This window comes from Lolium perenne, chromosome 4, assembly GCF_019359855.2.
Source record: "Lolium perenne isolate Kyuss_39 chromosome 4, Kyuss_2.0, whole genome shotgun sequence".
Taxonomy (NCBI): domain Eukaryota; kingdom Viridiplantae; phylum Streptophyta; class Magnoliopsida; order Poales; family Poaceae; genus Lolium; species Lolium perenne.
The window spans coordinates 360,592,324-360,664,412 of NC_067247.2; the positions used below are offsets into that span (position 1 = coordinate 360,592,324).

A 72,089-nucleotide genomic window follows, 5' to 3' on the forward strand; every position below is an offset into this window, starting at 1 on the left:
ACGCGACTGGAACAGTTTTTTAGTCCGGCGCGTCCCAAATTGCTTTGGGATGCTTCGAGGGACACGACTGAAGATGTTCTAAACACAGACAAATAAGTTGTAAAAAGAGGAAAACAAAATTATTCGGAGCCGCTCAAGATGTCCTGACATCTACAATGTGGAAATCAGGCTTCGCATTTGAGCTCTAGGATACGCGATGCGGCTGTTGTGGGCTTGTGGCGCTCTCTCGAGGTCACTAGTTGGCCACGTCAACTCCTTTTGCTTTTGATTCACGTGATAGCTAGGAGTAGCTAAGCTTAGCTACTTGCCTTTATTTGCTTTGTGACCAGCATCGATCTGAGCTTATGTTCGTGCACACGATCATCACGTCTCACCTTCCTCTGACTAACGCCCCTCCTCTTTTGCAAACAAAAACCGGCAGCACAAAGCGTCTGAGACAGAGCTCAGTTTTTTGCCTTTTGAGAGATGGTTCGCATCGAAATTTTAAACATGGAAAAACATGCCATATTAGAGCATCTCTAGCGGCGCAATGCATTTCGGTGTCCGCTAGCATCCGTTTGCATCGCGCGGCGGACGCGAGACATACTGTTTTTGTTCGCGCGTCCGTTTCCGCCTAGGGGTGGCTCCAGCGGCCCGACGTATTTCCGCGTTTACATCAATTATGAAGTTTCCAAACAACAAAATATAGAATTCAACGAAAGTTATAGTTATTACATTCAAATTTTTAAAAGTGTACATAAAAGTAAGATAGTATTCCTCTAGGCATGATCTTCATGGCCAGCCAATGTCCACTGATGCTCAATCAGATCCGTCTGCAGCTGTTTGCAGACGTTCTCGTTAGTGACTTCTACATTCATATGTAGATAGTCCTCCCAAGATAAAGCTCCAGGGAGTGGCGCAACTAGCTCACCGTGGAAGTCCTTGTGGTTCTCATTGGCGCCATCAGGACGGTCGTTCTCAACGATCACGTTGTGCATGATCACGCAGCATGTCATCACCTCATGCATGGTCTTCAACGACCATGTTCTTGCCGGGTGACGGACAATTGCCCACCGAGCTTGGAGCACACCAAATCCACGCTCCACATCTTTCATGCAAGCCTCTTGCATCTTATCAAGCCTCCTCGTCTTCTCAGAGTTTGGATTACGGACAGTCTTCACCAGTGTGGCCCAGTCAGGTTAGATGCCATCAGTAAGATAATATGGCTTGTCGTATTCATTTACATTGATCTCGTACCTCACCCGGGGACCTTTGCCTTGCATGAGCCTGTTGAAAACTGGTGATCGGTGCAACACAATGATGTCATTGTTGGAACCGGCCATGCCAAAGAATAAATGTCAAATCCATAAATCTTGAGATATGACAGCTTCAAGAATGACAGTCCATCCCTCCTCATGCCCGATGTACTATCCCTACCATCCAAATGGATAGTTTTTCCACTCCCAGTGCATGCAATCTATGCTGCCAATTATTCCTGGGAACCCTCTAGACTCGTTGATAGACAGGAGCCGCCTTGTATCCTCAATAGTTGACTCCCTACAGTAATGATGTACGAACACGGCAATCACAGCTCGGCAAAACTTGTACATGGCCTCAAGGCAGGTGCTCTCACCCATTCAAAGATACTCATCGAATATATCCGCAACCATTCCATATGAGAGCATGCGAATAGCCGCGGATCATTTTTGGTAGGAGGTGAAGCCTAGCGCGCCTGTTGCATCGGGCCTGCATTGGAAGTAGGGGTCATAGTTTCTAACGCCCCGTAGAATCACCAAGAACATGTCCCTTGACATCCTGTACCGGCGCCGGAACACTTTTTCCGGGAACACCGGATTGGTGAGGTGGAAGTAGTCCTTGTGGAGGCGGGCCTGCCCTGCCACTCTGTTGCGTGGTAGGTTTTTGGAGCGCCCCTTCACAGAGCCCCGGTGCTCCGGCCCCGGGTTTGAGGTGAACTCGTGGATCATGGAGGCCGTAGTAGTTGCCAATGTCTGCGTCGACTGATCGGACTCCTCGTCGGAAGAGGAGTCAACGACCTCTGCGCGGAACTTCTCCACCATATGCCACATGTCCATCTGCGTGGGTACGAACTGTTGATCAATGGCCGCGCACAAATAGCGCCGAAAAAAGGGAAAAACCTACCGGCGCAATTGACCGAACATGTCATGGGCGGCGCGGAAGGGCAGTGGAAACGGCAACGTTTGGCCCCAAAAAAGCCGGCGGGTACGCGCCGGAGCCAACCCCGAGTACGATCCTGCTCCCCCGCGCGGCGGCAACGGAGCCGACAGCGAGTATTGCGGCGCTACGGCGGGACGGCGGCGGGGTTGGGGTTGGGGTGGTGGTATCGCACTAGGGCAGCAAAGAAGGGGAAAAGAAGCAAATCAAAGCGTTGTCCCTGACTTGCGGGACCGAGTAAGAAATGGAGGACACTCGGCGTGTCCGTGGAGCGTTCACAGAGACGCAAATCTGACGCATATTTGGGCCAGGTTTGCGTCTCCGCGGACGGCCCGGTCACTTTGCGTCGCCCCGCTAGAGCAGGGCCCAGACGCATTTCCGGTCATGGCGAACGAAAACGGTCGCTCAACGTTCGTTTGCGTCGCGCCGCTGGAGATTCCCTTAGAACATGTGGTGACCCTGCATACCACTGCATGTTGTAGTATGCCAGTCGTTGATATAACATTCACGAAGTACCATTCCGCAAATATTACATCCCTCAGAGTAGTACAACAGAACATAGCAGGTCCATAACTCATTCATTTATTATTACAAGCATAATACACATATCGTCTCGGAGCTCCTCTTGGGTCCTAAGAGGGATACTCCTGGGTTCGAGGCGAACCCAACTTAGCTTACAATATAGAAGTCTCATTAAGTTATACATTTATTCTCTCGAGCAGCTAGTATTAAGAGTTCGGGCTGCTCGGCTACTACTACTACTCGATGCTTCTAGGCTTGATCTCCTCCGGAAGCCTCCCCGGTTCCGTAGACTATGAGGTAGTCTACGCCTTCAATACCTCCAGAGAGGTCTGGTTCTTCATAGCCGATAATCTCGGCTCCTTCAGGGTTGTCGTAGTCCTCCTCCAGACGACTCAGACAATCTAAGCAAGAGATTTAAGAGTGGGATGAGTACGAGCGTACTCAACAAGTTCATTATAGATAAGAGGTGTTTAATGCACTAGCTACGATATTAGACCAGAAAGTCTAATACCAATGCAGGTTTTGATAAACATTTCTTCAAGAGATTGCTTTTATTTCAAAGAGCTATGTCCGTCAGCCTTCACCGGTTTACTAGAACTTCATGGAGCTCCTTTCCGGCCGCGTTCGCAGTTCCATATCCCGGAACAGGGAGTGACAGGTCACGGTTCTTTACACTCTGCAGAGGTGTGTTGCTTTACCCATAAGAGATCTTAACCTTGGTGCCAACCGGGCAGCTTTCCCGTCCACACTTCCTTCGGTGTGAGGCCCGGTATAAGGTCTAGCCAATCATGTTCCTCCGCTACCTCGAACACCCACCCTTTGTTGCATGCCCCGACCCTGGGTCCACGCCGGTCCCATTATTCCCGTAGATTTCAGGGTAGACCCCAACCACGACGTCAATGCAGGGCTCTACCATACATTCCTACGCCGGTAGCTGCAACCCATCATAGACCGCAATACCGTGGGGACTTAGGACTCCCCAGCCTCACCGCTTGCTCCTTCGGGCGACAAGTGTACTACGGACAATGCCGTGGGGACTTAGGACTCTGACCTCACCAGCTTGCCCCCTTGGATTACAAGTGTACTATGGTAAAGCGCATCCGTTGATGAACGAGAGGTGGAAACACTTTTGACTATTCCGTCCCACTCCGGATCTTATGGTTAACACGGTTATTACGGCACAAGAATCATTGGACGACATTTGTTGTTTAATCCTAGATGGATATAAACCCTTGCAATGGAACCTCCACCATATCCACACAATCCATGGTTCCATTGCCCACCACATAGTCATATTCATAGTTATGAAAATAGTGGTTTTGGTTTTTATGCAATAGTGATAATCATAGTACTTTGCAAGTAATTTGATAAAGATACTCAAATGACATGAGCAAGTGATGAACTTGCCTGAACACTGCAAAGTTTTGCAGTTGGATGGTGTGGACTGACCCTTGTCCTCTGTTTCTGAAAAATAGCATCATTGTCCGATAAGGGCAATGGTTAAAGAAGCAATTATGCATGATTCCAGTTTTAGGGTTTGTCCCCCCCTTCCGATGACATTATTATTTCATGTAAGAGGTTAATACTAAGATAGATTTGGAGATACTCTGTTTAGGATAAATATAACCTTGAAATGTTGTCAAGGTGTTTTTAAATTCCAATTGCATTAATGGACTTATTTTCATTATTGAAAATAATAATAGGTGTGATTTAAATAATTATTCAAATCATCAAATTAAGATTTATTGTTAGTTGTCTTCAAAAATTCTCTTTGATATTTTATTTAGATAGAGAATTTTATCCTGATCAATTTTCATATTTTAATTATTTTTTTAGAGCTTTTAATCATTTCTTATGTAATTTCAAAGTTTCTGTTTTTAACTCATTTTGTGAAATGACTATAATGCCCTTGGGCCCCACCTGTTAGGGTGGCCCAACGGGTTAGGTCGAACCTGAGCCGCTCTGTTGGCTCGGTCGGCCCACTCGCTCTCCTCTCTCCTCGCACCGAACCCTAATCCTCTCCGCTCTCTGGCGATTTCCTCGTCGCCGCCCCCTTCTCGGAATTTCTCCGGCCAACTCAGGTCGTCGCCACCGGCGAGATCAGGTGGATCTGATCCGCCTTTCGACGGCGGACACGGTGGTCCGCGTCGATCTGTGCTTCTACCTCGCCACCGCGCGGCCTCAACTCGCCTGCAACCCTGGCCGCAAGGATTCATGGCGATGCGCCGCCTGCCGGCGCCCCTGATGCTGCGGTGTTGCCGCGCCTGGCCGTGGTGTTGCTGGGCGTGGCGGCGCTGCCATGACCAGGCCTGGCCTGGCGCTGCCATGCCTCCGGCGTGTGCCGCCGTGGCCGCCATGGCCGTGCTTCTTCGCCCGCGTCACCTGTAAGTGCTCCTCGCCTCCCTACTGCTCTACTGCTTGTCCTTCCTCTTCTCCTTTCCTTCTAATCTAGCTACAGTCACTTTCGCTGTTCCTGGTGCCTAAGCTGTGCCGAGCTCTACTGCCATGCGTGTGCTGCTTGCTGTGCTGCTACTGCCATGCTTGCTTGCTGTGCTGTTTCTGCCATGCTTGATGTCTTGTGCTGTGATATGCTCTGCCCCCTTAGTGCATTACTGTGAGTGGTTCTTGCTATTTAGCAAGAGAGAATGTTGTTTGTGTGGTGGTTATTGAGTTCTAGCTCATGGTAGGCTTGGCCTTGCTTAATTGTTGACCATATTCATCAATTCCTTGATGATATGCTTCTGGATACAATTATAAACTTGGTTTATGTGTTAGCCTGTGGTGCAATTGCTGCTTACTGTGGCTTCTTAATTCATATAATTCCTATGTGATGCCATTAATTGATTCTAGCCTGCAGTGGCATGCCCAAGCAGGCTCTGTTGATCAATTGATCACCACTTGCTTGTGGCTTTCATGTTTACTCATTGCATGTGCTTATCTGGTGCTCATCCTGGTGTCTGTGTGACACATGCACTTGTGCTAGTGAGGTTACTACTTGCTCAAGCATCATCTGATGCATGCAGTGAGCCATTGGGTCACTGGCAGGATGTTAGTGCTTGGTTACTTGTCTGTTTCATTTATCTGTAATTCCTTGCTTGGCTAAATAGATAAATGTTGTGAACTGCCTTGCAGTGATGATCATATGAGATGATTTAGTAGAGCTAGAGGGATGCCAATAAGATATTGGGAACCCTAGCTCCATTTGAACCCCTTTTGGGTAATGATATATGTGCTTAGCTTATCTGTGGGATTTAATAAAGTGGTTGAGGTGGCCCTGACAGTAAATCATTGCTGTTAGGGTAGCTCCCACCAGTATTGGCTTTCTGTGGTGAATAGATGCTCACTGGCTAATCCCTTGATGGATCCCCAGTAGACTTTGATGTTGACAACATGGATAGACACAGAGTGTCTATCAGTCTGATGGCATCATTAGCTATAGGTGCTAAGTATGGGACTAGGCTAGCTGTGTCTTCATCTCTTGCTGGATTTCTTCAGTTATGCATTAATTTTCATAGCTGCTGTTCCCATAAGATAATTTCCTAATGGCCTTTACTACCTTTGCTTGCACCATATGGCTTAGTAGCCAGATGATGACACAAATAGGGTATCACACCCTTTTGCTTGTGTGTGATTGGTGCATATGCTTATTTATGAGCAAGACAGATGCTTGCTCATGATTCTTGTGTATACCTCACTCCAGCTCCTAGAAATATGGTTGGTGTAGAGGATTGCTTCAGTGATGAACTGGTGCTTGTCCTGCTCCTCCTTGTGAGCTTGTGATCTTGGTTTGATTCAGTGGTGATTTTGGACAGGTTGAACAGCTCTGGCTGTTCTTCCTGTTCTTGCTGTTCTTGACTGTTCTTGGTTCCTGGTGGCTTACCCTGTTGGTTGGTCGATGGATGAACTAGGGTTTACTGTGGAAAGGTCTTATATGGTTGGCTCTTGTTTCTCTGGTCGACAGCTCCACCTTTCCCCTTTGGTGACTCACTGTGTGTGTGTGCTGCATGCACACAGCCATGTGAGCAGGCTGTGTGTGTGTGTAGCCTGGTGCTGTGTATTTGGACTTGGTCCTTAGCTGTGAGATGATCAGCTCGGCAGAGCTGATCCATATCTGCTCAAGTTCTATTTTCTTCTAACCTGCCAAGTGGCAATGCCACTTGGCATAATCCTTTGTTTTGTTGTGTTTGTGTACAGGGAGCAAAGTGATGATCCAATGATCATGAAGATCATCAAGTACAAGACTAAATGAAGTTTAGCTTGTAGTGTTAGGATAGATCATTGAATTGTAATTTCCTTTTCTTTTATTTTGCTATTTTTGTCCAATTCTTGTAATATGTTGTAATATTCCTTTATTTCATTTGTGAATAATGTAAAGACATTGTATAATGTGTGTTAATCAATAAAGCTCAAGTTTTTCTCTAATGAGCTTGTCTTCTTATTTGTATTGTTCATAATGTATATTATTTATATTTGACTAGATGAATTTCCTCATAATTGAATTATGGTTATTTATTTAATGTTTGAATTTGAAATTCAAATTCAAATTTGGTTTGAATTCAATCATACAACTTAATTTAGAATTCAATCATGCAACTTAAGATTGTGATGCATCTTCTCTTCTCTCTTCTCAAAACCCTAATCTAGTTAAGTAAGAACAAGTTCATCGCACTCTCGAAACCCTAACCCTGTAGGATGTCGAGAGAGAAACCTGTTCCCCTTCGATGCAGTTTTGTTTTAAAAGCGCGAAATTTCCCCGTAATTTACAATGCAATGCACATCCCTTTCTAAATTCTACCCCTCGATCGTCTCTAAACCTGGGACATTACAGCCTTTCCCCCTTAAAGAAAACTTCGTCCCGAAGTTGTGGTTGTAATACCTGAAGAGTTCGGGGTATGTTTTCCTCAGGTCTTCCTCCTTTTCCCAGGTGGCTTCCCTCTCGGGATGATGCTTCCATTGTATCTTGCAGTACTTTATAGCTCTATTCCTGAGTTGTTTCCAGTTCTCCTCGAGAATCTTCGCTGGCTTCTCGATGTAGGTCAAGTCTGGTTGTAACTCGAGCTCTTCATGTGATACTGGTTCATCTGGGGTCTTCAAACACTTCCTGAGTTGTGATACATCGAATACGTTGTGAACCTGAGATAACCTTCCCGGTAGTTCCAATTCAAAGGCTAACCCTCGGTTTTGACTCAGAATCTTGAAAGGTCCGATGTACCTAGGGCTTAACTTTCCCTTTACTCCAAATCTCTAAAGTCCTTTCATCGGGCTCACCTTGAGATATACCATGTCTCCAACTTGTGGCTCCCATGTTCTTCTCTTCTGATCGGCATAACTCTTTTGCCGACTTTGAGCTATCTTTAACCTATCTCTTATGATGTCGATGATTTGTTGCTTTTCCTTGATATAGTCAGGATTGAACTCTTTACTTGCTCCAGCTTCATACCAACATATGGGTGATCTACACTTCCTTCCATACAGAGCTTCGAACGGTGCCATCTTGATGCTACTTTGATAGCTGTTGTTGTATGAAAACTCTGCTAGTGGCAAATGCTCCTCCCATGATCCTCCGAAGTCTAGGGCACAAGCCCTAAGCATATCCTCTAGAATCTGGTTAGTTCTTTCCGTTTGTCCACCCGTCTGAGGATGATAGGCGGTGCTATAGTCCAACTTGGATCCTAAAGCTTCGTGTAGTTGCTTCCAAAATGCTGACGTGAACACGGATCCTCGATCCGACACGATCTTCTTGGGCACTCCATGTTTACTCACGATCTCTTTGATGTAAAGATCGATGAGTTTCTCCCCTTTATCTTGCTGATTTACTGCTAAGAAGTGTGCACTTTTCGTCAACCGGTCCACGATTACCCATATCATGTCCTTCTTTTTATTGGTCATGGGTAGTCCGGTGATGAAATCCATTCCTATCTCCTCCCATTTCCATTCTGGAATGGGTAAAGGTTGTAACTTTCCTGCTGGACTCTGGTGTTCAGCTTTCACCCTTTGGCAGGTATGGCATTCCGCCACATACTGTGCTATTTCTCTCTTCATGTTGTTCCACCATAATAGCTCCTTTAGATCCATGTACATCTTTGTACTTCCCGGATGAATGGAATATGGTGTTTGATGGGCTTCCCGGAGTATTACTTCCTTGATCTCATCAATATCCGGAACGCAAATCCTCTTTTGAAACCATAGTGATCCTGATTCTCCTCGGTGAAATTCTGATGGTCTTCCCTCATCTATCCTTCTCATCTCCTCTACGATGAATGGATCGTCCAACTGACCCATCATTATCTCATTCTTCAGGTTAACATTCAGTTCATCGGCTACTTGCAAAGCCGATAGTCCTTCATGAGCTTCCTTCTCCCAAAGTTGTATTTGGGCTTGGCTTATTTCCTTCCTCAATTCTGGTGATATCTCTTGTTCCACTCCTCCGGTGCTCTTCCTACTCAAAGCATCTGCTACAACATTGGCCTTTCCTGGAGTATAATTGATGGTCAAATCATAATCCTTGATCAGTTCAAGCCATCTTTTCTGCCTCATATTGAGTTCCTTTTGAGTGAAGAAGTATTTGAGACTCTTATGATCTGTATAGAGTTCACACTTGGCTCCATAGAGAAAATGTCTCCATGTTTTAAGTGCAAATACAACTGCTGCTAATTCTAAATCATGTGTTGGATAGTTCACTTCATGAGGTCTGAGTTGCCTTGATCCATAAGATATTACCTTCCGATCCTGCATGAGTACGCAACCCAATCCATGCTTGGATGCATCACAGTACACGGTGTAATCCTTGCCAACTTCAGGAACTGCTAACACTGGTGCTGTGGTGAGTTTCTCCTTCAGAGTTTGAAAACTCTTCTCACATTCCTCCGACCACACGAATGGTGTGTTCTTTCTTAACAGTTTTGTCATTGGTCCTGCTATCTTGGAGAATCCTTCAATGAATCTCCTATAATATCCTGCCATTCCTAGGAATCCTCGGATTTCCTTGACAGTCTTGGGTGCCTCCCATTCTAGAACTGCTGCTACCTTGCTCGGGTTAACAGCTATTCCATCTTTGCTAATGACATGACCAAGAAATTCCACTTGATCTAGCCAAAATTCACACTTGCTGAATTTGGCATAGAGTTGATGTTCTCTTAGTGTTTGCAACACTAACCTCAGATGTTCAGCATGTTCGGCTTTGTCTTTGGAATAGATCAAGATATCATCAATGAATATGATGACAAACTTGTCTAGATATGGCATGAAAATCTTATTCATGAGATTCATGAAAATTGCTGGGGCATTGGTTAATCCAAAAGGTACTACAAGGTATTCATGATGTCCATACCTTGAGACAAAGGCAGTTTTCGGAACGTCTTCCTTCTTGATCTTTATCTGGTGATAACCGGATCTTAGATCAATTTTGGAAAAGACTCCCGCGCCTCTAACTTGATCGAATAGATCTTGTATTCTTGGAAGTGGGTACTTGTTCTTGATTGTCACACTGTTCAAATTCCTGTAGTCTCCGCACATCTTTCTTCCTCCATCTCTTTTATCTACGAAGATCACAGGTGATCCCCATGGTGAAACACTTTCTTGTATGAATCCTTTCTGTTCCAAGTCATCCAATTGCTCCTTAAGTTCTTTCAACTCTTTGGGCCCCATCTTATATGGTGCTTTAGCAATCGGAGCTGTTCCTGGAATTAGGTCGATAGTAAATTCTACCTCCCTATCTGGTGGCATTCCAGGTAATTCCTTAGGAAACACATCCTGGAATTCATTTACTACAGGTATATCTTCCAATTTCACCTCCTTCATGCTGTTCAGCTGTAGCTCAACTTCAATCTGTGTATGCTTGTCTCCTTGGTAGATCATTCTACTTCCATCGGGGCTTTTCAAAGACACCGTCTTGTTCACACAGTCAATCAATGCTCCGTTAGCTTCTAACCAGTTCATACCAAGAATGACATCAATGTCCTTCATTGGTAAAATGAACAGGTCTGCGTCAAACGCGCATTTATTGATCATGATGACTTGCTTTTGTTTGGTATGGGTTACTACTATCGTTCCCCCCGCGGAAAGTATGGTTATGGGTGTATCTAACTTAGTGCAACTAATCCCATGTTTGATGATGAATTGCTGAGAAATGAATGATGTAGTTGCACCAGTATCAAAAAGTACTTTGCCAGGATGAGTGAGTATCTGGAGCGTACCTATCACCGCCTGATCGGAGTTAACCACCTCCTCCAAGCTGGTGCAGTTCAACTTGGCGAAGGGTTTCTTGTTCTTCCAGTTCCCTCCGGTGTTTCCTCCTCGGCTTCCTCCTCCTCCTGACTGAACTCCTCCAGTATTTCTCTTGGGGCAGTCCTTCAGCATGTGCCCCTCCTGGCGACAACCAAAGCATATAATCCTTGGTTTCTTGCAATCCTTGGCAAAATGTCCTGTGAGTCCACAACTTCTGCAAACTATTTGATTTGCAGTCTGAAATGCTTGGTTCTTCCTGCTACCGTAGTAGTAGTAGTAGTAGTAGTAGTAGTAGTAGTAGTAGTAGTAGTAGTTGTTGTTGTTGTTGTTGTTGTTGTTGTTGTACCTTGGCTTGAAACTCAAGCTGGTATTGGGCTTGTTACTGACAAACCTCTTAGGCTCAAACTTGGCCTTCTTCCTCTTCTCCTCTTGCAGCTGTTTAAAGTCATCTTCAAGAGTGATGGCTGCATCCACCAACTCTTGGAACTCAGTTGCTCTCATCATACGGAGCTGTACCTTGAACTGGGGACTTAACCCCCGCAAGAACCTCTTCTTTTTCTTGTCCTCGGTGTTGACTTCTTCAACAGCGTACCGGGACAGCTTTGAGAATTCCCTGACATAAGTCAGGATGGCCTTATCCTTCTGCTCGAGACTTTCGAATTCTCGACGCTTCAGTTCCACAATGCTTTCAGGGACATTGGATTCCCTGAACTTCCTCGCAAACTCCTCCCAGGTAAACACTTTTCCAGCCGGATAAACGGCTACGATGTTGTCCCACCATGATGCGGCAGGTCCACACAACAAGTGTGTAGCATAACGGACCTTCTCCTAGTCGTTGCAACCAACAGTGTTGAGCTTTCGCTCGGTGTCCATAAGCCAGTCTTCCGCGTCCATTGGCTCGGGCGCGTATGCGAAAGATATAGGCTTGGTGTTCTGGAAGTCTGACAAAGTGACTCCCTGATTCTCGGGTCTCTCCACCCGGTTCTGTTGCAGTAGCTCCTGGAAGAATTTATTCTGCTGCTCCAACGTGATACGTTGTCTCTCTTCCACCATCTGCATGTACTGGATGAAATTCTGCTGCGTCATGGGTGGTGGTGGTGGAAACTGATTCCTGGCTACTTCGTCAGCCTCTTCCTTCTGTTTCGCCTCGCGCTCCATGCGCTGTGCTTCCGTCTCCTCTCCTACCGATCCCGACATAACCCCCTAGTTCTGCAACACAAGATGATACTCATAATTACTCCATGCGCAAGTTTTCTGAGCTCAACTTTGTGCACAGAACTAGTCACGCAATGGAAATCAAGAAGCAAATCCAAATCATACAAAACATATACCATGTATATACATACTTAAGTGGTCTTATTACAATACTCAAGTCGATGTGAGTATGCAAACTCACTTATTAAAGTATATGTACCAAATTTCTACAAATATTACACACTACAATACACGTGGTACTTGTGTATTATAGTCCCGCCTTCCTTGGTGGACTCTAGTCGATCTTCACTCCTGATACATCCCAGGCTTCCATCCGGTCGAACGTGTCGTCCTCCTGACAGATCCTGGAACATAAGGTTTCCCCGTCGGCTGGTAGTCGGAATCAGATGATGATCCTAGGGAGAAATCAGTGTTCACAAACTGGTCATTCAGTGCATCATAGTCCACCCATCGGGTGTATTCCCCTGTAGCTCCACCATAGGTGTTTCTAACATTCGTATCCGACTCAACCTGTGTAGGATACCCTCCATCTTCTTCCCCAGTCCACGGATAACTCTGGTGCTGAGTCGTGGCGTCCTCATTCATCTCTCCGTCATAATACACTGAAGTACTATGAGTTCCAGTATCAGACCCCCAACGCCAACCCGTGGAGTTTTCTATAGGAGTCTCGGAACGCTGATTGTTTCCGGATTCCTCTCCACCCTCATATCCTCTATAGGAACTATTAAAATAGTTCCCAGGTGTAACAGGTGTAGTTTCTCGTTCAGGGTGGTCAATACTAATGTAGTCACCAGCTGAGTAGACTGGTGTGTGCACCTCATTCTCCATAGGTTCTTTCCCCCTAGTCTCCTCCTTGGGTTCAGTAAACTCCTCTAGCATTGTATCAATTGCTCCCGTCAAATGACGGTTCAACTGAAAGAACAATGATAGTAAGTTGCGGCTATTGTCCATATATTTTGCAGCTTCTACTGGTTTGCGTTTTGCATATTTGAAGTGGTTAAGCATGGGATCATCTTCCTCCTCCATATGAGGAATGTGGGTGAATTCGGAACCCATAAGCTCTTTCGTCTTATGCTCCCGAATATCAGTTATGGCTCTCATAACGGCTATATGGTAGGCTGTGTTGATAGTTCTGGCTTCACCTGCTGGCATTACTACGCTCATTCCCAAAGATTCGGGAAGTCGTAGCCCTACCCTACACTTTGCCAATACAGTACCATCGTAGTACATGTATTTCTTTACTTGGATCTGGGGATCACACCCAAATTCAAGTAACATCGCGCGTAGAATATCTGCAAGTCCTCCTTCATATTCACTCAGTGTGGAATCCATCACTTTCACGTTTCGTCCCGGACGTGAACTTGCCATTGTTGGCTGTAGAAATAGAAAGAATATAAGATTAGTAATAATGCATCATAATAGAGATAATAAAGAATTATCGCACTAAAAGATATGATTGTTGTATTCTCAATTGAATATACACCATATTTTTAGAGAATTCTTTACTAGTCCTATTTGACTCCTAACGTTTGGTCTCATTTACTAGGTTCCAACCTAAGGTCAAAGCTTTTGCTCTGATACCAACTGTGGTGACCCTGCATACCACTACATGTTGTAGTATGCCAGTCGTTGATATAACATTCATGAAGTACCATTCCGCAAATATTACATCCCTCAGAGTAGTACAACAGAACATAGCAGGTCCATAACTCATTTATTATTACAAGCATAATACACATATCGTCTCGGAGCTCCTCTTGGGTCCTAAGAGGGATACTCCTGGGTTCGAGGCGAACCCAACTTAGCTTACAATATAGAAGTCTCATTAAGTTATACATTTATTCTCTCGAGCAGCTAGTATTAAGAGTTCGGGCTGCTCGGCTACTACTACTACTACTCGATGCTTCTAGGCTTGATCTCCTCCGGAAGCCTCCCCGGTTCCGTAGACTATGAGGTAGTCTACGCCTTCAATACCTCCAGAGAGGTCTGGTTCTTCATAGCCAATAATCTCGGCTCCTTCAGGGTTGCTGTAGTCCTCCTCCAGATGACTCAGACAATCTAAGCAAGAGATTTAAGAGTGGGATTGATACGTCTCCGACGTATCGATAATTTCTTATGTTCCATGCCACATTATTGATGTTATCTACATGTTTTATGCACACTTTATGTCATATTCGTGCATTTTCTGGAACTAACCTATTAACAAGATGCCGAAGTGCCAGTTGCTGTTTTCTGCTGTTTTTGGTTTCAGAAATCCTAGTAAGGAAATATTCTCGGAATTGGACGAAATCAACGCCCATGGTCCTATTTTGCCACGAAGCTTCGAGAAGACCGAAGAGGAGACGAAGTGGGGCCACGAGGTGGCCACACCCTAGGGCGGCGCGACCCCCCCCCTTGGCCGCGCGGCCCTGTGGTGTGGGCCCCTCGTGCCGCCTCCTGACCTGCCCTTCCGCCTACTTAAAGCCTCCGTTGCGAAACCCCCAGTACCGAGAGCCACGATACGGAAAACCTTCCAGAGACGCCGCCGCCGCCGATCCCATCTCGGGGGATCCAGGAGATCGCCTCCGGCACCCTGCCGGAGAGGGGAATCATCTCCCGGAGGACTCTACGCCGCCATGGTCGCCTCCGGAGTGATGAGTGAGTAGTCTACCCCTGGACTATGGGTCCATAGCAGTAGCTAGATGGTTGTCTTCTCCCCATTGTGCTTAATTGTCGGGTCTTGTGAGCTGCCTAACATGATCAAGATCATCTATCTGTAATTCTATATGTTGCGTTTGTTGGGATCCGATGAATAGAGAATACTTGTTATGTTGATTATCAAAGTTATATCTATGTGTTGTTTATGATCTTGCATGCTCTCCGTTACTAGTAGATGCTCTGGCCAAGTAGATGCTTGTAACTCCAAGAGGGAGTATTTATGCTCGATAGTGGGTTCATGTCTCCGTGAATGCAGGGAAGTGACAGAAATCTCTAAGATTATGGATGTCTTTGTTGCCACTAGGGATAAAACATTGGTGCTATGTTCGAGGATATAGTCACTGATTACATTACGCGCAATACTTAATGCAATTGTCCTGCATTTCCGTTGTTAGCAACTTAATACCGGAGGGGGTTCGGATGATAACTTTGAAGGTGGACTTTTTAGGCATAGATGCATCTTTGGATAGCGGTCTATGTACTTTGTCGTAATGCCCAATTAAATCTCACTATACTCATCATAATATGTATGTGCATGGTCATGCCCTCTTTATTTGTCAATTGCCCAACTGTAATTTGTTCACCCAACATGCTGTTTATCTTATGGGAGAGACACCTCTAGTGAACTGTGGACCCCGGTCCAATTCTCTATCTTGAAATACAATCTCTTGCAATCTTGTTCTCTTGTTTTCTGCAAACAATCATCTTCCACACAATACGGTTAATCCTTTGTTACAGCAAGCCGGTGAGATTGACAACCTCACTGTTTCGTTGGGGCAAAGTACTTTGGTTGTGTTGTGCAGGTTCCACGTTGGCGCCGGAATCCCTGGTGTTGCGCCGCACTACATCCCGCCGCCATCAACCTTCAACGTGCTTCTTGGCTCCTCCTGGTTCGATAAACCTTGGTTTCTTTCTGAGGGAAAACTTGCTGCTGTGCGCATCATACCTTCCTCTTGGGGTTCCCAACGAACGTGTGAGTTACGCGCCATCAAGCTCTTTTAAAGCGCCGTTGCCGGGAGATCAAGACACGCTGCGAGGGGAGTCTCCACATCCCAATCTCTTTACTTTGTTTTTGTCTTGCTTAGTTTTATTTACTACTTTGTTTGCTGCACTAAATCAAAATACAAAAAAATTAGTTGCTAGTTTTACTTTATTTGCTATCTTGTTTGTTATATCAAAAACACAAAAAAATTAGTTACTTGTATTTGATTTACTTATTTCACTATGTTTCCTTTTAATTTTACCACAAAAAACATACCGGTAGGACGTGGGTCTATAGTTGGGAGAAATAATATAGAGGAATTTTTCAACCATGTTAGTACCATTGACGATTTTGAGGATAGACACTTGGTAGACCTTGCTCCTACTTATGAAATTGCTGCTGCTGCTTTAGTTCGCATGTTGGAAACTAAATTCGTTAATCTCAATCCTATAATCCAACACATGTTTCTCACACTTGGTGATATGGAAGAAGGGGAAAAGAAATATTTTGTTTTAGAAACCCTTCTTAGAGAATTTGGTGGTATAGCAAGGGAGGCTAGAAAGGTCTTTGCTAAATTTGATATGCTTGGTTCTTATACCAATTTTGTTAGTCTCCTTGAAAAGATGGATATGAATAGAATAAAGTATACTAATAATATTAATGATGGTGGGGAGATCAAAGCACCAATACCATGTAAGCTCCTAGCGATGAATGATGCACTAGAAAATAATTATGCTTGGCTTGTTCCTGAAAATTTGTTTGATGAGAGTAGCAAACCCAAGACTAATGAAAAGGGGGACGCTAAAACTTATGTATCTAATATACTATGCCTGGTTGAGAGAACTCCACACCCCGCTGAAAATGTACCACCCTTCGATAATACTTGATACACACTTTCTGCGCCTAGCTGAAAGGCGTTAAAGAAAAGCGCTTATGGGAGACAACCCATGGTTTTTACCTACAGTACTTTGTTTTTATTTTGTGTCTTGGAAGTTGTTTACTACTGTAGCAACCTCTCCTTATCTTAGTTTAGTGTTTTGTTGTGCCAAGTAAAGTCGTTGATAGTAAAGTTCATACTAGATTTGGATTACTGTGCAGAAACAGATTTCTTTGCTGTCACGAATCTGGGCTGTTTTCTCTGTAGGTAACTCAGAAAATTATGCCAATTTACATGAGTGATCCTCAGATATGTACGCAACTTTCATTCAATTTGAGAATTTTCATTTGAGCAAGTCTGGTGCCTCAATAAAATTCGTCAATATGAACTGTTCTGTTTTGACAGATTCTGCCTTTTATTTCGCATTGCCTCTTTTGCTATGTTGGATGAATTTCTTTGATCCATTAATGTCCAGTAGCTTTATGCAATGTCCAGAAGTGTTAAGAATGATTGTGTCACCTCTGAACATGTTAATTTTTATTGTCGCTAACCCTCTAATGAGTTGTTCTAAGTTTGGTGTGGAGGAAGTTTTCAAGGATCAAGAGAGGAGTATGATGCAACGTGATCATGGAGAGTGAAAGCTCTAAGCTTGGGGATGCCCCGGTGGTTCACCCCTGCATATTCTAAGAAGACTCAAGTGTCTAAGCTTGGGGATGCCCAAGGCATCCCCTTCTTCATCGACAACATTATCAGGTTCCTCCCCTGAAACTATATTTTTATTCCATCACATCTTATGTGCTTTTCTTGGAGCGTCGGTTTGTTTTTGTTTTTTTGTTTTGTTTGAATAAAATGGATCCTAGCATTCACTTTATGGGAGAGAGACACGCTCCGCTGTAGCATATGGACAAGTATGTCCTTAGTTTCTACTCATAGTATTCACGGCGAAGTTTCTTCTTCGTTAAATTGCTATATGGTTGGAATTGGAAAATGATACATGTAGTAATTGCTATAAATGTCTTGGGTAATGTGATACTTGGCAATTGTTGTGCTCATGTTTAAGCTCTTGCATCATATACTTTGCACCCATTAATGAAGAAATACATAGAGCATGCTAAAATTTGGTTGCATATTTGGTCTCTCTAAGGTCTAGATAATTTCTAGTATTGAGTTTGAACAACAAGGAAGACGGTGTAGATTCTTATAATGTTTACAATATGTCTTTTATGTGAGTTTTGCTGCACCGGTTCATCCTTGTGTTTGTTTCAAATAAGCCTTGCTAGCCTAAACCTTGTATCGAGAGGGAATACCTCTCATGCATCCAAAATACTTGAGCCAACCACTATGCCATTTGTGTCCACCATACCTACCTACTACATGGTATTTTCCGCCATTCCAAAGTAAATTGCTTGAGTGCTACCTTTAAAATTCCATCATTCACCTTTACAATATATAGCTCATGGGACAAATAGCTTAAAAACTATTGTGGTATTGAATATGTACTTATGCACTTTATCTCTTATTAAGTTGCTTGTTGTGCGATAACCATGTTCACTGGGGACGCCATCAACTACTCTTTGTTGAATTTCATGTGAGTTGCTATGCATGTTCGTCTTGTCTGAAGTAAGAGCGATCTACCACCTTATGGTTAAGCATGCATATTGTTAGAGAAGAACATTGGGCCGCTAACTAAAGCCATGATCCATGGTGGAAGTTTCAGTTTTGGACATATATCCTCAATCTCATATGAGAAAATTATTAATTGTTGTTACATGCTTATGCATAAAAGAGGAGTCCATTATCTGTTGTCTATGTTGTCCGGCATGGATGTCTAAGTTGAGAATAATCAATAGCGAGAAATCCAATGCGAGCTTTCTCCTTAGACCTTTGTACAGGCGGCATAGAGGTACCCCTTTGTGACACTTGGTTAAAACATGTGCATTGTGATGATCCGGTAGTCCAAGCTAATTAGGACAAGGTGCGGGCACTATTAATATACTATGCATGAGGCTTGCAACTTGTAAGATATAATTTACATGATACATATGCTTTATTACTACCGTTGACAAAATTGTTTCATGTTTTCAAAATCAAAGCTCTAGCACAAATATAGCAATCGATGCTTTTCCTCTATGGAGGACCATTCTTTTACTTTCATTGTTGAGTCAGTTCACCTATTTCTCTCCACCTCAAGAAGCAAACACTTGTGTGAACTGTGCATTGATTCCTACATACTTGCATATTGCACTTATTATATTACTCTATGTTGACAATTATCCATGAGATATACATGTTACAAGTTGAAAGCAACCGCTGAAACTTAATCTTCCTTTGTGTTGCTTCAATGCTTTTACTATGAATTATTGCTTTATGAGTTAACTCTTATGCAAGACTTATTGATGCTTGTCTTGAAGTACTATTCATGAAAAGTCTTTGCTATATGATTCACTTGTTTACTCATGTCATATACATTGTTTTGATCGCTGCATTCACTACATATGCTTTACAAATAGTATGATCAAGGTTATGATGGCATGTCACTCCAGAAATTATCTTTGTTATCGTTTTACTGCTGGGACGAGCGAGAACTAAGCTTGGGGATGCTGATACGTCTCCGACGTATCGATAATTTCTTATGTTCCATGCCACATTATTGATGTTATCTACATGTTTTATGCACACTTTATGTCATATTCGTGCATTTTCTGGAACTAACCTATTAACAAGATGCCGAAGTGCCGATTCTTTGTTTTAACTTTTGGTTTCAGAAATCCTAGTAAGGAAATATTCTCGGAATTGGACGAAATCAACGCCCAGGGTCCTATTTTGCCACGAAGCTTCCAGAAGACCGAAGAGGAGACGAAGTGGGGCCACGAGGTGGCCACACCCTAGGCGGCGCGGCCCCCTTGGCCGCGCGGCCCTGTGGTGTGGGCCTTGTGCCGCCTCTGACCTGCCCTTCCGCCTACTTAAAGCCTCCGTTGCGAAACCCCCGGTGCGAGAGCCACGATACGGAAAACGTTCCCGAGACGCCGCCGCCGATCCCATCTCGGGGGATCCGGAGATCGCCTCCGGCACCCTGCCGGAGAGGGGAATCATCTCCCGGAGGACTCTACGCCGCCATGGTCGCCTCCGGAGTGATGAGTGAGTAGTCTACCCCTGGACTATGGGTCCATATCAGTAGCTAGATGGTTGTCTGATACGTCTCCGACGTATCGATAATTTCTTATGTTCCATGCCACATTATTGATGTTATCTACATGTTTTATGCACACTTTATGACATATTCGTGCATTTTGTGGAACTCACCTATTAACAAGATGCCGAAGTGCCGATTCTGTTTTCTGCTATTTTTGGTTTCAGAAATCCTAGTAAGAAAATATTCTCGTAATTGGACGAAATCAACGCCCGGGGTCCTATTTTGCCACGAAGCTTCCGTAAGTCCGAAGACGAGAAGAAGAGGGGCCACGAGGCAGCCGAGCATAGGGCGGCGCGGCCCCTGCCCTGGCCGCGCGGCCCTATGGTCCGGGCCCTCGTGCCGCCTCTTGACCTACCCTTCCGCCTACTTAAAGCCTCCGTGACGAAACCCCCGATGCACGAGAGCCACGATACGGAAAACCTTCCCGGAGAGACGCCGCCAACGCCGATCCCATCTCGGGGATCCAGGAGATCGCCTCCGGCACCTGCGGAGAGGGGATTCATCTCCCGGAGGACTCTACGCCGCCATGGTCGCCTCCGGTGTGATGTGTGAGTAGTCTACCCCTGGACTATGGGTCCATAGCAGTAGCTAGATGGTTGTCTTCTCCCCATTGTGCTATCATTGTCGGATCTTGTGAGCTGCCTAACATGATCAAGATCATCTATCTGTAATTCTATATGTTGCGTTTGTTGGGATCCGATGAATAGAGAATACTTGTTATGTTGATTATCAAAGTTATATCTATGTGTTGTTTATGATCTTGCATGCTCTCCGTTACTAGTAGATGCTCTGGCCAAGTAGATGCTTGTAACTCCAAGAGGGAGTATTTATGCTCGATAGTGGGTTCATGCCTGCATTGACACCTAGGACGATGTGAGAAAGTTCTAAGGTTGTGTTGTGCTGTTGCCACAAGGGATAAATCATTGTTGCTAGGTCTCAGGATGTAGTTGTTGAGTCGCTTAGGCACCAATCTTAATGCAATTGTCTGTTGATTTGCAACTTAATATTTGGAGGGGGTTCGGATGATAACCTGAAGGTGGACTTTTTAGGCATAGATGCAGTTGGATGGCGGTCTATGTACTTTGTCGTAATGCCCAATTAAATCTCACTATACTCATCATGATATGTATGTGCATGGTCATGCCCTCTTTATTTGTCAATTGCCCAACTGTAATTTGTTCACCCAACATGCTGTTTGTTTTATGGGAGAGACACCTCTAGTGAACTGTGGACCCCGGTCCAATTCTCTTTCTTGAAATACAATCTCTTGCAATCTTTTTCTGTTTTACGCAAACAATCATCTTCCACACAATACGGTTAATCCTTTGTTACAGCAAGCCGGTGAGATTGATAACCTCCTTTGTTTCGTTGGGGCAAAGTACTTTGGTTGTGTTGTGCAGGTTCCACGTTGGCGCCGGAATCCCTGGTGTTGCGCCGCACTACATCCCGCCGCCATCAACCTTCAACGTGCTTCTTGGCTCCTCCTGGTTCGATAAACCTTGGTTTCTTTCTGAGGGAAAACTTGCTGCTGTGCGCATCATACCTTCCTCTTGGGGTTCCCAACGAACGTGTGAGTTACACGCCATCAAGCTAAATTTACGGCGCCGTTCAGGGAGATCAAGACACGCTGCAAGGGGAGTCTCCACTTCTCAATCTCTTTACTTTGTTTTTGTCTTGCTTAGTTTTATTTACTACTTTGTTTGCTGCACTAAATCAAAATACAAAAAAAAATTAGTTGCTAGTTTTACTTTATTTGCTATCTTGTTTGCTATATCAAAAACACAAAAAAATTAGTTACTTGCATTTACTTTATCTAGTTTGCTTTATTTACTGTTGTTAAAATGGCCAACCCTAAAAATACTAAGTTGTGTGACTTCACAACCACAAATAATAATGATTTCTTATGCACACCTATTGCTCCACCTGCTACTACATAGAATTCTTTGAAATTAAACCTGCTTTCTTGAATCTTGTTATGCGAGAGCAATTTTACGTATTAGTTACGATGATCTTGCTGCCCATCTTAATAATTTTGTTGAACTATGTGAAATGCAAAAATATAAAGATGTAGATGGTGATATTATAAAATTAAAATTGTTCCCTTTCTCATTAAGAGGAAGAGCTAAAGATTGGTTGCTATCTCTGCCTAAGAATAGTATTGATTCATGGACTAAATGCAAGGATGCTTTTATTGGTAGATATTATCCCCCTGCTAAAATTATATCTTTGAGGAGTAGCATAATGAATTTTAAATAATTAGATACTGAACATGTTGCTCAAGCTTGGGAAAGAATGAAATCTCTGGTTAAAAATTGCCCAACCCATGGACTGACTACTTGGATGATCATCCAAACCTTCTATGCAGGACTAAATTTTTCTTCACGGAATTTATTGGATTCAGCTGCTGGAGGTACCTTTATGTCCATCACTCTTGGTGAAGCAACAAAGCTTCTTGATAATATGATGATTAATTACTCTGAATGGCACACGGAAAGAGCTCCACAAGGTAAGAAGGTAAATTCTGTCGAAGAAACCTCTTCCTTGAGTGATAAGATTGATGCTATTATGTCTATGCTTGCGAATGATAGAACTAATATTGATCCTAATAATGTTCTATTAGCTTCATTGGTTGCACAAGAAGAACATGTTGATGTAAACTTCATTAAAAATAATAATTTCAACAACAATGCTTACCGGAACAATTCTAGTAACAACTATAGGCCATATCCTTATAATAATGGCAACGGCTATGGTAATTCTTATGGTAATTCTTACAACAATAATAGGAATTCACCCCCTGGACTTGAAGCCATGCTTAAAGAATTTATTAGTACGCAAACTGCTTTTAACAAATCTGTTGAAGAAAAGCTTGGGAAAATTGATATACTTGCTTCTAAAGTCGACAGTCTTGCTGCTGCTGATGTTGATCTTTTGAAATCGAAAGTTTTGCCTAATGAGAATCATCATAATAAAATTGTTACTACAGCAAATGCCATCCAAGTTAGAATTAATGAGAATATAAGATTAATGGCTGAACTGCGTGCTAGGTGGGATAGAGAAGAAAATGAAAAACTAGCTAAAGAGAAGAATGTAGCTAACGTTTGGACTATTACCGCCACTTGTAATGCTAATGCTACACATGTTGCTGCACCTCCTACTAATAATAATAAAAGAATTGGTGTTAGCAATGTTTCCACTTCTAATGCAAAGCGCGAGAAACTGCCTGAAACTGCTAAAGCTACGAATCGCTCGTGATAAAACTGCTGAAATTTTTTCCAACATTGGGGATGATGATCCCATTGCTTTAGATTATAATGGTTTGAATTTTGATGATTGCCACATCTCTGAAGTTATAAAGTTCTTGCAAAAAATTGCTAAAAGTCCTAATGCTAGTGCTATAAATTTGGCTTTCACACATCATATTACAAATGCTCTCATAAAAGCTAGAGAAGAGAAACTAGAGCGCAAAGCCTCTATTCCTAAAAAGCTAGAGGATGGTTGGGAGCCCATCATTAAGATGAAGGTTAAAGATTTTGATTGTAATGCTTTATGTGATCTTGGTGCAAGTATTTCTGTTATGCCTAAGAAAATTTATAATATGCTTGACTTGCCACCGCTGAAAAATTGTTATTTGGATGTTAATCTTGCTGATCATTCCACAAAGAAACCTTTGGGTAAAGTTGATAATGTTCGCATTACCGTTAACAATAACCTTGTTCCCGTTGATTTTGTTGTCTTGGATATTGAATGCAATGCATCTTGTCCCATTATATTGGGAAGACCTTTTCTTCGAACTGTTGGTGCTATCATTGATATGAAGGAAGGTAATATAAAATATCAATTTCCTCTCAAGAGGGTATGGAACACTTCCCTAGAAAGAGAATGAAGGTACCTTTTGATTCTATTATGAGAGCCAATTATGATGTTGACACTTCGTCTCTTGATAATACTTGATACACACTTTCTGCGCCTAGCTGAAAGGCGTTAAAGAAAAGCGCTTATGGGAGACAACCCATGTTTTTACCTACAGTACTTTGTTTTTATTTTGTGTCTTGGAAGTTGTTTACTACTGTAGCAACCTCTCCTTATCTTAGTTTAGTGTTTTGTTGTGCCAAGTAAAGTCGTTGATAGTAAAGTTCATACTAGATTTGGATTACTGTGCAGAAGCAGATTTCTTTGCTGTCACGAATCTGGGTCCACCTCCCTGTAGGTAACTCAGAAAATTATGCCAATTTACGTGAGTGATCCTCAGATATGTACGCAACTTTCATTAAATTTGAGCATTTTCATTTGAGCAAGTCTGGTTCCATTTTAAAATTCGTCAATACGAACTGTTCTGTTTTGACAGATTCTGCCTTTTATTTCGCATTGCCTCTTTTGCTATGATGGATGAATTTCTTTGATCAACTAATGTCCAGTAGCATTATGCAATGTCCAGAAGTATTAAGAATGATTGTGTCACCTCTGAATATGTTAATTTTTATTGTGCACTAACCCTCTAATGAGTTGTTTCGAGTTTGGTGTGGAGGAAGTTTTCAAGGATCAAGAGAGGAGTATGATGCAACATGATCAAGGAGAGTGAAAGCTCTAAGCTTGGGGATGCCCCGGTGGTTCACCCCTGCATATTCTAAGAAGACTCAAGTGTCTAAGCTTGGGGATGCCCAAGGCATCCCCTTCTTCATCGACAACATTATCAGGTTCCTCCCCTGAAACTATATTTTTATTCCATCACATCTTATGTGCTTTGCTTGGAGCGTCGGTTTGTTTTTGTTTTTGTTTTGTTTGAATAAAATGGATCCTAGCATTCACTTTATGGGAGAGAGACACGCTCCGCTGTTGCATATGGACAAGTATGTCCTTAGTTTCTACTCATAGTATTCATGGCGAAGTTTCTCCTTCGTTAAATTGTTATATGGTTGGAATTGGAAAATGATACATGTAGTAATTGCTATAAATGTCTTGGGTAATGTGATACTTGGCAATTGTTGTGCTCATGATTAAGCTCTTGCATCATATGCTTTGCACCCATTAATGAAGAAATACATAGAGCATGCTAAAATTTGGTTTGCATATTTGGTTTCTCCAAGGTCTAGATAATTTCTAGTATTGAGTTTGAACAACAAGGAAGACGGTGTAGAGTCTTATAATGTTTTCAATATGTCTTTTATGTGAGTTTTGCTGCACCGGTTCATCCTTGTGTTTGTTTCAAATAAGCCTTGCTAGCCTAAACCTTGTATCGAGAGGGAATACTTCTCATGCATCCAAAATACTTGAGCCAACCACTATGCCATTTGTGTCCACCATACCTACCTACTACATGGTATTTTCCGCCATTCCAAAGTAAATTGCTTGAGTGCTACCTTTAAAATTCCATCATTCACCTTTGCAATATATAGCTCATGGGACAAATAGCTTAAAAACTATTGTGGTATTGAATATGTAATTATGCACTTTATCTCTTATTAAGTTGCTTATTGTGCGATAACCATGTTCACTGGGGACGCCATCAACTATTCATTGTTGAATTTCATGTGAGTTGCTATGCATGTCCGTCTTGTCTGAAGTAAGAGAGATCTACCACCTTATGGTTAAGCATGCATATTGTTAGAGAAGAACATTGGGCCGCTAACTAAAGCCATGATCCATGGTGGAAGTTTCGATTTTGGACATATATCCTCAATCTCAAATGAGAAAATTATTAATTGTTGTTACATGCTTATGCATAAAAGAGGAGTCCATTATCTGTTGTCTATGTTGTCCCGGTATGGATGTCTAAGTTGAAGAATAATCAATAGCGAGAAATCCAATGCGAGCTTTCTCCTTAGACCTTTGTACAGGCGGCATAGAGGTACCCCTTTGTGACACTTGGTAAAAACATGTGCATTATGATGATCCGGTAGTCCAAGCTAATTAGGACAAGGTGCGGGCACTATTAGTACACTATGCATGAGGCTTGCAACTTGTAAGATATAATTTACATGATACATATGCTTTATTACTACCGTTGACAAAATTGTTTCATGTTTTCAAAATCAAAGCTCTAGCACAAATATAGCAATCGATGCTTTTCCTCTATGGAGGACCATTCTTTTACTTTCAATGTTGAGTCAGTTCACCTATTTCTCTCCACCTCAAGAAGCAAACACTTGTGTGAACTGTGTATTGATTCCTACATACTTGCTTATTGCACTTATTATATTACTCTATGTTGACAATATCCATGAGATATACATGTTACAAGTTGAAAGCAACCGCTGAAACTTAATCTTCCTTTGTGTTGCTTCAATGCCTTTACTTTGAATTATTGCTTTATGAGTTAACTCTTATGCAAGACTTAATTGATGCTTGTCTTGAAGTGCTATTCATGAAAAGTCTTTGCTATATGATTCACTTGTTTACTCATGACATATACATTGTTTTGATCGCTGCATTCACTACATATGCTTACAAATAGTATGATCAAGATTATGATGGCATGTCACTCCAGAAATTATCTGTGTTATCGTTTTACCTGCTCGGGACGAGCAGAACTAAGCTTCGGGATGCTGATACGTCTCCGACGTATCGATAATTTCTTATGTTCCATGCCACATTATTGATGTTATCTACATGTTTTATGCACACTTTATGTCATATTCGTGCATTTTACGGAACTAACCTATTAACAAGATGCCGAAGTGCCGATTCTTGTTTCTGCTGTTTTTGGTTTCAGAAATCCTAGTAAGAAAATATTCTCGGAATTGGACGAAATCAACGCCCAGGGTCCTATTTTGCCACGAAGCTTCCAGAAGTCCGAAGACGAGACGAAGAGGGGCCACGAGGCAGCCAGAGCATAGGACGGCGCGGCCCCTGCCCTGGCCGCGCGGCCCTATGGTCTGGGCCCCTCGTGCCGCCTCTTGACCTACCCTTCCGCCTACTTAAAGCCTCCGTGACGAAACCCCGGTGCAGAGAGCCACGATACGGAAAACCTTCCGGAGACGCCGCCAACGCCGATCCCATCTCGGGGGATCCGGAGATCGCCTCCGGCACCCTGCCGGAGAGTGGATTCATCTGCCGGAGGACTCTACTCCGACTTCGTCGCCTCCGGTGTGATGTGTGAGTAGTCTACCCCTGGACTATGGGTCCATAGCAGTAGCTAGATGGTTGTCTTCTCCCCATTGTGCTATCATTGTCGGATCTTGTGAGCTGCCTAACATGATCAAGATCATCTATCTGTAATTCTATATGTTGCGTTTGTTGGGATCCGATGAATAAAGAATACTTGTTATGTTGATTATCAAAGTTATATCTATGTGTTGTTTATGATCTTGCATGCTCTCCGTTACTAGTAGATGCTCTGGCCAAGTAGATGCTTGTAACTCCAAGAGGGAGTATTTATGCTCGATAGTGGGTTCATGCCTCGCATTGACACCGGGGACAAGGATGTGAGAAAGTTCTAAGGTTGTGTTGTCTTGTTGCCACTAGGGATAAAACATTGATGCTATGTCTAAGGATGTAGTTGTTGATTACATTACGCACCATACTTAATGCAATTGTCTGTTGCTTTGCAACTTAATACCGGAGGGGGTTCGGATGATAACTTTGAAGGTGGACTTTTTAGGCATAGATGCAGTTGGATGGCGGTCTATGTACTTTGTCGTAATGCCCAATTAAATCTCACTATACTCATCATGATATGTATGTGCATGGTCATGCCCTCTTTATTTGTCAATTGCCCAACTGTAATTTGTTCACCCAACATGCTGTTTGTTTTATGGGAGAGACACCTCTAGTGAACTGTGGACCCGGTCCAATTCTCTTTCTTGAAATACAATCTCTTGCAATCTTTGTTTTACTGTTTTCTGCAAACAATCATCTTCCACACAATACGGTTAATCCTTTGTTACAGCAAGCCGGTGAGATTGACAACCTCACTGTTTCGTTGGGGCAAAGTACTTTGGTTGTGTTGTGCAGGTTCCACGTTGGCGCCGGAATCCCTGGTGTTGCGCCGCACTACATCCCGCCGCCATCAACCTTCAACGTGCTTCTTGGCTCCTCCTGGTTCGATAAACCTTGGTTTCTTTCTGAGGGAAAACTTGCTGCTGTGCGCATCATACCTTCCTCTTGGGGTTCCCAACGAACGTGTGAGTTACACGCCATCATTGTCTTCTCCCCATTGTGCTTAATTGTCGGGTCTTGTGAGCTGCCTAACATGATCAAGATCATCTATCTGTAATTCTATATGTTGCGTTTGTTGGGATCCGATGAATAGAGAATACTTGTTATGTTGATTATCAAAGTTATGTCTATGTGTTGTTTATGATCTTGCATGCTCTCCGTTACTAGTAGATGCTCTGGCCAAGTAGATGCTTGTAACTCCAAGAGGGAGTATTTATGCTCGATAGTGGGTTCATGTCTCCGTGAATGTGGGAAGTGACAAATCTCTAAGATTATGGATGTCTTGTTGCCACTAGGGATAAAACATTGGTGCTATGTTCGAGGATATAGTCACTTTGATTACATTACGCGCAATACTTAATGCAATTATGCATTGCTCATTGTTAGCAACTTAATATTTGGAGGGGGTTCGGATGATAACTTTGAAGGTGGACTTTTTAGGCATAGATGCATCTTTGGATAGCGGTCTATGTACTTTGTCGTAATGCCCAATTAAATCTCACTATACTCATCATAATATGTATGTGCATGGTCATGCCCTCTTTATTTGTCAATTGCCCAACTGTAATTTGTTCACCCAACATGCTGTTTATCTTATGGGAGAGACACCTCTAGTGAACTGTGGACCCCGGTCCAATTCTCTATACTGAAATACAATCTACCGTAATCTTGTTCTCTTGTTTTCGCAAACAATCATCTTCCACACAATACGGTTAATCCTTTGTTACAGCAAGCCGGTGAGATTGACAACCTCACTGTTTCGTTGGGGCAAAGTACTTTGGTTGTGTTGTGCAGGTTCCACGTTGGCGCCGGAATCCCTGGTGTTGCGCCGCACTACATCCCGCCGCCATCAACCTTCAACGTGCTTCTTGGCTCCTCCTGGTTCGATAAACCTTGGTTTCTTTCTGAGGGAAAACTTGCTGTTGTGCGCATCATACCTTCCTCTTGGGGTTCCCAACGAACGTGTGAGTTACACGCCATCAGGGATGAGTACAAGCGTACTCAACAAGTTCATTATAGATAAGAGGTGTTTAATGCACTAGCTACGATATTAGACCAGAAAGTCTAATACCAATGCAGGTTTTGATAAACATTTCTTCAAGAGATTGCTTTTATTTCAAAGAGCTATGTCCGTCAGCCTTCACCGGTTTACTAGAACTTCATGGAGCTCCTTTCCGGCCGCGTTCGCAGTTCCATATCCCGGAACAGGGAGTGACAGGTCACGGTTCTTTACACTCTGCAGAGGTGTGTTGCTTTACCCATAAGAGATCTTAACCTTGGTGCCAACCGGGCAGCTTTCCCATCCACACTTCCTTCGGTGTGAGGCCCGGTATAAGGTCTAGCCAATCATGTTCCTCCGCTACCTCGAACACCCACCCTTTGTTGCATGCCTCGACCCTGGGTCCACGTCGGTCCCATTATTCCCGTAGATTTCAGGGTGGACCCCGACCACGACGTCAATGCAGGGCTCTACCATACATTCCTACGCCAGTAGCTGCAACCCATCATAGACCGCAATACCGTGGGGACTTAGGACTCCCCAGCCTCACCGCTTGCTCCTTCGGGCGACAAGTGTACTACGGACAATGCCGTGGGGACTTGGGACTCCCCAGCCTCACCGCTTGCCCCCTTGGATTACAAGTGTACTACGGTAAAGCGCATCCGTTGATGAACGAGCGGTGGAAACACTTTTGACTATTCCGTCCCACTCCGGATCTTATGGTTAACATGGTTATTACGGCACAAGAATCATTGGACGACATTTGTTGTTTAATCCTAGATGGATATAAACCCTTGCAATGGAACCTCCACCATATCCACACAATCCATGGTTCCATTGCCCACCACATAGTCATATTCATAGTTATGAAAATAGTGGTTTTAGTTTTTATGCAATAGTGATAATCATAGTACTTTGCAAGTAATTTGATAAAGATACTCAAATGACATGAGCAAGTGATGAACTTGCCTGAACACTGCAAAGTTTTGCAGTTGGATGGTGTGGACTGACCCTTGTCCTCTGTTTCTGAAAAATAGCATCATTGTCCGATAAGGGCAATGGTTAAAGAAGCAATTATGCATGATTCCAGTTTTAGGGTTTGTCCCCCCTTCCGATGACATTATTATTTCATGTAAGAGGTTAATACTAAGATAGATTTGGAGATACTCTATTTAGGATAAATATAACCTTGAAATGTTGTCAAGGTGTTTTTAAAGTCCAATTGCATTAATGGACTTATTTTCATTATTGAAAATAATAATAGGTGTGATTTAAATAATTATTTAAATCATCAAATTAAGATTTATTCTTAGTTGTCTTCAAAAATTCTCTTTGATATTTTATTTAGATAGAGAATTTTATGCTGATCAATTTTCATATTTTTAATTATTTTTTTAGAGCTTTTAAACATTTCTTATGTAATTTCAAAGTTTCTGTTTTTAACTCATTTTGTGAAATGACTATAATGCCCTTGGGCCCCACCTGTCAGGGTGGCCCAACGGGTTAGGTCGAACCCGAGCCGCTCTGTTGGCTCGGTCGGCCCACTCGCTCTCCTCTCTCCTCGCACCGAACCCTAATCCTCTCCGCTCTCTGGCGATTTCCTCGTCGCCGCCCCCTTCTCGGAATTTCTCTAGCCAACTCAGGCCGTCGCCGCCGGCGAGATCAGGTGGATCTGATCCGCCTTTCGACGGCGGACACGGTGGTCCGCGTCGATCTGTGCTTCTACCTCGCCACCGCGCGGCCTCAACTCGCCTGCAACCCTGGCCGCAAGGATTCATGGCGATGCGCCGCCTGCCGGCACCCCTGATGCTGCGGTGTTGCCGCGCCTGGCCGTGGTGTTGCTGGGCGTGGCGGCGCTAACCTGACCAGGCCTGGCCTAGCGCTGTCATGCCTCCGGCGTGTGCCGCCGTGGCCGCCATGGCCGTGCTTCTTCGCCCGCGTCACCTGTAAGTGCTCCTCGCCTCCCTACTGCTCTACTGCTTGTCCTTCCTCTTCTCCTTTCCTTCTAATCTAGCTCTGGTCACTGCCTGCTGTTCCTGGTGCCTAAGCTGTGCCGAGCTCTACTGCCATGCGTGTGCTGCTTGCTGTGCTGCTACTGCCATGCTTGCTTGCTGTGCTGTTTCTGCCATGCTTGCTGTCTTGTGCTGTGATATGCTCTGCCCCCCTTAGTGCATTACTGTGAGTGGTTCTTGCTATTTAGCAAGAGAGAATGTTGTTTGTGTGGTGGTTATTGAGTTCTGGCTCATGGTAGGCTTGGCCTTGCTTAATTGTTGACCATATTCATCAATTCCTTGATGATATGCTTCTGGATACAATTATAAACTTGGTTTATGTGTTAGCCTGTGATGCAATTGTTGCTTACTGTGGCTTCTTAATTCATATAATTCCTATGTGATGCCATTAATTGATTCTAGCCTGCAGTGGCATGCCCTAGCAGGCTCTGGTGATCAATTGATCACCACTTGCTTGTGGCTTTCATGTTTACTCATTGCCTGTGCCTATCTGGTGCTCATCCTGGTGTCTGTGTGACACATGCACTTGTGCTAGTGAGGTTACTGCTTGCTCAAGCATCATCTGATGCTTGCAGTGAGCCATTGGGTCACTGGCAGGATGTTAGTGCTTGGTTACTTGTCTGTTTCATTTATCTGTAATTCCTTGCTTGGCTAAATAGATAAATGATGTGAATCGCTGCAGTGATGATCATATGAGATGATTTAGTAGAGCTAGAGGGATGCCAATAAGATATTGGGAACCCTAGCTCCATTTGAACCCCTTTTGGGTAATGATATATGTGCTTAGCTTATCTGTGGGATTTAGTAAAGTGGTTGAGGTGGCCCTGACAGTAAATCATTGCTGTTAGGGTAGCTCCCACCAGTATTGGCTTTCTGTGGTGAATAGATGCTCACTGGCTAATCCCTTGATGGATCCCCAGTAGACTTTGATGTTGACAACATGGATAGACACAGAGTGTCTATCAGTCTGATGGCATCATTAGCTATAGGTGCTAAGTATGGGACTAGGCTAGCTGTGTCTTCATCTCTTGCTGGATTTCTTCAGTTATGCATTAATTTTCATAGCTGCTGTTCCCATAAGATGATTTCCTAATGGCCTTTACTACCTTTGCTTGCACCATATGGCTTAGTAGCCAGATGATGACACAAATAGGGTATCACACCCTTTTGCTTGTGTGTGATTGGTGCATATGCTTATTTATGAGCAAGACAGATGCTTGCTCATGATTCTTGTGTATACCTCACTCCAGCTCCTAGAAATAGGGTTGGTGTAGAGGATTGCTTCAGTGATGAACTGGTGCTTGTCCTGCTCCTCCTTGTGAGCTTGTGATCTTGGTTTGATTCAGTGGTGATTTTGGACAGGTTGAACAGCTCTGGCTGTTCTTCCTGTTCTTGCTGTTCTTGACTGTTCTTGGTTCCTGGTGACTTACCCTGTTGGTTGGTCGATGGATGAACTAGGGTTTACTGTGGAAAGGTCTTATATGGTTGGCTCTTGTTTCTCTGGTCGACAGCTCCACCTTTCCCCTTTGGTGACTCACTGTGTGTGTGTGCTGCATGCACACAGCCATGTGAGCAGGCTGTGTGTGTGTGTAGCCTGGTGCTGTGTATTTGGACTTGGTCCTTAGCTGTGAGATGATCAGCTCGGTAGAGCTGATCCATATCTGCTCAAGTTCTATTTTCTTCTAACCTGCCAAGTGGCAATGCCACTTGGCATAATCCTTTGTTTTGTTGTGTTTGTGTACAGGGAGCAAAGTGATGATCCAATGATCATGAAGATCATCAAGTACAAGACTAAATGAAGTTTAGCTTGTAGTGTTAGGATAGATCATTGAATTGTAATTTCCTTTTCTTTTCTTTTGCTATTTTTGTCCAATTCTTGTAATATGTTGTAATATTCCTTTATTTTATTTGTGAATAATGTAAAGACATTGTATAATGTGTGTTAATCAATAAAGCTCAAGTTTTTCTCTAATGAGCTTGTCTTCTTATTTGTATTGTTCATAATGTATATTATTTATATTTGACTAGATGAATTTCCTCATAATTGAATTATGGTTATTTATTTAATGTTTGAATTTGAAATTCAAATTCAAATTTGGTTTGAATTCAATCATACAACTTAATTTAGAATTCAATCATGCAACTTAAGATTGTGATGCATCTTCTCTTCTCTCTTCTCAAAACCCTAATCTAGTTAAGTAAGAACAAGTTCATCGCACTCTCGAAACCCTAACCCTGTAGGATGTCGAGAGAGAAACCTGTTCCCCTTCGATGCAGTTTTGTTTTAAAAGCGCAAAATTTCCCCGTAATTTACAATGCAATGCACATCCCTTTCTAAATTCTACCCCTCGATCGTCTCTAAACCTGGGACATTACAGAACACAAGAGCTGGCTTACGCAGGCTGAATGGAAATTGTTAAAGAAAGATTTAAAAAACGTCTTACCAGTTGGAAAGGAAAATTTCTGTCTCTAGGTGGGAGATTAGTTCTCATAAACTCAGTACTTACAAATATGGTACTGTATATGATTTCTTTCTTCCAGTTATCAAAAGGAGTCTTACATAGATTGGATTATTTCTGATCAAGATTCTTTTGCCAAGGGGATAGTGAGAAGAAAAAGTACCAGTTAACTAAATGGAGTGTTGTATGCCGTCCAAGAGATCAAGGTGGACTTGGTATCCATGATCTTGAAGTTAAGAACAGGGCCTTGCTTGGTAAATGGCTGGTCAGGTTGTTAACGAAGGATGATGTGTGTGGCAACAACTGTTGCGGAAAAAGTATGTTGGCTCAAAGGCGATCTCTCAGGTTCTTTGGAAATCAGGTGATTCACATTTTGGGCTGGCGTCATGGCAACTAATTTTTTTTCCCTTTTGGTTCTGTCTCCATTAAGAATGGGGCGGAGATACGGTTCTGGGAGGATAAATGGTTGGGAACAACCACTCTTCGCGAACAGTATCCAACTTTGTACAGTATTGTTCGTCATAAAGGGGATACCTTGCAGAATGTGTTGGAATCTTCCCCTCCCTCTATGACGTTCAGACGTGATCTCATTGGTCCTCTGCTAGTCGCTTGAAACGATTTGCTTCGGTGGTTGGATCCAATTCACCTGGTTAAGGGGACAAATGAATTTCGTTGGAGTCTAACCAAGAATGGTGTATTCTCTGTTAGCTTCATGTACAAATCTCTGTGCATCCCAACACAACCGGTTTTAAATAATAAATCCATCTGGAAGATGAAGATACCTCTTAAAACAAATGTCTTTGCATGATATCTTCGTCGAGGTGTGATTCTTACTAAAGATAACCTTGTAAAACGTAACTGGTATGGTTGTACGAAATGTGTGTTTTGTCAGAAAGATAAGATAATAAAACACCTTTTCTTCAGTTGTCTGGTTGCTAGATCTATATGGTCAATCATTCAGATAGGGTCTACCTTATATCCACCTCGTAGCATTGCAAACATCTATGGCAATTGGCTAAATGGGGTTGGTCCTAGGTACAAAACTATTATCAGAGTGAGAACGATTACGGTAGCATGGTCGCTTTGGCTAGATAGAAATGAAAAGATTTTTAATGATAAAAATTCCTCTATCATGCAGGCGGTTATTTACCGGTGCACAACTTTGCTCCGTTCATGGTCGCCACTTCAGCGTTTGGAAGATCGAGACCTCTTTACGGAGATATCTACATAGTTGGATAACACGGCCAGGGAGTTTATTTCCCAACATGGGTGGTTGTATAGTCGGAGGATTGAAGCCAATGGAACTTTATAGTAGTTGGCTTTTTACATCGTTCATTTTATCTCCTTTTGTTTGATACTGGACTACTAAACGGCTGTGTGCATCCTAGTTATCCAGAGGCTGAGTGTAATGCTTCAAACTATTTTGAGTAATAAAGCGCTCCTTATCGAAAAAAAAATAGAACACAAGAGCATTTTAAACCATGTTTCAATCCAAATGCAACATAACTATGAGCATTGTGCTCGACAACACCAAATTGTAAGGTCTCATACTTAGTAAAAACAAATTATATGTGTGGCATCGTTCTTGTTTGTTGATAGCATAAGAAGGAATATGCAAGTATTGTCTGTCATTTATTAGGAGTAGGAACTTGGGCAATGTCTCAAAGCAACAAAAGGATGCCCTTGTTAGCCAGATCCAAACGTTGGATCACATGGCCGACTCGATTGGTGTTGAGAAAGATGAGTGGGCCTTCTGGTGTAACCTACGAGAATAATTGTTGAGGGCTCATTTTATTCACAGGATTGAAAAATTATAAAAATAGAAAAGCCATAGGATTCAGATGTTGTGCCTAGTTAAATCCTATAGGAAGATGAGTTGTGTTTGATTTGCCAAAGTAATTTTTCTATGAGGTATAACCTAATATTTTATTCATGTAGAACTTGCACTACAATATTTCTATAAGATTACTTCTTATAGGATATGTTCCTATGAATCAAATAACTAGTGTAGAAAAAATTCCCATAAGATCTAAATCCTACATAATTGCTATGAAAATTCTATGAATCAAAGAAGCCATGAATCTCTACTGACTAGAAGAAGAGTACTTGAGCCAGAGAGGGCTGGCGAGATGGGCCTTGTGTGGGGAGGCAAACACGGCGTATTTCCATGTGGCTGCCAATGAAAAATGCTAGAATTGTAATATCTTGTCGGACATGGTGTTTTGGCTCATCGGTGTAGATGCATCCATTATGAAAAATATATTTTGAACAAATTTTAAAATTTTAAAAAATTCCGACAAAAAATCCATGATGTTCACTCGGACATACTATTGTGGGTGCATCTACATCTATGAGTCAAAATGGATTTCTCAGCTAAAAAACTTATATTTCGAAACAGAGATAATATCATCTACACGTATTTTAGTGTACATGTTCACTTATTTCGATTTATGTAGTTCACATCAAAATATCCAAAACGTCTTATAATTCAATATGTTGTCTCGGTCTGTGTATAGTATTCCTTTTTTCCAACATCGCAGATTAGCCGGCAGGGGTTTGGGTTTAGCGAAGAGCAACTGGGAAATACATTCATGGGTGTCAAGCACCTTATGAATCCAAAACAAAAGAACAGTGATTCAAAATAATATTAAAATTTGTGAGGAAATTACTACCATTGTATCTGGTTAAAATACCTAATTGCACAAGCCCCATATTCATTTACTATTCAGGCTATATTTTTCATAAATTTGTCTTTTTTGCCTAGGATACTATGGGAATCATTTCAAGCCCAAAGGTTTTTGTGCCAGTACTTAAAATTACCACGAATTTTAGGTTTCGCGTCCAGTTACTCTAGTACCTACAATGCAGAGGCATGTGTCAGCCAAGTGTACTTGCCCCTCTAATTGCCCGAATTTTATTAATCCAAGATCGAGAAATCTACTGCAAAGTGCTACATGGCCGAGCAAGGACTGATTAGGCGGAATCTAGGCAGCCTAGCTGCAAATGTGTCACGATTAACTGCCATTTCCGATCCAGCGCACTTGCGGATTGACGCATCGAAGTTCATGCGGTGTTCGCGGGATAGATCACACAACGAGAGAACTGCGCGTGCTACAGTTCGATCGAAGCTATAGGTCCAAGGGACTGACCCATCCATCTTGTAGCTGTGACAAGCAATGCTGGTACTCAGCTCGACCGGAGCTATATGTACGTTCATGAGCTGCCTAACTGGAGACGTGACGAAGGCTCGAGGGGATCCAAGGTAACGCTGTGACTATGAAGCGAACCGTGTGATGGGTAAGTACATTGTTCTTGATGACTTTGGTCGCTGATGGACAATCATGTGGGAGCGTGTCATGTCTGCGTCGGCCTACACGCTGGTAGGCAATCATGCATGGATATCTGGTGATGCATCAGTTTGATTAACATTCGTACTCTGCTCCCTTAGAAAAGAGTAAAAATGCACTAATCATACTTAAACCACCAAAATCTATATGGTCACCCACCTTTCAGATGCTACGGAACCTAACTAGTATGACTTGGTGTTTATCTAGGTAATTGGCTCACCGTACATCGATGTATTCGCCGATGTGGCAGGGAGTGGAACCGTTTGTCAACCTCATACTGTCCACGTGGACTGTTTTCAAATAAATAAAACATATTGGGCTAAATCGCAAAACCTTGGCCACCTACTCCTCCCCCGCCGTTGCCGCGAGTGTCGAGGCTGATGCGGACGTTGGCACCACCATCTTCAGCTTTCGCATATCCGCTACATTCCTGCGCCAGGTGGCAACTTGTTAGCACGATTGCGTGGTTGTGTCGCCAGGTCACCGCCCCTATCGCTGGTCGCAAGACAGAGAAATCACGCCACTCACACCCGATTAACGAGCGCGAGCATATGCTTGTCAGCATGAGTGGCGCGGCTGCACTGTCGATGAGCGAGGGAAATGCTTTTCGGCGTGTGTTTGCTTCGACCGAGGAAGGGAACTTTAAGCGGCGGAAAATGTTAGTGGGGCGATCTACGTGTGAACATGGAAGGGATGAAGACTGGGCCAGTCTACCGTCTATGCCATGCCGACAACTGACATATTTGTGTTTAGTCAGAGAGGGACACCCCTGCGAGTCACGATAGACGGCCAGGAACACGTCATGTGCCAGATGAAGTGGGCACAACCCTTTGGTGCCCTACATTAGCATACCTGGTACGGTGTAACATGAAGAGGTCCACCTGATGACCTGCTAAGGATCAAGAGAAGGCTAAGATAATCTGGCAATCATCAAGTTCTTAAGAGCAAGTACATGTAACCAACCTAGATACGATACCCGAGACTTAGCCTCCTTTATAAGGGCTAGGAGGGACCACCGGGAGAGGGATCAAATCCAATCCAATCTAGCTAGAGAGAACACCACAAACATCAAGGCGACCTTGTAACTACCATCATCAATCAAAAACAGACAAACACGAGGTAGGGTTTTACCCTCGGGGGAGGGGGGCTAAACCTGCGTAAATCGTGCCTCCTCTTTGCCGGTTAGACGACGAACTACACACCTTCTTCCTTTAAAACCAAGTCCATGAATCATTGGCTCTATCACCAGGACCGGGAGACACTAATTAGAATGTTCTCTCCTTATAACTTTCCAAAGGAAAAATATCTATGACATCTGCTAGTATTTTTTCAAGGTGTTTTTCTGCAAAAAAAATCATTGCCAGAGATCGGTCAACGCATTGCCACGTTAGCAAATACATGGGTGCAACGATGAGCCAGTGATCTAGATGAACACTAAGTCATACCTAGTATTTAGCTACAGTATGTTTCATATTCGAGAGGTGGATGACCATATTTATTTTAGGTATCAAGTTAAGTATTGTGGGTGCATTTTACTGATGAAAACATATCTAATTCGTACAACCAAGTACTCTGGTAGCTAGTCTGGTTTTCAAAAAAAAAAAAGTCTGCATGGCGTATTCAACATCGCAGCTTTGGAGACCCCGACCCTGGGCACCCTGGCCCGCCCACGGCTCATGGTACGTGGCACGGCCCAGCACCGCCCGTGCCTGGACCCGGCTTGCTTCTCGGCAGCCACCACGCAGGGCGCACAGACTGCGAGCCGGATTGCTGCCGCCGCCTGCCCCGGCCCGAGCGAGCGACGCCCAAAGCCGCCGCATCTCTCCTCACGCGGTCACACTCCAAATAGCAACAGCCACCGCGCGCGCCGGCGGCCACCCAGGTGAGGTGAGGTGCGCACACCCACCAACACGGGCAAACACCCAGCCGACCCCATCTCTGCATCTCTCTCTTTATTTCGCCCCAGACTCCAGAGAGCGGTCCATGAATCCGTGCGTGCGTGCGGATTGACTCGCGCACACACTCCACTCCACTCCACTCCACTCCCTGCCGTCCGCGTCAGTCAGGCCCCCTCGTGCACCTCCAGCTGCGCCATTCACCGCCTACCTAGCTCCCTTTGCTTCCTTCTCCCCTCGCTCGCGCACCCCGGCCTCCTGCGCGCAGCCTTCCAGTTCCAGCGAGAGCCAGGCCGGCCGGCGACACGAGATCTAGCTAGCTAGCTCGTCCGCGCGTCCATGGGCTGGCCGAGACGCCGCGGCCTCACCGCGCCGCTCCTCCTCCTCTTCCTCGCCGCCGCCATCGGTAACACTCCGCGCGCTGCCCGGCCCTGTCTTTACAACCTTCCTTCCGCGCCGGCATTACATGGCCAGCCCTAGCTCACACGTACATTCATCCTGCAGGTGCGTGCGCGGCGACGAGCCGGAGGACCGGCGCCGGCGGCAGAGCGCTGCAGCAGTACTCCTGGGACCCTGCGGCTGCGGCCAGGCGGAGGGAGCTGGTGGGGCCTGGGTCGTCGCCGCCGACGTGCCGGAGCCGGTGCGGGGGCTGCCGCCCGTGCCGGGCGGTGCACGTGGCCATCCAGCCCGGCGTCAGCTTCCCGCTCGAGTACTACCCGGAGGCCTGGCGCTGCAAGTGCGGGGACAGGCTCTTCATGCCCTGAGGCCTGAGCCCGGTTTGACCCGCGCGCCCGTCCACGACCAACCAACCACTTCGTCTGCACTGCACATATATGTATGCTCTTCATACTCTGGTGCTGCTCGCTGCTCCCGGCGTACCAGTACAGCTTCACTTCTCTCGCCGGAGCTGGCTCTTCAAGGCCACGGATCGAGCACAGCAAACCAGCTCGGAGCTAGCTAGAGAGGAAGTGAAGGGGAGCGCAGAGCACAGGCAGATCGACGGAGACAAAAACAATCGTGAAGAGGCTTCTTCGATGTACCTATGTAGTAATAACATTGTTGAGTTCTTGGAGCTTCTTTTTTTAACGAGTGTAATGTGCTGTAATTAATTAGCCGGTTATGTCTTTTGTGCTACCGAAAGAGGGAGAGATGGATCAGGACGTTGGTGGTCTCTCTCTCTCGTCGGTTCTTCTCCACCTTCTGGTTTTGGGAAGTGATTTTGCAGCTAATTTTCATCAATCCCTCCTGTGTTCATGAGTTTGAGCGCTGCTCGATGCTGCTATTTATTGCATCATCTTTCAGGGCAGGGGAATGAAGAACTACTACATTCTTCAGGTCTGATGCCTAGCATAATTGTTCTTGGGGATTCCCTTCCTCTCGTGACCCTGCATCCGTGCACACACCGCTCTGAAAGAAACAATTTCCCCCATCAAAATGTCCAGAACAATTCTTACCCCTTCCCAGCGGCCAGCACAAGCACACTCCATGACCACGGCAGAGCATGTGCCTTGCAGAGCTCAGCCAGCTCCATATAGTATGAGAGCGCGCAGGAAGCCATGGAAAGGAGGTCCAGCAAACCCCTAAAGGATCAGACGTGAACAGTGGCAAGGATAGATTGCACCGTAGGAGGAGGATTGTAGAGCTACAGCCTACAGGTACAGAGTCACCCTGCATTTGCATTGCAGCATCAGCGCTCTCCATTTTTTATCACAGGACCAAGAAACAAACCAAAAAGCCTGCTCGCGTAGTATACAAATGCCACAGCAACAGTGAGCTATGGTAGGCTAGGCACTGTGTTCCTCCCCTCTGGCAGTGAGAGTGGCACTAATTTATGTTACTGCTGCCTGCTAGCTGCTGCTCCTGCTTTACTCGCGTCAAATCAACATAAGTTCCCTAGAGAGGAGAGGAGGCCTGAATATTTTGGACGCCATGCCACTCCATGTCCTATTACAAGTAGTTTATCGTCACCGATGATCTGCTTGCAGTTGCACGCATACATTAGCTAGGCTCAGCTTGTTCGCAGGCCTACGTATATGGGCTAGTATGGCTCAATCATCTCTGAATTATGGTGGCAGCGTTCTGTGACATTCAGGCACGCACGATGAGGCGAGGTGAGAGGCAGACAGAGCCCTCTGCAGAAACAGGAATGCTGGCTTTCCTACCTCTCAACTTTTTGGTCATTCCGCCCAACCTCGTTCTTTCCTATCTGTGACCGTGTGCTGAGCGAGCTGGAGATGTCTGATTTCATCTTGTTTTTCTTGCAGCTCTCATGTAAAAAAAACTTATCAGGACGTACTAGCTCCTGTCAGTGAGGGAGACTGAGCCATGTCCCTGAGCATTTTTAAAGCCCATGAAGCCGGCCAGACATGGTACGTGACTCCTAAAAGGAGCTCCAGCTCTCACGGCACCCAAGATCTTACTACATCTGTTGATAAACTTCGATTTGATAAACTCAACTCAGCTGTCGGAATATGAATGCTGCTTTTCATGTGTAGAAAATGTTGTTGATAAGTAGGAATGTCAGAGCATCTCCAGCCGCGTCCCCCAAAGGGTTCTTCAAAGGGATTTGGGCGCGTCGGACCAAAAAAACCTTTCCAGCCGCGTCTTCCAAAGCCCATTTTTGTCCGGCGCGCGCCCGATACGGTGTCCAGCGCCCCGAGCCCGTCCCCGTCCTACAGGGGATGCACCGGGGACGTCGGACACACCGAAAAGCGAGGCGGACTCCCACATGTCGGCGACTATTTGCATAAACCGTTGGTTCGCGCCTCTTTTCTTGTCGCTCCTTCGTTCCCGCGCCTCCCACCCCACAGCCGCCGCTGGATTTCCCGCCCGGTTGGGCGTCTGATATCTGCTGAAAGTCGGCATCGTTGTCGCGGTTGGGGCTCCCGCGGGTCGTGCCGCCGCCGCCGCTTCGCCAGCGCGTCCCAGAATGCGCCGTCAAATCCGCCCCACCTCCGCGCACAGAAGGTGCTCGACGACTTGCCAGGTAGGCGCGATTGGCCGCTGTTTGTTGCGTCGTCTGCCTCGGCGCAATTTTAACCAATGATTTTGCTTTAGCCATGGACAGCGATGATGAGATGCTTGCCCTGCTGCTGGAGGACGAGCAAGCCTTCGATGACGACCTGCGGGAGCATTTGCTGATCATCGCGTCCCTCCAGGACATGGTTGACGTTGAGGCGGAGAAGAGGAAGAGGCCGCGCCGCGGAGGATCAAGGTCGGGAAGAAGGAAGTCGAAGCCCCGGCAGAGGATGGAGGGGCATGCCATGCTGCACAACGACTACTTCGCCGATGATGCAACACATGCCGACAATTTTCGGCGCCGGTACAGGATGAGCAAGGGGCTGTTCATGAATATCCTCCACGGCGTTCGAGAGTTCGACCCCTACTTCAAGCTCAAGCTCGACGTTGTAGGCGTTGTCGGGTTCTCGTCCATTCAGAAGTGCACCGCCGCCATGAGGATGCTTGCATACGGAGCACCTGCCGATACACAGGACGACTACCTTCGCATGAGTGAGTCTACTGCCATTGAGTGCATGTACAAGTTTTGCCGAGCTGTGGTGGAAAACTTTGGCAAATACTATTTGAGAGGGCCAACTAAGGAAGAGACTGCAAGGATCATGGCACAAAATGCTGCCAGAGGATTCCCTGGAATGCTTGGAAGCATCGATTGCATGCACTGGGCATGGAAGAACTGCCCGTTTGCTTGGCAAGGTATATACAAAGGGCGTCATGAATATTGCAGTGTGGTGCTTAAAGATGTGGCAGATTATGACCTGTGGATTTGGCATTCTTTCTTTGGCATGGCGGGATCACATAGTGACATCAACGTGTTGCAGCAGTCTCCGGTGTTCATCAGACTAGTGGAAAGGCATGCTCCACCATGCAACTATGAGATCAATGGCCACGAATATACCAAAGGCTATTATATAGCCGATGGTATATATCCAAAATGGACCACTTTTGTCAAAACAATCTCGAATCCATCAGGTCTGAAGAATTCCCACTTTGGTACGCGACAGGAGGCTTGCAGGAAGGATGTCGAGCGGGCATTTGGTGTGCTTCAAGCACAATTTGCCATTGTCCGGTACCCTGCTCTAAGCTGGTCTCACGACCAAATGTGGGAGGTGATGCAGGCTTGTGTGATCATGCACAACATGATCATCGAGGATGACCGCAAGAATCATGCTAGGTCACATGTTGGTCCCTATGAGTGTGAAGGCCCTCTTGCGGAGGTTGATCATGAGTTGCCTGCAGATTTTGCTGATTTTCTCGCCATGCACGCAGAGATCCGTGACAGCAATGTTCATGAACAATTTCAATCTAATCACGTTGAGCATTTGTGGAGGATCGAAGGAAATACCGTGGCACCTTGATCTAGCATCTAGCCATATTTATTATATTTGTTTACTTGTTTGTTGTAATTTAATTTGAAAACAATCCTCGCAAACATTTTTATTCATATGCTATATTTGATAAATGGTTCTATGTCAAAAAAATATTTTAAATGTTTGGGGGAAGCGTTTGGGGGACGCGGCTGGGGAGCGACGTCCCCCAAAGACGGCACGAACAAAACACGTCCCTAAACACTCAATCCGGCGCGATTTGGGGGACGCGACTGGAGATGCTCTCAGTTCTCCACTCGCATAATCTTTGTGCTCCTCTACAGAAAAACGAGATTACTGGAAGGGCGCCGTTCTCTGTGACCTAGACACCCTGCAGATTTTCCTCCTAGAAAACACACAAAGAGCGCCGTCCATGTCTTTGCAGGTTGCCATCTGTTCCCCAGCAAGAACAGCATTTTCGGGAGTGCGGTCGCTTGCTCTCGCAGCAACGTTAGTGGTTTCGCTCGCCTCCACGCAGAACAGATGAACAAGAACGAGGCAGTGTAACTGTATAACTGAAGAAAGAGATCAAACGAAACAGAGTCGAGCAAACGTGGTTCGCCTGCAGACGCAAAGATTCGTCAGGGGCTCTGTACGTGCGTGCGGTGCAAGCGAGCAGCTGAAATCCTGAAACTGTAGGCGGGAGCCAGAGGCTAGCCGTTCCGGCGGTCACACAGTGAAGGATCTGCAGATGCGGATTCGTGCAGATCATGGTGGCTGTGTCAGCTGTGCACTGTTAATGTAATGTTGGGTTTAGACAACATTGCTAAACGATCTTTTCCTAGTAGGATATCTCTGCCTTACCTCGCTTCAGTTTTTGAGATGGTCAGTCGATGTTTTTTCAGTAGCAGTTGGGCGAGCGAGGCTTGTTTTGTGAGACATCCCATGGCTTGGCGCATTATTGAGGGTGTGCCATGTTATTTTGCACAGTTTTATTTTGTGCTTCACTTGAAAATAATAAATTATTTTGTGCTTTCGCCGTCGAACTTATCACGTGCCTCCTTCACTTTCCACGCAAACAGCATTAGCACCGTTACCTTATCCAAAATATATATTCTTCAACAAACCAAAAAAAACAGAGAGAAATTAAAAAATGAATCGAAGGAAATACATTTCACTGAATTATTTCCAGAGAAAATTGAAAATAGTATTTTGTAAACAAGAGAAATTTCACTGATCAACCAATTCATATCTGCCCGAGGGCCCAATGACTAAGAAGCTATGGAGGCCCTGGTAAGGAATGCTGAAGGCTGCCGACCGCTTCTGGCCTAGTTAAACTTCAAGCCCAGTGGCAGTGGCTACGTTAGCTCAGAGGTTCCTATGCACCGACCAGGTCGGCCGTTACCACGAGCCGCACACTCTTCACGCGCGGTATGGACCAGCCTAGTCGGCCCATTTTGTGTTTATTTCTGTTTTCTGTTTCTTTTTTTTTCTTTTTTTTCCTTTTCCTTTTTTCTTTTCTTTTCATTTTTTCTGTTTTTTTTGTTTCTTTTTTTATTTTTCTTTTTGTTCAAATTTGAAAAGTTCAAATCTAAAATTTATTCAAATAAGAAAAATGTTCAAATCTGGAAAATCGTTCAAATTCGAAAAATGTTCAAATCTGAAAATCGTTCAAATTTGAAATTTGTTCATAGCCAAAAAAATGTTCAATTTTCGAAAAAATTGAGCTAAAAAAATTCATATTAAAAAAATCAGGAAATGTTCAAATTTCCAAATTGTTCAGATTTAAAAACTGTTCAAAATTTAAATTAGTTCAAATTTAAAATTATTCAGTTAAAAATGTTTAAATTTAAAAACTGTACATTTTCAAAAAATTATTCAATTTTCCAATATATTTTTTCTCAAAAAATTATTTAAAAAGTTTTAGATTTTAATAAACGAAAATATAAATAGAAAAGAAAAAACAGAAAAGAAAAGAAGGAAGAAAAAAGAAAAAAGAAGCTCGCCTGATGCGATGGGCTGCGGCCCACTGAGCCACCCGGGTCGTGGGGGGGTGTGCGGTGTCTTGCACCCACCGATAAGATCGGTTTATAGCCCCCCCCCCCCCCCCCCCCGGGAAAACCTATTTCTGGCTCATTAGCGGGTATTACCACACGTTGCCTCTCCGCGGGTTCGCTGCATGCTCGCTGCTTTTTCGCTTTTTGGTCGGATTTTTTCTAGTTCTTCGGTTCTAGTCCGTTTTCTTCGGTTTTTCGTTTTTTTGTCTCTTTTATGTTTGAACATTTTAATTTGAACAATTTTTATATCTGTACAATTTTTAAAATCTGAGCAGTTTTCAAATCTTAACATTTTTTAAACCTTGAGCATATTTCAAATTTGAGAAAATTCTAAATTTGTGTAAATTTTAAATTTAAGCAAAATTTCAAACTTCGAGCAAATTTCCATTTTCGAGCAAATTTCGAGAAAATTTCAAATTTCAATAAATTTGAATTTCAGCAAATTTCGAATTTGAGCAAATTTAAATTTTAGCAAATTTCGGATTTGTACAATTACTTCAAATTTGAACATTTTTTATAATCTGAATGTTTGCAATCTATTTTCTTTTTAGAAAAATTAATACTTCCTCCAATTCATATTAATTGACTTCAATATAGATGTATCTAGAACTAAAATGTGTCTAGATACATTCATATTAGAGTCAATTAATATGAACCAGAGGGAGTAGAAAAAATGGAGATGAGCTTTCTTGGGCAGCTGGGCCGGCCCGACACGGAGGCGCGTGAGGGGAACCCTCAAAGGTCAAACCCTATTTATTGCTTCAGTGGGAGCGTTAATATGCCCATGTGCGATCGTGTTTTTGGTCGCTTTTTTTTTGTTTATTAGGTTCATTACAAAGCGGTTTCTTCTGGTATTTTTTCTCATGGATTTTTCAGTTTTTGACAGTCGAGCTATTATGCATTATGAACCTTTTTTCTAATTTTAACATTTTCTAACTTTGAATAATTTTGTATTTGGAACAATTTTAAACTCTGAACAATTTTGATATTTGAATAATTTTCAGCTTTGACCAATTTTAAAATTTGAACATTTTTCAACTCTGAACAATTTTCAAATTTGAAAACTTTTCAACTCTAAACATTTTTCAAATATGATCTTATTTTCAAAATCTGGAAGGTTTCAAATCTTTGAAAATAAAATAAAATAGACATCAAAAGAAAAAAAAAACTACAAAAGGGCCCGTTCCTTGGGTAGCTAGGCCAGCCAAGAGGATCGTACGGAGGAGGTCCCTGCGTCGTGCGGTACTTCCACACGCACACGAGCGGGATATAGGGGCACCCCAATCGAAATGGAGATCCTATTTACCGATAAATGCAGGCACTCTGTCCCACCTGAAGGAGACCTTCATGGGTATTGTTACTTTTTCTTAACTTTTTTCTTTCTTGTTGTTCCTTTTTTAATCGGAATATCTTAAAAACCTAACCAATTTTCAAAGTTGCGCAATTTCAAATTCTAACAAAATCTAAATGCAAGTAATTTTCAAATTCAAACAATTTTGGATTTCTAACAATTTTCAGAGTTGAATAATTTTGGAGTCAAACAATTTTCAAAATTGAACAATTTATAATTTAAACCATTTTGAAATTTGTAAAAATTTAAGATTTAAATGAATTTGAATTCAACAAATTCCAAGTCTGGACAATTTTGAAATTAGAAAAACCTGGAGAAATCAACAAAAACGAGTGGAAACCCAGAAAACCCCGCAAAACCAATAAAAATGATGAAAAAACAAGTGTGACGCTAATGGGCCAGCCCTTACAGTATTTCTGCGTTAGCGGGACGCCTTGCGTCCCACAATGAACGGGAAGTAGGATTTTCCGGTCTTTTGTGTGGACGGTAAAATGTGTCATCAAAATTAAGATTTTCTTTATCAAGACTTGCCTAATTGTCTTTACAACCTTATGATCTGTTGCATCACCGAAATAGGGTGGCTAAATTAGTATGCACACTATGTGGGGAACGTGGAGTCCTGGGACGCACTCCCTAATTGATTGTATTGCCTATGGCTCCGGCGGTTTATACCCACGCCCACCAGGCCAATGGGAGTAGCGACTAAAATTTTGGCGTGGTTCCGATAGTTGGGTTTCAAAATTCAAACCAAACGGTAGCCTATGAGACTAGTCAACGCCAAAATTTTGGTATGGCAACCGCATGCCATAATCCAAGTAGCTCCTATAGGATGAACATATCGTTGATCGTACGATAGAGACGCGTGATCCGAGTGCTAAACTAGAGTTTTTCACTGATGGCATCTGTCGCATGAAGACGTAATTATAATCCTTGTAACCCGATGGGCTATCTAGGTGGCAAGGAGAAAGGAGATCCACAAAGGAGAGTTCTAGACACCGTTGGCAACACATCATTTTGTCAGGAGATTTTTCGTTGATCAGCTCTTATACCAAGCCAAAACCTCCAGCTAACCGAACCAATTCTCAAAGTGTAGACCGCAGATAGATCGTACCCCCTGAGCCGTGAATCTGTGATGACCCTGCGTCGAGCTATCACAGAAGTGAGTGGGAAAAGAGCTTCAGCTGCAGTTTTCAGAAGTGAAGATGGTCATTATTATCTTTGTTGTTTTACAGGCATAACAGATCCACCTTAGGCCCTCGTGCTAGCAAATGATTTGCTCTTACAGAGGATCACAATTGTGTCTGCATGCCACCAGATTGTCCATATGCACCCATTGTAAGAGACAAGTGTTCTTCGAGGTGATTTCTGGAAATATCCTTTGTTCATGAAGGAGGAAAGTCAAACGGTAAAGCTCATAACTTGGCTTGCCATGCTCTATCACTAGGCCCGGGGCGCCATATGTTACTAGAATCCCATGATTCTGTATTACGTAATACTTCTTGTTTTGGCCTTTGATCAATAAAGTGAGTAAGATATTGTAAAAAAAAAAAACTTCTGGCCCAGTTGTACTTTAGGCCCACTTTGCCAGTATTGATACTTTAGCTCGTAGGATCGAACTTTTTTGTTTATAGAGGTTGCAGGATCAAAATGCGATCAGAAATCGACAGGAGAAATGAGAACATGAAAAGTTACAGCCAACCAACGATCAAATACGCAATCGGTTTATTTATGAATATTATATTATACACGGAGACAGGCTATTCCATTTGCACATCAGACCACCAACTGCCCAAGTAGAAGAACCTTCACGTGCAATAATACTGAAGCAGCGTGCTACACCAACAAAGTACTCCACATATCTAGCAGGCTAAAAGCTCTACTCCGTGAACAAAAGCTCTCTCTAGTGCTATCGTGGTATAAAATCATCCTCTGTTCATGTCGCCTGACCCATCATCGCCACCAAGGCCAATATCATCAGAGGAAGTAGAATTTGCCGCGAAACTGATACTGCAAATGCTAAATCACAGGTAGTAAAAGTGAGTTAGTTAACTGCGTATTAGAACAGATACCGATGTCCAGACATATCTGAAGGAAGCTTTTTTACCTGAAGCAGGTGCATTGCTCGCGGAGCCAGCTGGTGGTGCTGCGGTGGAGTTTGAGGATGGGAGGATCCCAAGGGCCGCGCAATCTGCTCCATAGGAACCTGAAATGATGCCAGGAGTTGAACTGAGACGGATGGTTTTTTGTACAGAAGCGAAGCTGGTAATGTCTTATTTTGGTCTTACAGTCTTGGTAGCAAGGCATTGTGGTCATGTTGAGAACATTGCTGAAGCCCTCCTTGCACTCGCAATGGTAGCTGAGCCCGGTGCCGTTCTTGCATGTGCCCCCCGATCCGCAATAAGCAAAGTCACAAGCTGCATGTAGGATTTTACACATAGAGATGAATCAGGATGACTGCAAATTAAATGGAAACAGCATGATCATAAAAATGATAATAAATAGAAGTAAGGTGCAGTGGTTACCATCTGGCGAGAGGGAGAAATTTCTGGGCGAAGGCGCTGGTGCTAGTGCCGAAGTATCATTAGAACACGAGCGATTTATGGTACCTGAAGAGATAAGCTTGCTTGATTATTGTACGGGTGATATAACATTACTCTGGTATCTGTGCATCGGATTAGTAAACATATGCCACGAGGCAAACTCTGAAGATGACCCTGTTATTCATAAAAAAAATCTGCACCGAAGCGCAAGCAATCTAAAGAAACTTATCTCTTTTTCTTTCTAATAGAGACCCCTATTAAAACTATGAACCCTGGTTGTTTTGGTAAAACATAGACTGTGTATTTCTTCTGGAGTAGAGGCAAACGCAATGACACATGGGGACTCTGAAGATGACACTGCGTGCTGATTCAACAAAATAAACTGCGAAGATGACACGGAGACTTGGGCAGTCTGACTTGTCCTTCTATCTGTCTGATGGAGACTGATGTCAAAATCACGCGTAGCCTGTTTATTTTGGTATAAGAGACAGCAAACAGAATGGAGAAACCACGTTTATTACACGTCTCGTTGGGCCAATGAAATTTATGTACGTTTGGAAGTTCAGTGCAAAATTGGCTTTCTTCGGTCTAGAAAGTGGACATCCTTTTGGGTACAAAGGGGACTTCGTCGCATAGCTATGCACTTCCACATTATGCTCGAGACTACAGAATCATGTTGTGTGCTAGAGCAATTAAGATTCATTCCATGTTCTCTAAAATAATCTCGCAACAAAATGTCTGATGTGTATCCGGTACCTAACTGTTGGTCAGAGTTACTCATTTTTCTGGAGGTACAAGCAGGACATGACCTATAGCCTCTGTTCCCAAACTGCAGATTTGCACACGACTACAGAGTACAGAAAGAAGTTGGTAACAAATTAACCATCACGAATCGCAGATGTCATATGCATTTATGCACAGCTGACGGTGCCAACTTTTGTGGGCTGGCCTGCCTGGCCATTGATGAAGGAAGCGAAGGGTGTACGCAAGTCAGGCAAGAGGAGCATGATGCACTTACAGTTGGGGATGACGCAGGGCAGGAACCTGAGGTGGTCGCCGACGTGCATCTGCGTCCACCCGGGGTCACAGTCGCACATGTACCCCGGCAGCCCCGAAGTCTCCGTGCAGTTCCCCTTCCCGCAAGCTGCCGCCTTGCATACCGGCCCTGCTCGCATCAGTCAACCCTCAGCCAAAGCTCGTAAGTAACACTGCCGGCGTTGGGAGGGGGGAGAAGACGTACCCATGACGGGGGCGAGGAGTGGGCTGAGAGGGGAGAAGAAGTCGGCGACGGCCAATCTGGTAGTGGCGACGGAGAGGAGCAGCACCAGCGCGGCGCCGCCGGCGAACCGTCTCATCTTGGTTTCTTGATTTTGGACGCTGCTGCAGCTGCAAGTAGCCCCACTAGCGCTGCAGCTCCGTTGGTGTCTGCTCCTCCGTGTGTGGGCGGTGGTTATGCTGGAGTTTAAAAGGTACTGGAGATTAGAGGAGTTTTTATGGGGACTTCCTTGACTTGATCGGCAGCCAGGACTCAGGATTGCAAAGTCAACGTGGGTTCAGTATGAGATGGCGCCCGTTAACATATGATTCTGGATTCGGGACCAATAAAAAGATGTTCATTTTAAAATCATTCCAACCAAGTGAGGGATTACTTGCAGAATTCAAAAATTCACATGAAGATAAAAATAAATGCAGAATTTTGATGCCATAGCATTGCTGAATGCAAAATTTGAAAACACAACAATGCATAAACTTGTCCGCATGCGCCGCACAGGAGATGCAAGAAAAGACGTTCACCGACACACAGAAACTTGCTTCAAGGGTTATGACTTAGTATAGCTATATATCAGTATATAATTTGTGTAAAAAATCAATATACCGAACTAAAAAGGTTTAATGAAAGTATGCAAACTCGTCTAGAGAAAACTAATATTGTACACAAAAAACAGCCTTCATAGGAAAAAAAAAAGCCCCAGAAGAGCAAAATTCTCTTGCATTTATGAAACTTTGAGTTTGTTTTACACTCTTTTTTTTTCCTATGAGACCCGTTCCTCTTTTCTTTTACACTCTTTTTTAAAGCCGTCATGAGTTTGTTGGTGAGGAAGAAGATCGGAGTCTACGAATCTCTACTTACCTAAAAAAGGGGAACGCGTTCCGTCGTCAACCATCGCGTGGTACGTCCTCAGTTTCGTCGCACGTCCTCCTCCGTCCTCCGTTCCAAGCGCGAAATGGGCCAAAGCCCAACTAATCCTTCACACGATTACACTGTTGCCTACCCGACACGATTACGCCGCCGCCTTTCACGCCGCCACCCACCCAGCACCAGCACACTCCGCCTTGCACGCCGGCGCCTCCGCCATGCCCAACTCGAGGACGATGCCTCGAGAAAGCGAGACGCCATGCCCAACTCCGGTGGCCAAGACCAGTGCCACTCGCCCTGCCCTAATGGTAATGGAGGATGGCATCCGGCACCACAACCCTCCCCGACACCTCTCCTGCACAGCCCCGGCTCGCCCAGGTGCCTCTCATACCCTAACTCATCTGCCCTTCCCTGTTGATCCCTCCTGATGTGTTTCCGCCTTTCAAAATCTTGCTTTGCTACAAGCGACGCGGGTAGGGAATCCAGACGATTTGACTCAAGATGCAGATCTGGGTCATGCTCTAATACAACCACCTCTGGCAAACGTCACTAAGCATGTCCTCAGAGCTGTACCAGCGCCACGCAAGGTAATTGATCGCTTCTCCTTCTGAAATTCGTTTCCCTAATTATACCAATGGCTTCGGCTACTGTTGCATTTCTTATTCTTTTGTAGAATGGCTGTATGGTTTTGTCTTGAACCAAGGTCACCTAAATTGAACTCCCTACAAATAATAGTTGGTTCTGTAAAATAAACACATGAATTAGCGTGTAGCATATATAAAATGTTATGATGTTCCTTCAGTAGTTCGATGGTATTCCTTCAGTTGGAATCGGCCTGAAAGTAAGGTGTGTTTTGGGATTCACATAAACACATGGTAACGGACTAATGAGTAGGATTGAAGAAATAAAATCAACAAATCTTTTCCCAGCCTACTGGAATCCTAGACTGTCCCAGCCTGCAACTTGCCACCGCCGCCGCACAACACTCATGGTCAGCTTCGAGCAGCAGCTTCATTTGTTTGCTAGACGTTGATGATTGAAGAAGCTGCTGATTTGGGAGAAGCTAGCCATCTCATGGACTGGGACTGGGAAGAGAGAAAGAAAATCAAAACATTGGGGATTTTGAGTAACGGGAGAGAAGCACGAAGAGAGAAATAATTTGGGAGATTTACCTCTTTAGTCAATCAGCGTACATGACGGGAAGAGCGTCGTCTCTCTAGGCTAGGCTAGAGTTATCGAGCTTGTACTGGGCCGAGCAAATAAGCAGACTTCTCTGACCAGTCAATCGGGTAGTACTTTTTTGGAATTTCGAAAGACCGGGCCAGGTCACAGGATGGTCCCCAAGGTGGCCCGCCAATGTCACTATGGTACTTCTATTGTTCACGGAAGGATATTATTAGAGAGAACATGTACTGATAAGAAAATTTTTAGTGAACTCTAAAGGTCTATGTCGTGTGGGTATTAACATGTTGGATGACTGTGTGGCTACAATACTAAGTTATATTCAGTGAACTCTAAAGGTCTATTTCTTGTGGGTATTAACATGTTGGCTGATTCGTGAATGCATATTAATTTAGGTAGTGGTCATTTTTCCCCAAGCTAATGGAATGCTTTGTGATTAGACTTTATTGGTTAATTCGTTACAAGTAGTTGCACGGAAATATTTGTCCAGTCAGATAACTGCACAATCTTTTCTTGCAAGATATTAGCCATAACACAAATTAGGAAAATTCTAGGGCTTATCGGCTTATTTAGAATATTAGGTATATGCGTTCACATTTCGTCCATAATCTGCTTTTGTGGTTTCTCAAACGGCTGTTAAAGAACATAGGATAGTCATAATAAAGAAGCATAGAGACAAACTTGTGGGGCTACTGCATCCATGAGTTCCAATAGATTGCAGTATTCTGACATGGTTTTAATGCCTCCAAGGTATGTAAATATGTCGTTGATGAGATTTGCCTTACCCTCTTTCAGGTAAGGGCCTGTAAGTTTCAAGTTTCAAAAGTTGTTGCGTCTGATGTAGCAAAGTAAACTGTTGTCGTAATAATTTCTATCACTTGCATAATGAAGTGTAATAGTACTTGTTTCTGGAGTGATAGCATCATTGCTTATCGAGCAAACACACTAACAAAACAAGAAGTTGGTATATTTCGCTTTTATTTCTGTGCAAATGGGTGAGTTGATCATGGAATTATCTTATCTAAAGTTAGTGTAACAACTAAGTGAGTTGAGATTCATGAATGTTATTACTTCGAGCTTCAGATGTTTCTTTTACAAGTGCGAAACGGAGCTCACCCTTAGTGAGGTATTGATGCTGGTAGTTGTGGTTCAGAGTTGGTGGCTTGCCTTGGTGCGAACCAGCGACAGTAATTTCTTTTGTGCTTTCTGTTCTGCTGTTGTCCCAAAGCAGGCTATATTGTGGCTGGTCTGTCCCCTTCAGATCTAATTAACTCTAGGTTTGGACTTTGTTTACACTCATAATCTTAACGAAATATCTCAGGTTAACTCTCTTTTGTTTCATATATGTGTGGTTTCATTGTGGGTCTTACTATGTATACCTTAAATGTTTTTATCACCTTCAAAACAAAGATCGGTTACTTTGCTCCCTTTTACCTAAAAATAAGTATGTTTCTAAATAAAATTTCTTAAGCCCTCTAAACAATTCTAATGGAGGCTGGATCTTGGTGTTCTAATTAATATTTTCTTGGTGCCCTACATAGGCACTTCATGCATGTATCAAAATGGTACAAAACTTACACTTAGTTCTTGGAGATTGTTGGATTCAATGAACATGCAGAGTAATTTCGTAAGAGATGCACATTCGAGACCAAAGGCAAAGACAAAGGTAGATGCTTATTACTGCTACTTCCTCACCCCTGACGCCATCTACAACTAGGTCATACATTTTGGTGGAGGCGAAACTTGTATTTGTTGGCTGGAAGCGGAGCAAAAAGAGTGATAGATAGGAAGACTATAAGTTGCAGTAATTAGTCGATTCTTGATTTCTACTAATATGAATAATATGCTTTGAAATATCATGAATTGAAATATCATGAAGTTATATTTTTCATACAAGTGAATATTTAGATGCATCATATTCACATGTGCGGGGAGAACAAAATTAGAGGGGCAGTGGCAATGCACGACCACTCAAACTTATTGCCCAAGATAATCCTTATTTGGTACACGTTTGATTGTATATCTGCAACTACGCTCTCTGTGTTTCAAGCCTAAATTTGAGAAATAAAACCCGTGGGATAGCTTGATGCATCTGTTTGCGTTCCCTTGTCTACTAGGTACTACCAATGTTGTTGTCTACAGCGTGTTGTACAAATAACGTTATAGGCTCATGATGCAAAGTTTGTATTTTAACCATATTTTTAATCTGTTCAAATGTATTATCGTCCGTAGCAACGCGCGGGCATTTTACTAGTTTATCCCAATGTTTCTTGCATTTGGAGGAAAATATAAATGAACTCAAATCTTTTGCTACAGTTTCTTTTCGTCCAACACTTTTTATCCAAAATCCTCTAGATTTCTAGCCATATGGTGGGATTCAAGAGAACACACTAATCCAATCATGTACTCCCTCCATTCATAAAAGGATACCAAAGATTTCTTCAAATTCAGATGTATCTATACACTAAAGAGTGTCTTATTTATGGTCAGAGGTAGTACTTTTCATATTTATGCATTTTTAGAATCTTCTGTATCCCGAACGGAAAAACACACATGCATGTCTGGTGGGCCGCATTGGCCACCTCAGTGCGACGGGATGTGTCTAGATTGAGCGTGGGTATGATGAGCTTCGGTGTTTTTTTAGAATGTTTTCTTTCTTTATTTCTTGTGTGGGTTTATGTTCGTAGATTGTCCCTAGGGTCGCTGACTTTTGGGGGTATTTAGTTCTTTGTATCCAGTTTAGGACATGGTTCTCCTGATAAATTATGAAATCACTAAAAAAATCCTACACTGCAAAGGGACATGTGAGCGTTGTAGTGCCAACACGTGGTGCAGTTTGTTGTACGGAGTAATAAAATTCTCGAAAGTGTTCTTCTTGCTCGCCACTTATCGCAAGGGAAAGCAATATGAGAAGGGCGGGGAGAGAGAGAGAAGAGGGGGGGGGGGGGTGGATTTGTCTCAGTTTTTACCTTTTTTCATGGATTCTTTAAAAAAAGAAATATTTTAATAATCGTTTATCTAAATTACGAACTGCTTTTACTTTTGAGATCTTCGCGTCGACATCTTTTCAGAACTAGATCTCCGTTGATAGGTTTCGTGAAACCTTTTAGGTGTACTTCCAAAACTACCACAACTATACTTTAGGTGTACTTTGGGTTTCGATCGTAACTGTACTTCGGGTTCTTAGTGTAGAGTTGTACATCAGGTTTAATCACAACTGTAACTCAGCTTACTTCGGATTTCAGCCCAATTGTACTTTGATATACTTCAGCTTTTATCACAATTGTATTTTTGTGTACTTTGTAGTTGGTGTATTTGGGGTTTCACTACAAGTGTACTTGTATTTTATTGTACTTGTACTTTGGTGTACTTCGAGTTTCACTATAGGTGGACTTGTGCTTTGGCGTACTTATAGTTTGGTGTACTTTGGTGCACTTGTACTTTGGTGTACGGTTTATTTTGGTGTACTCCTGTTTTTGGTGGGTATAAGTTACGTGAAAAAATAGTCACATCTTTCAAAAAATATGTTCTCGTGTATTAGGTAATGAGTTAATCTTAGATATGCGTGGTGATCTATTATGACATTCAAAATTCGAAAACATAAAATGTTCTCCTCTGACATGGAGTTTAGCTGGAATAATGACACAATTGTAATTACAACGCTAAATAATGAAGAATTAGCAGTTGTTAAGGTAGCAAAGAATCATAGTCGCCGCTTATTTTAAGAATTGTTCTGTACACTACAAGAGAACTGCCCCGTAGAGGAATTATTTTGGTTCTATAGAGACACTTATATTGCCGTTACGTAGCTATAGGGGCATTTTACACATTGTCTCAAGAGTGTCACTATGTGCAGTGTGTCTTATACCATAGAGTCATCTTGCGAAATGCCTATATATGAACTAAAGTCACTATGCAGAGACAAAGAGTTGTGTATCTACACACATAGAGACACTTCAAAGATACACTTGGATCGTGTATGTATAGGTATGTAGGCACCTTATGTGGCAATTTAACTTGCCTCTAAAATCATAGAGACATCTTGTTGTGGCAACTTATTCATCCCGAAAAATGTAGAGACATTTCAGTGGGGCATTTTATTCAGACTTTAGAAATATAAAAACAATGCATAGAGACATATATATTGTCTCTTCCAAAATGTAGAGACACCTTGTTGTGGCATTTTGTTCTTATTAGAGGTTGGGGTGCCTCCTTGCCGGTCACGTGCATCCCAATCTGGATGTCACGATGACACATGTACTGTAATCTTTTAATTTCCATTTTGACAGCCAAATTGGTTCTATATTATGTACAACGATTTGATCTCCTGTGACAACATGAATTCAACGATGCCAAGCAAGTGTTTAGGGGTTACAGTTTCAGAATACATTTGCTGCCACTAATACAGTTTTTCATAGAACAGATCATCTAAAAAAGTTACACACTACTTCCAGTGTGAGTCTCTATATTTGACTTGGAAATTCTTCTGATTCTCTCGACATGTTCAAGGACGTCAGCGTCAAGGTGGATGCCTCCTCCTGTCCCTTCCCTCGTCGGTGGAGATCAGGGTGGACGCGCATGCAGAAGCTCTGATGTACCCATCGTTTCTGAAGAAACAAAAAAACACACTTGAATCAGCAAAGCAGGAGGCGGCGGTAGGCGGCGCCGGGCAAGGACGGACATACCTTTGTGGGCGGCGGCAGAGATTTCGGCTGCGCTTGTGTTAGATGCTTATTCATCGCCGAAATCCGCGCTCGGGGTGGGAAGGCGAGGGGCAAGACGGCTACAAGATGGCCGAGGTCGATGAAGGGGTCCATAATCCTTTCGAGGAGCAGGGCACACACAGTCTTTCTCCTTTCCATTTCGATGGCAGCAGATCAGATCGACGGTGTGGTGGCATAGAAAGGGGAAGTTTTGGGGAGGAGACAATGCGTGGTGAACATATAAGCCCGAATTATTTTCTCGCTGCGCCCACGATCGGTCCAGCGCGCGAATATCGCCAAAAGAAACTGGTCGAGCGCGTGTAAGTTGCCAAAACTCCCCTCGGCCCGCGCACATCCTGTCGCGCTCAATTATTTTGAAACAACCCTGAAAGAAAAAAAAAACAGATTGGCACGACATGCGTGTGTACGTGCTAATGAAATAAACCGGACAATCTGAAACTAATAATAATAGGCCCGACTCGAGTTATTTTATGTACATGGGGATGTACACCGTACACGGTGAATATACAGGACAAGCCAACGTATACGTGTTAATTTGTAAAAAAAAGGATCCAGATGTACGTGTAGACGTGTTAATTAGAAAAGGGATTCAGCCACGCTAACTAGGTTCTCCAAGGCAATGTACAAATAAAAAAAAAGTACGTGCACATGGCGGTGGTGCCTTGCTTGGCATGCATGTTTTTTACAAAAGATATAAATATATATAATGTTTAGCATATTTCATAGCAACTAGGAGTAGTATACATAAAATTAGTCCCTGCCATATGATTGTATTTTTTCACATTTTATTCTTTTATTCTTTTATTTTCTTTATTAAGTGGGTCAAGATCGTAGCTGAAACTATTCATTCACAATAGAGCCTCTTATCTTTCCACACAAGATTCGATAAGGATGATAGAGCCGAAGATTTACGACCATGCAATAAAACATGGCACCGGCCACCGAGAGTACGAGATTAATCCAATCTCCTTGAAGATAACCAAGTAGACTAAATCTCCATGATTTAGGGGTTAGTAGGTAGAATCATCGAGAACTAAGGTTTCTGAAATAGAAGTAGATTTAAGATTCTCCGGCTTATGCGAAGTGATTAGTATTGCAGACATCTCACTTGTAAGGCATTTTGCAACATTTCTTTCTTTGTAAAAGAGACATATGCAGTGTCTTTAAAAAATGACTCTACTTTTAAGACACTCTAAGAGATGCCTCTCTTAATGCCAGTACAAATGTGCTAAGAGGCATTATGAAGAGTGTCTCAAAAGAGATGTCTCTATTGTTCAGGCGGTCTCAAGAATGTGTTGTAAAATGTCTTTACATGTAGACTAAGAGACATTTTGGAAAATGTCTCCAGGTTGATGTCTCTATCGCTAAGGCATTCTGTAAAGTGTCTCTATTAATGTCCTTATGGCCAACTGGATTAGTGTTTAAGAGACATGGTGGATAGTGTCTCTAACAAAATGTCCCTACTGCGTGTTTTTGTTGTAGTGGTATCATGAGTATAATAGTGGTGCTTTATGTAATCTCATTGTCATGTAATCGCTCCCTCCAGATAATAATGGTCCAATTAGTTGTTATGATTTCTATAACAAGACGATAATATTACAATGGACCATAACATAACTTCAATATTTAAGAAATAGTGTCATTTTATATCTTACTCATATTACATTTATACTATTATTTTATACTTTTGGTAAAACACAATGAAGGTTAATGATTTTATGGCATCATAGCAATGGATTTTGTAGGTTCAACTAATAGTTAGTGAGTTAATAAATATGAGAAATTAAAACATTGTAGACATGCTAGTGTAAGTAAGTGAAATATTTACGATGTATTTGCTTGGTTTTATCGCTTGGTTTCATGTGGTAAGGGTTGGCCCCCAGTTTTATACCTATACAATAGCATTGGATTCTAGACACTCTAATATCCTATCCTTACATTTATAGAATATATTTTAGCTAGAAAATCTCAAAACAGCCATGTCCCGAGATCTTTTACCATTTTCATGAGGCATGGTATATAATTTATGTTGGGACTTTCATGAAAAAAATCAAATCATGTTATAAACTTTAAAATGCTTCTACAAGGTTCTTACTTTGTCATGAGTAGTTACTATAATTAAAATCTTACATCACAAATCACTAGTACAAACAAGACAATTAGACACGGTTAAATATGGTCCATCTCACAAGATTTAGCAAACCTTCTCTACACGGGGGTTGGTGATGGGCCAACCCATCGCACATGATTACCAAACCTGTGTGTGAAAGGGTATCCTATCTCACATGCCAAAGGTAAAAGAATAGTCTGCCATAGTGGAGACCTTTGTAGATGATTATGTCATGGGAATCTTGCGTGTATCTCCAAGATTGCAAAATATTACTAATATTTTTTGTGTGAGTTAAATATTTTCACACATTCTTACTTTAATGAAACTGTCCTTGTTATGCCAAACATTGCAAAAGTTGTAACGCGGTTAGTTGTGTGTGATGTCTCCCTGGTGACCTATAAGGCGTGGTTGGACCTAGTAGCATTTCCTGCAGAACTATGCTAGCAGCACTTGCAGAACTATTATAGCAACTGCAACCTCAACTCTATCAGCAACCCATAATTGAACATTTCATTCAGTTATATTTGTTTGCATGCATACACCATATGTACATACATTGCATACATTGACATGTAGTTTCCATTGGTAGTAATACAAACGAGAAAGATACACAAAAGATGAGAATATTTAGTTTTTATTGGTTATCTTTTTTTCTCCGTAACAATTATATACTTCAAAAGGATAAAAATAAGGTGGAACTTTACCATTTCATCACCATCATCATGCACCATTCTACAGAAGATGTCACTGTTTTTTACACCTTTGTCGTAGGGGAATCCCATGTGGTGTAATTATGTATATTAAGTTAGAACTAATGAAGAAGGAGACCTTTGAAGATCAAGTTACAACTCAAGGAGGAAAAATGTGTTTGAATAAGTAAAAACCCTATGGAAAGATAGAATTCCTCCATTCAATAAGCAGTTGAACAAGTGTTGGTTTCACTTTAAATTTCTGCATTAGAAGATCTCAAGATTTCTCTGGAAGCCAACTCTCCAACGACTAAAACATATAGGCACCTCCTCTAAATTAAAATCATTGCTAATCTTGCAAATATTCCAAGCCGCGCATGACAAGACTTCCATAAAACAAGGGCCAACAAAAGAATCCCTACCTGAAAAAAAACATCTTCGTGAAGCTAGCATTCGTGTCCCAATGTACACTCAAAACATCCCGGCGGTGGACGGAAAAATCACATTCAAATAAGAGATGGTCCCGTGTATCAAGTGCAGTAGCTTCAGAAAGAATGCATCCATCACCCTGGTCAAGATGTCAATGTTTAATGTTGCATTATTTCTCTTGTGTTGAGGCTATCAATCATCAAGAGCCAAGAAAAAACTTTTAGCTTGGGTAGTGCATTGGACTTCCAAATTGCATTAAGAGTCGCATCCTTTGGCAGATGAGCAAACATGAATTTGTAGAACCGAGGAGTATCTTTGTCCAACACATACGAAAATATTGGAGGATATTTGTCACATAGAACCTCTTCATTCTACAAAAGATCTTTCAAAAAACGAATAGATGAACCACTCATATGTAGATACTTCTATATTCTCCCACTAGACAGAAGATATCCCTCCACCAGAAAGAACAACGAGATTGAGCAGGTGGGAGAGAAAACAAATTTGTCCCAAGGGAAATTTTCTTTGGAATTAATATTACTTTTATAGTTGTTTTAATAACAGAGCCTTGTTTTGCATTTCTTGATTCAAGACTCTCAAATCCGCATATTTCTTAGGCATGCATACTCTAGACAAAGTAGCCATCACGTTTACCAATGATGAATCTTCCTCTTTTTCCCAAGGCAGTGACAAAAATTTATTGTTTCGAAGCGCACCTGGTCACCCGATCCAGTCGAGTCGTTGCTTGAAGAAGAGGTCGTCGAAATTATGCTTTCAACATCCAAGATCCCCACATACGGCGCCAATGACAAAGGGTTAACTTTGTCAATGCTCATAATGATGGATTTGGGTTTCTAGGAAGGAGAACGGCTGGCGAATCAACAAATCGGTTAGCCAAACTAGGCAGCCGATAAAAAGTATGAACAAGGGGCGAATCGCCGAGATTGTATTATGCAAGATCTAGGGTTACAGGCTATCACGTCTGTGGTTGAATCTGTCCCCCTGGGTGGCTCCTCCTAAGCCTTTATATATTAGACCAGGTCTTAGAGTCCACCTCGAGTTGTAATTACATAGTATAAGTCGGTTACCTGATATGGGCCTATATGCTCCTAACTTTCCTATTCTCCTATGTATTGGGTTTTTGCTCCATGTCGGTTTCTTTATGGGCCTTCGTCTATTCCTTTCTGAACTTTGCAACAAGGATGGTAATACTAAGTACCCGTTATGGTGTACCCATGTCACACATATCTCACAAATTCGAGCAGACCACCATAACTAAGGAAGCATGCACTTGTGTTAAGCCTACACTCCACTAACCCAACCAATGGAGAGAGATCTTGGACTGTGGTTTTAGTGGTTCCCAAAATGAAACCTAAATAGGTAAATGACAGCCGACCAACAACATATACAAATGTAGTAGTGAACTCCTCTAACTGATCATCAGACGCATTAATTTTCATGAGTGAAGATTTGATGTAGTTAACTATAATCTCTGTACCTCATGCAAAAGTCTCAAATCCTTAAGACCAATTAGTTGCATTGGACATGCATGCATGGAAAATAAGAAGAGCAACGTTCGCATATTGTATTGTACAGTAGGGAAGTCCGTATTAGGGATATTAAGGGGCGCATGCAAAATTCCATTTTTTTAATAAATGATTAATCATGGCTTGTAAAATCTCTGATACACCCACAAACAATAAAGGTGACAAGGGGTCGCCTTCCAAAACCCCACGACGACATGACAGAAGAATTTCTTCCCTGGCACGCCATTCAGCAAAACTGAGGAACTACACGTAGACATGATTATTCTTAGCCACTTCGACCATCTTTATTGAAACCTAAAGTTTCCAATATCTTCATTGATGTCTCATGCTCCACCGTATCAAACGCTTTGGCAAAATCAAGTTTCAAAATTACCAAAGATGCACTTGTTTATTTAGATTGGTGAATATATTCATATTCCCAACCTACACAATCCTTGATATTAATGTGCACAATATCAAGAATCTTCTTCTGAAGTTGATTCACAAGGAGCTTAGTGATGAGTTTTAAACAAATGTTCAGTAGCGAAATAAGACGATAATCATTCGGACCCTCTAGGGCAAGGGTTTTAGGAATCAATGTAATGAACGAATTATTGATGTTTTGTAAGTTGACGATCCTTCACGTAACTTCTCACAAATACAATAAAAAAATCATACTTCACAACATGCCAACAAACGTTCAGAAAGAGACCTAAAAAAACATCTGGCTCCTGGCATATGAGCCACCACTTGGTCAATTTCCTCATGTGTAAATGGCAAGGACAACTCTTCCAAACCCTCTATATGAGGGAAAAACTGAGTGTAATTAAATGAATAATCAATGAGCACTGAAACCCGCAGCCTACTGCGAAAAGTGTTCCATAATAAATGCTCCTTCGCAATAGACCCATCCTCATGCTCTAAGGAAGACATATTATTTTTAGATATTTGAATGTTGCCATGGATGAAAAACCGATGTGTTTTCGTCTCCAAGACACGCACATCTAGGAGTACATCATTTTTTTCCAGTAATTTTGCTTGCATAAAAGTAGATGTTGTACTTTGTTTTTTCACAATATTCTCAAGTTCCATTCATATATGCACAGTTCTCAACTCTTCAAAATTATCTAACCGCAAGATGACTTGATTGCAGTTATGAATTACCCCATACAACACAGAGATACGCGTGATCCACTGTTTTGGCCCTTTTCGGAGTAGCTTAAACTTAGATGAAAGACTTTTAGAATTGTCACAAGGACAATTGAAGTTTTCACTACATCCAAAAAATCCAGGTATATGTACCCAATGATTTTGAAATCGAAACACTATGCTTTGGGGATAGATGTGCCAATGGAGACTACACATGGGACATGATCAGAAGTAGGATGAGCTAGATGATTTAGCAATGTGTTAGCAAATTTCCGTGTCCACTTACATATTACTCAATGTAAATGAGCGTCCCTTAATTGGTAATTCAATAAGGCCCAAATAACTAATTATTTCATTGAAGGTAGCAATATTTGTCATATTAGCTCCCTCCATATTTCGACTCTCAACAAATCGATAAAAAATTAAGTCACCTAATAGACCAAAGAGCATCATATACAATGTCCAAACGAAATAGACATGCCATTAAGTTTCATCTCTCAATTCGTGAACATAGCCCACACACATTGACAAATGTGAAAGTTTCAGAGGAAATGTTTGAAGTGAATGTGCCAGCCATGCCAAAGCTTTATTCCAGCATCACATGTCCTGTGAGTAAATTACTAACCCATAGGACCAATAGACCCCAGATGCAGCATCCGAAGGGATGTATGCAAAGTTATCCAAACGATTAGGAGCAATTTAAAAAAAAAAACTCGAGTCAAATAACATTAATCTTAGTCTCCGGTAAAGAAATTATAGAAGCATTCCTCAATATTTTTACGTAAAGCTGGCCACTTATCAGGATCATTTAACTCATGGATATTCCAACCTAAAACGCGCCAAACAAGGTCTCGGTGAAAGGACACGGATGTCGCCTAGAGGGGGGGGGTGAATAGGCGATTTAAAACTTTTACGAGATGGGCTTAACAAATGCGGAATAAAACTAGCGTTTACTTTGTCAAGCCCAAAGCATATATACTATGGTTCACCTATGTGCACCAACAACTTATTCTAAGCAAGAGTTCACCTATGTGCACCAACAACTTATGCTAAGCAATACAAGCAAGTATGTGATAGCAAGATATATATAACTTCAAGCACGATGGCTATCACAAGGTAAGGTGCATAAGTAAAGAGCTCGGGTATAGAGATAACCGAGGCACGCGGGAGACGATGATTTATCCCGGAGTTCACACTCTTGCGAGTGCTAATCTCCGGTGGAGAGGTGCGGTTGCTTAGTGCTCCCGAACGCCACAAGAGGCTCACCTTGAGGTGTGGTTGCTCGATGCACACCAACGCCACAAAGGCCTCACCCCAAGATGCGGTACTCACACCACACACCGAACGCCACGAAGGCGCCTCACCTAAATCTCCGGTGACCCTCGCCACAAAGGCCTAGGTCACGGTTCCACTAAGGGATTTCCTTCGAGGCGGAAACCGGGCCTTACACAAAGATTGGGGCACACATCCACAACTTAATTGGAGGCTCCCAACAAATCGCCACAAAGGCCTAGAATCCGTCTAGGGTTCCAAGAACCCAAGAGTAACAACTTCCTTGCTTTCACCTCCACGAATCACCGTGGAGAACTCAAACCGATGCACCAAATGCAATGGCAAGAACACCACAAAGATGCTCAAGTCCTTCTCTCTCAAATTCCAACAAAGCTACAAAAGCTATTGGGGGAATAAGAGAGGAAGAACAAAGGAATTCACAAAGAACACCAAGATCAAGATCTAGAGAGTTCCACTCACAAAGAGATGGATTTGATTGGTAGAAATGTAGATCTAGATCTCCTCTCTCTTTTCCCTCAAATGGGGGCAAGAATCATGGAGGGATTGAGAGATAGAGCAAGCTTCTCTAGTTCAACAATGGAGGAGAGAGAGTGAGAGAAGCACAGCCCAAGGAGGAAGAAGGGGGGTATTTATACCCCCCAAGAAAATCGAGCCGTTTGGGCAAAAACGGGGCCGGATATTCCGGCCCAAGTTGGGGCCGGATTATCCGGCCGGATAATCCGGCCTCAGGACAAAACCTGGACAAAATCCGGCCAAAAATCCGGCCCCTATCCAGAGCTGCTTTTCTTCCGGTCCTTAGACGATTTCGGGGGGGCCGGATATTTCCGAAATATCCGGCCCGGATAATCCGGCCCGGATATTTCCAAAATATCCGGCCTAAGAAAACTGCGAAACACCAAAACTAAAACGGGCATAACTTTTGCATCCGGACTCCGATTTCGATGATCTTGGGCTCGTTGAAATCACAACAACGAGCTCTACAACAATATGCATAGAAACATCATAGTCCAGCAAAGGAGGATAGAAACAAATGATGAAAGGTTTGACCTATCTCAAAAAGACATACCGGTAAAACCTCCAATCTTGAAAATGCAACAAGTTGCCCATGGAAAAACCATTCTCAATGAACTAGAGCTTGTCATGAGAATAAGCACAAGCTCTAAAACATCACATGGATAAGATCCAAATAAAACCAAGAAAGATGATGAACCAAACTCGAAAACGCAACAAGTGATCTATGCGAAATCCGTTTCGATGAACTAGAGCTTGTCATGAGAATAAGCACAAGCTCTAAAACATCACATGGATAAGGTCCAAATAACAACCAAGAAAGATGATGCAAGGATGCAAAGGTTTGAGCTCTCTCCGAACGATACGATCAAGTTACTCACTCGAGAGCCCTCTTGATAGTACGGCAACTAAACTATAAACCGGTCTCCAACTACACCATGAGACCGGTGAGAAACAAACCCTATCAAGAGCAAACCTTATACTTGCGCATTCCACTTGAGCTCGATGACGACGATCTTGACCTCAACAAGATGGAACGCCTTTCTTGCTTGTGCTTGCTTGACGAAGTCTTGTGGATTGCTCCCCCATAATCCACCATGGGAGAGCTTCTTCTTCGGCGCATCTTCACATAACCATGACCACCATGTGGATTGCTCCCCCATAATCCACCATGGGAGAGCTTCTTCTTCGGCGCATCTTCACATATCCATGATCACCATATGGATGGCAAGACTCAAGCAAAGGATCTCTTCGAGATGGCTCATCTTGAACTTGCACTTCATTTCTTCATTCTTCATCATGTTGATGTCTTGAAGTAGCTTGAGGGCTCACTTCATCTTCATCTTCAAGACATACTTGACACTTGATATCCTTCATCAATTTCTTCTTATTGCAACCTTGAAGCCAACATATGGTTCAAGAATTGCCTATGGACAACTCCTACAAATATAACTCAATGCAAACATTAGTCCATAGGGATTGTCATTAATTACCAAAACCACACATGGGGGCTCCATGCACTTTCAATCTCCCCCATTTTGGTAATTGATGACAATCTCTTTGAGAGGGTTTATATAAGGAATTGAAGTAACAAATAAGTTGAATATATAGAGCAAACTCCCCCATAATATATGCATGTGTGAATGATCTTGACTTTCATTGCATATATTGGCATTCAAAGCCTAGTGGAGTTTCCTCTAAATATTCAACTATGCAAAGCAACAAGATGCAATGCAATAAAAGCACATGCTTAAGCACAAAGCAAAGACATAACCAAATTCCCTTAAACCCTCCAAACTTCTCCCCCATTGGCACCAATTGCCGAAATGGGTGAAAAATTTAGAAGGCCAATATAGTGAGAGTTCCTCCATAGCGTGTGCATTTCTCATAATTTGAGTGGAATCAAATGCTCATATCCAATGACGAATATTCGGAAGGAATCACACTATAGATAGGATCAAAGATTGCAAAAAGATAACAAAGTCAAGAAGCTTCAACAAATGAAGCAAGCAACCAAATGAACCACAAGGAAGATACCAAAAGAAAGATAGATATTATGATAAGATCAAGAAGATTGCTCTAAATAATATGAGGAAGCTCCCAAGGTTTGTGCACAAAACTAGACAATTTCCATTAGAGTATAAAGTGCACAAACATGGAATCATCACTCCCATAATATCATTCAAAAATAAAAGATACCAAGTGAATCAAACTCTAATGATCGCCACAAGATCGTGCTCTAAATCAAATGAGGAAGCTCCCCAAGGTACATGCATAAATTAAAATGTTGTATTTGAATACAATATGCATAACATGGAATCCTCACTCCCTTATTACCATTTAAAACACAAACATTTGCAATAGATCATAGATAGAACAATAAGCTTAACACTTGCAACAAACAAATAGTTGAGCAACAAGTAAGAGGCACCATAATAAAAAAAAGGCTCAACCAAGAGGATATGTGAAAGGCATGATAAAGCATATTATAAGACTATTACAAGGATGAGCAAAAAGCATCATCATAGTCTTCAATGAATTATATTGCTTGGCATGACCAATCAACATGCAATAAATAAAAAAGATATCAAAAGGAGATGTATCATCTCTTATGTGTATAAGTTTCTCTAAGTGGGCAATATCACAAAGATATTTATCCACAAAGAAACATGCACACACAAAATAGATACGCAAGAAAAATAGTATGATATTCAAGACGAAGTCATGCAATATACCAATAAGAATTTTTGCTTAATAGCATGGCCAAAGGCTCAATTTTATCTTATTGTACATTCATGAACTTCAACCACAAACAACTAAAATACATCACAAATATCAACAAGGGATAGAAGATAGTTGGGATGCATTTGAGAAAGGCAACAAGTATCACAAACGGGGATACCAAAAGAAGTAACTAAATTTGCACTTTCATCTATATTGCACATGTGAGAGCCTTGAGGAATTGATATGCAACAAAATTGCTAGATAGGCATAGTTGGGATGGATGAATCATGAGCATGATTTAAAATACTTCCCAACAAATGCACTCATCTCAAATTACTCACATTCACAATAAAGAGGTTTCATTAAGACTTTTGCAAGAAGCACAACATTTGCAAATCAAGAGATTCATGCCAAGATGCAACCATAAGGTTGGATACAAGAAAAGTATGCATGAGAAGATACTTGTTACCAAGATAGCATTGGTGTGGATGTAGTAGATATGTGTTCGTTGATCATCCTAGCTTGCCTCACGTTACCATTGAGTCACCACTTCTTTCCAAGAGTGAGACAAGCATTCAATGCATATCCATTGTACCTAACACAAAGGTAAGTACAAAATGGTCCCCAAACTAATTGGGTCCGAAGTAGTTAGACACACTACAACATATAGGACAAACTCCACAATTCTATGTGCATATAGATATGAAATTGAATTTCATGCACATCTTAGTCAAATTAGGATTTGATGGAGTTTACCCTATATATTGGATCAAAGAAAGTGACACATGCCATAAGATATACATATATTAAATATGCATGCACAATACTTTCAAGAACCAAAGGAAGATACAATTTGGACAAAACACCAAATAAACCAAGAGACAATGGTTGTCCAAATTATATCAAAGAATCAAATCAACACAAGATTGACTCCAAAGACTTATCTCATTATAAGAAGCTAATTAAACCTAAGCACAAAGGAATGAGATAACCAACTCCCAAGAGAGCAAGGTTCCAACAAATAAACCAAACCCTCGATACTTTTTATGATGGCACAAAGTACCAAAAAGAAAATTTATGTCTCCCAAAACCAAATTTTGATAATGATCAAGAGATGTTAAGCATTCTAACAAATATAGGAGAGCTCCCCCAAGATTAGTGCATTATCTAGGATTTTGCATATGAATACTAAATGCACAAAACTAGGATCATCACGCTACCTATATCTACTAAAATGCTAAGAAAGTTTGAATAGACAAATTAGATCCATAAGATGCAAGGAAGACACATGGGAGTCAAAGCACAACACATTCATGGCAATAAATAAGACAATTTAAACACAAGAGCCAATGTAAATATGATCAATAAATTTCTACCCAATAATAGATTGCCAATTGTCCTAGGATAAGAGGTATTAGGAAATATTTTCCGGTGGTAGTTTGTAAGTATATGTAAGATCATTTTTTACACCAAATAAAGCATATGGTAAAAGATAAGAGTTAACCATCATGCAAAGAGAGTTTCTTGATAGCTTCAATTAGTCATACCAACATGCAAAGCAATTAATAGTATTCATACCAACATGCAAAGCAATTAATAGTATTCATACCAACATGCAAAGCAATTAATAGCATTCATACCAACATGCAAAGCAATTAATAGTATGACTTGAAGCACATGGTTTTCCAAAAATGTATTGAGGGACACGTTGTGAAAAACCATGCCAAGAAAAACTTTCACAAATAAGATCCACAAAGATATTAGCAATGAAGCCATTTAAGCAAATTGGAGCTTGTTTGAGCAAACATGCCACATAGGAGAGAGATAATTTACGGTATCAATTCTATGTGACACAACCTCAAATGTTCACATTTTCTAGGCTTGTAATATGCACAAAGCTTATTACTCCCCCATAATGTGATAAGGAATTTATTTTCACAAGAGGCAAAAAGATCCAAGTAGAGATATTAATGGACATTAGAATTTGAATTTCTCATGAAGATGACATACCACATAGCGACTAGATAATCTTGCAATATCAATTCTAAGTGACATTCCTCATGTACACACATTGTTTAGGATCATGAAATTCCCAAAGGAATATCACTCCCCCAAAATGGGATTGTCCATTAATCGCTCATAAGAGCCATATAAGATACACCAAGATGCAAAGAGGCTCCAACACAAACACAAATACATGGTGTGCAACCCAACATTCATAGACTTGATTTCTCAAGCAAAACTATTAGGAAGCACAACATATACAAACACATGTTAGGAACAAAACTAACACATGCAAAGGGGCGAGTAACTTTCAATATAAATGAGTTGAGAACATGTTACCGCAAGGAGGAACATTGGATATATGATTGTAGCAAGATAATCAAAAGACTTGGCTTGATATAATATAAATGATGAAGATCCCTTAATTCTTCATGATGTAGCCAAGTCTCCAATGCCCTCCAAAAAGCACCTATTGATCAAGTTTTGGATTGTTGGTCCCCAACTAAGTTGGGTCCTAAGAGGTTAGTCACAATAGGCTTGGCAACCCAAATGGTTCTTTTCTTGACACCACTTTGAGCACCAACATATTTGGCAAACACATTGCCACCCTCATCCTTACAAAGAGAATAAACATCATCAATGGAGATAGAGTTGGATGAGGTACCAATAGTGCAAAAAGAGGAGATGTGGCCCTTCTCACGGCATATGTAGCAAGTTCTTTTCTTCTCCTTCTTCTCACTAGATTTCTCCACAATGGGAGCATTGGCTTGATTCTTCTTGGGAAGTGGAATTTCTTCAACTTGAGGTTGAATATGAGTTTGAGCTTGAGGCCGCTTCCCTTTTTGCTTCTTCTTCAAAGGGCAAGATCTAACATGGTGCCCTTCAATTTTGCACTTGAAGCAAACAATCTTGGCCGGGTCTTTGACTTGTACTTGGCCCTTCTTGTTGTTGTTGTTCTTGGACTTGTTCTTGTTGTTGGATTTGAATCCAAGTCCACTCTTGTCATTGGGGGATTGTTGCACACTTAACATCGTGTCAAGTTTGCATTTCCCTTCATGACTCTTTACCAAGTCGGTCTTCAAAGAAGTGACTTGGGCCTTGAGCTCTTTGATTTCCTCTACATGGTTAGTAACAACACAAGTACTAGAGGAAGTAGAACCTTCATTGTTAGAGCAACAAGGCAAGGAAGATAATTCATCACAAGATTTAGCAATACTATGAGTGGATGAATTACTAGGACTAGCACATGGCAATATAGCATTTTGGGTAGTAGTGCTAGTATCCACATGAGGCTCACAAGGTGTTGCCTTCGATATGATAGTCTCATGAGCTAACTTTAGCCTATCATGGGAGGCTAGAAGATCCTCATGGGAGCTAGAAAGCTTTCCATGATTTTCTTCCAATTTCCCATAATTGCTAGTTAGCAATTCAAGTTGAGCCCTTAGCTCAACATTCTCCTTCAAGATAGATGCTTCACAAGAAGTAGAGTTAGTAGCACAAGCATCATCACAAGACATATTAAGAAGAGAAGGTAACATAGCATGCTCTTTTAAATATGAAGCTTGTAGTTGCTCATATGACTTGGTGAGGATAGAGTGTTCGCTCTCCAAGGCCTTGTGGGCCTTGTCTAGATCATCTAGATCCTTAACAAGTTTATCATGGCCAACACCAACTTTGAACTTTTCATTTTTAAGCAATTTTAATTTAGCTTTAGCATGGTCTCTTTCTTTAGTGAGTTTAGCAAATATTTCATTTTGAGACACCTCAAGGGTTTGAAGTTGCTCCTCAAGAGAGGCTACGGTCTCTTGTTCTTCTTCAAGATCATTCTTTAAAGATGCTACATCATCGGCATACTCTCGTTCAAGAGCACCCTTTTTATCAATGGTGTTCTCATGCATCCAAATAAGTTTTTGGCTCTCAATAGCGGTAGTCAAGATTTCAAAGAAGTGAGAGCTAGCAATTTTATCTTTGTAAAGAACCTTGAATACACTCTCACCTTTATCGCGTAGAGAGACAACCCAATCCTCTTCTTCATATTCATCCTCATTCTTATCACCACGAGACATATTAGGTTCCATGGTAGGAGGTACCGTGGAACCCTTGACCATAAGGCATATATGAGGACCGTGAAATAAAGATGAGGAGTTACTTGAGGCTCCTTTCAAGATCTTGTCTTGACCAATAGAATCTTTGGTTTCCTCTACATTGTTAGACACACAACAACTAGAGGAAATAGAATCATTTTTATCATGGCCACAAGACAATGCAAGCATATCATCATTAGATTTTTTCAAGCAACTTACACATGATATGCAAGGACTATCAACACAAGCATGTAAATCATTTCTAGTGCTAGATGTGTTTAAGTCCAAAGATGAACCATTGCAATGAGATATAGATGAAGGATCATCAATAGTAAGCTCAATACCAACATTGCAATTTCCATCACCACTCACCATATCATTACCTTGTGTCTTGAAACACTTTGGTGAAGTGGATGAAGATGAGAACTCATCACGGCCGGAAGTGGAAGCAATACAATCATCCTCAATGATATTGGACACATCATATTTATCTCGAAGCTTTGT

The 72,089-nt window shown here is 42.5% G+C and overlaps 2 protein-coding genes across 3 annotated transcripts; one reads left to right on the forward strand and one right to left on the reverse strand.

Annotated features, from left to right (window-relative positions):
• The first annotated feature begins 38,753 nt into the window (after positions 1-38,753).
• On the forward strand, positions 38,754-39,993 carry LOC127296824 (EPIDERMAL PATTERNING FACTOR-like protein 4). The gene is made up of 2 exons (XM_051327051.1): positions 38,754-39,160; positions 39,259-39,993. The coding sequence occupies exons 1-2, from the start codon at positions 39,094-39,096 to the stop codon at positions 39,516-39,518; spliced, it is 327 nt and encodes a 108-aa protein (XP_051183011.1). The 5' UTR covers positions 38,754-39,093; the 3' UTR covers positions 39,519-39,993.
• An 8,179-nt stretch (positions 39,994-48,172) lies between these two features.
• LOC127296821 (uncharacterized) lies at positions 48,173-50,498 on the reverse strand. 2 transcript variants are annotated; one of them, XM_051327048.2, is made up of 6 exons: positions 50,265-50,498; positions 50,043-50,189; positions 49,007-49,090; positions 48,770-48,898; positions 48,589-48,687; positions 48,173-48,491 (listed from the first exon to the last, which is right to left on the reverse strand). In XM_051327048.2, exons 1-6 carry the CDS (start codon positions 50,377-50,379, stop codon positions 48,418-48,420), a joined length of 648 nt encoding a protein of 215 aa, XP_051183008.1. In that variant the 5' UTR covers positions 50,380-50,498; the 3' UTR covers positions 48,173-48,417. The 2 variants fall into 2 exon arrangements, with proteins under 2 accessions (XP_051183008.1, XP_051183007.1); XM_051327047.2 differs by having other exon boundaries at positions 48,173-48,500; positions 50,265-50,496.
• Between the last annotated feature and the right edge of the window lie 21,591 nt (positions 50,499-72,089).

Coding starts and splice junctions, on each gene's coding strand:
- LOC127296824 (XM_051327051.1), top strand. CDS start 39,094: ATGGGCTGGCCGAGACGCCGCGGCCTCACCGCGCCGCTCCTCCTCCTC. Junction 39,161..39,258: donor CTTCCTCGCCGCCGCCATCG/GTAACACTCCGC, acceptor TTCATCCTGCAG/GTGCGTGCGCGGCGACGAGC.
- LOC127296821 (XM_051327047.2), bottom strand. CDS start 50,379: ATGAGACGGTTCGCCGGCGGCGCCGCGCTGGTGCTGCTCCTCTCCGTC. Junction 50,190..50,264: donor ACTCCTCGCCCCCGTCATGG/GTACGTCTTCTC, acceptor TGATGCGAGCAG/GGCCGGTATGCAAGGCGGCA. Junction 48,688..48,769: donor AATGCCTTGCTACCAAGACT/GTAAGACCAAAA, acceptor GCATCATTTCAG/GTTCCTATGGAGCAGATTGC.